Source organism: Quercus lobata, chromosome 4 (genome assembly GCF_001633185.2).
Source record: "Quercus lobata isolate SW786 chromosome 4, ValleyOak3.0 Primary Assembly, whole genome shotgun sequence".
Classification (NCBI taxonomy): domain Eukaryota; kingdom Viridiplantae; phylum Streptophyta; class Magnoliopsida; order Fagales; family Fagaceae; genus Quercus; species Quercus lobata.
In genome coordinates, this window is record NC_044907.1 from 53,756,157 (window position 1) to 53,828,245 (window position 72,089).

Genomic DNA, 72,089 nt, shown 5'->3' on the forward strand with positions numbered 1-72,089 from the left:
AGAAGGAAAGTCGAAGCACCTTCTACATCATTCCGGGAGTCATCAAGGCTAGACCCACCAGGAACCCCAAAGAGATACTGCCCTAAGGCCACCCGTGGGATGATCAATGTAATCCTAGCCACGGCAGGAAGAACAGGCATACGCCCTTCACGAGTGTTGTCCGTGACTCAACTACTTACTGAGGAGTCCCAACCAGGGCCGAAGAGGGCCAGAATGAATTTTCGCCCAATCTTGAGTTTTTCAGAAGAAGACAAGATCGGAACCACCTAACCCCATGACAATGCATTGTTGATCACTCTCAAAATCGGGGACTATGATATGAAAAGAGTGATGGCGGCAGTGCGGCTGAGGTTATGTACCTCGACCTCTACAAGGGGTTGAGGTTAAAACTGGAAGATTTGATACCCTATAGCTCTCCTTTGATGAGCTTCGACGGGAAACTTGTTATTCCAAAGAGCATGATTAGGCTACCCATCAGGACTGGCCTAGAGATAGTGGAGGTGAACTTTATAGTGGTGGACACTTACTCCCCCTATACAGCCATCGTCAGTAGACCTTGGCTCCATACCTTAGGGGTTGTCACTTCCTCGTTGCATCAGAAGGTGAAATTCCTGTCAGGGGACCAGGTTCTCGAAATCTGTGGTTGCCAATCCACTGCAAGGCAATGTGTGGTGGCTGCCATCTCACATCGGCTCGATGCGGAGCCCTCGGCCTCCGCTGAAAAGAATTTATAGGGAAACTAGCTACTTCAAGAAAAATCTAAGTACCAGACAAAACCAAGGTCTTGCATGGTTCTCGGACTCAAACCTATGAGGAAACTAGCTACTTCAAGAAAAATCTAAGTACTAGACAGAACTAAGGTCTTGCATGGTCCTTGAACGCAAATCTATGGGGAAACTAGCTACTTCGAGATTCATAAAAGTTGCGAATATGGCCTAAGTACACGCTCGGTACCTCGGATCATATACTCAGCCCCCGCCCCCTAAAAATATGGGCAGACGCAAACTAAGCATCCCCTTAATACCATTGAGTTAGAATTTATAACCAACTCATGAGACACGAGGTTCACAGTAATAACAATAATAACAATAAACACATAATGTAAAAAAAAAAAGGGGGGGGGGGAGAAGGAATTTCATACATTTAATCTAAAAGTTTAATGTCAATAATTCCAAAAAAAAAAAAAAAAAAAAAGGAGGCAAAACTAAAACAAAAGTTCACCGGGACGACCTATTTCTTCAACTTTATCTTAACCCCTTCCTTGGGGAGGTGAGTGGAAACGACCTCAGGACCCTTGGAGCCCTCACTCAGAGGAACGGTCTGAAGGGGTTGAACTGAGAGAGCTGGCTCCTCGACATGAGGGGCCTGAGCATCAGCTGTAGACTCTGAGGTCTTCTAGGGCGCTTCAGGGTTCAGGTTTCCATGTGTTTTTGTCACCCCAGGAAGCTCACCCTCCTCGACTGGCTCATTATGAGCGGCTATGGCCAGAGTAGCTTCAAGTCGAGCAACCTCAGCCTCCTCAGGAGCAACCTCAGCCTCAGAGTTGGTAGGGGGCAGTTTCACGGATGGCTGGAGGGTAGTATACATTCTCCACCTTCCACAGATCGGATGAAGCCACAACCACAACTTGTTTAAGGGCTTCATTCCAAACCTGGGAACAGTAGAGCCTGCATACTCCAGGTACTTGAGCCTTGAGAGTGGCCTGGGTCTCAGCCACTCCCAAGTCATAAGCCTCCCCCTCAGCTTTCTCCTTGGTGCTCTCAGCCTCCGTCCTGGCGAATTCTCCCTTTGCCTTAGCCCTCAAGGCCTTATCCTTAGCCCACTTAGCAACGTTCTTGGCCCCCTCTGCCTCAGCTAGTTTCTTCTTCAAATCAATGATTTGCTCCTTGGCAATCTTCAACTGATCCTCAGCATTGAGTAGGTGCCTCGTCTGGTCCTCGGCCTATTTTTGAGTACCCGCTAGGCCTGCTTCAGCACTATCTCGAGCCCTCGTCATCTCCTTCAGCTCTTCCCTCACTTTCAAGAGATCAGCCTCGGAGCTTTTAAGGGTCTATGTAGCATCCAAGCACTTGTCACACTCGAGCTCCAAGGACCTGTTCTGCTCCTTAGCATCCTCTTCTAGCCTATAAGTGGTCTGGACAGCCTGCTAATTGAAACGAGCACACGGTAAGTTGGAAACCAATGAACAAAAACCAATGGAGTCACAAGTGTTGGAAATCTTACCATGCCCAAGTATCTCTTAATGCTAAGAAATACCTCCTGCCTCCTCAAATTCACCAGCTCGGCCATATCGGCGAGTAGTAGCAGGGTCCTCTCCAGCGCATCTGCCACATAGGTGCCTTCGCCCCCTCGGAAGTCCCTAAGGGAGGCATTGTCCATCAATGGCTCCTCATGGAGCATTGGGACAGAAAGCCAGGCTTAGGGCTCGGACTGGGGGGGCGACCTCTTTCTCTTGGGCCTAGTGCTTGATTTTCAATTGTTTTGAAGCTCGTAAGGCTTCATCTTCCTCCCGAGAAGAGCGAGATTTCCCCCCATCCATGGGCTCTTTGCCTTTGGAAGCCCTCTTCCATTTCGAATCGGCATGCTTGAGCTGAGGAGGCAGAGTCGATTGAAAAGGAGGAGGAAGTCTGGACCATGGAGATGATGACTGTAATTAGGTGGAAGACGACCTGGTCTGGGCAGGCTGAGGCTGGGTTGGAGGAGGAGGAAGCTTGGATTATGACTTCCCTTGCGCATCCTTCCCCAGTTGTCCCTCAATTAGGTCGAACAGGCTGATTTGAGGTTTCTCTTAAAACCCATTTCAGCCTGAGAAGAGGTCCTTACTGATAGGAGATCCACTTCAGTCAAATCGGGGTCGCCCAAGTCACCAGAGGAATCCTCGGATTGATTAACTTGGTCAAATGCACCAAATTTGCCCTCGAACAGACCCAAATCGCCCTCAGCCTTCGCTGCTTGGTGGGATGAAGAAGGGCCTGTCAACGGGATGCCTTCTGGGACAGGAGATCCTTCGGGAAGCAAAAACCTGTGTTCTACTACGGTGATTTTGTGAAGCCGAGGATCGTTAGCTCTGATCACGTGCTTCGGAGCAAGGAATGATTTCTAGATGGGAACGTATCCTAGGATCTTGTGAGTGGCCCTAACTTGGTTGTAAGCTTTGTTTACAAAGACCTCTGCCTTGAGAATAGTTTCTAAATCTTCCCAGTTGATCAGGTGAAAGTGTTGTTCAAAGGCGTGTGGATTTGTAAAAAGAAAACATATTCATATTAGTAACTGAACAATGCAAATTATGATGGCACAAAAGATTAGCCCTCTCCTACTCTCGATACCCCACATGGTTCCCCTTCCTCTGTTGGGCAATGAAGGCCGTCGTGTTACTCCCCAGACACAATGAGAAAGTCCTTATTTAACCCTTTGCTAGTCTCGGGGAGGCACTAAAGCCGAACCTTATCGTCCCTCGTCTTCATATAGTAAGATTTACCCTTTAGGTGTTGGAGGTTGTAGCACCAGTTTACATCGTGATGGGTTAACCTCAACCCCATTTTCTCATTTAAAGCGTCCACACAACCCAGGATCCTAAATACGTTGGCAGCACATTGGGTGGGAGCTAATCGGAAATGCCTAAGGTAATCCCTCATAACTAGCCCCATAGGGATTCTCACGCCACCTTCTATCAAGGTGATTAGGGGAATCACTACTCACCCTCTTGCCTCCTAAAATGCCACTCCCCTTCCTCACAGTGCCTCAAATCTACGTTAGGGGGTATCCTATAATCGGCGATGAATTTTTCCATCGCCTCTTCGAACTCAACCAACTTTTTTAATTTACCCATCCCTAGAAACGGCTAAAAAGACTCAGGGAAGGACGAAAGAAGGAGAGGAGTAAGAGGAAAAGAAACTTAGAAGAGAGAAAACATGAGTTAGAGAAAGAAGAAAACTTACAGAAATGAGGAAAAGCTCCTCAGACAGGCTTTTTATGCTAAAAAGAGACGTGAGTTTAGCTGGAGATTTGATTGAACTTAGGATATGTGCGCAAGAACTCTTGAGTGCAAAAGTAAAGAGACAAATCATTTCAAATGAGTATTTATAACTCCAATTAAAAATAACCATGCGGGTTTTCCTGCCCATAAAGTTAAAAAAATCCCCACCGCTAGATTACCATCACACTGTTGAACGTTGGGAGCATAGAGCCGCCAGAACTTAATGAGGGCGCGTTCCGTATACCAAAGCACCAGGAACAAGCCTTGGACAAACGAAGAGGCTCTGGCATTGACGGAGGACAAGACTTGACAAGCCATGATAAAGGCCCGAGGACACCAAAATCCCCCTCTCCGTCCGAGGAGCCTGACAGCAGGATTTTGAGGGGCTATTATGGGGTCAAAGAATTTGACAACCCCGGCCCACCTCATACTAGGCCCAAAGTCCACGCCGAGGAGGAAGGAATGGCCGAGGACGAATAAAGAAAGCCCAAAGTGGCCTAGAAACATCACCGAGGACAATTCTATCCTCGACCAACCCAGATCCTAGAAGGGAAGAACGGCCCGCCATCAACGGCAGACTCCCAGAGCATCCCAAGAAAAAGGACAAGTACTGTAGGACAGCCACGGGAGCATGGTGTAGGAACAGTTCAAGGAGAAACTATCACCTCCGCATTAAATGCCCACAACTAACGTTCTAGCCGCATTAATGAGGAAATGACCCCTGAACGGTGCGGTCTTGGTTGCTGCAACTCACTAAAGTTTTGGGAAAGTGGCTGATGGGACAGGTACTTGAGTAGTGACCTGCATGATCAACAGATGGAGGACCAAAATTGACTGGAGGGGGATATATAATATGAGAAATCCTCCAAGAAAGGGGGTGGAGAAAAAAAGGGAATACGGTAGCAGTTTGCATAATCTTAAAAACCTTTGTAACCTAGCACTGAAGAAAGAATAAGAACACTAAGTTCCTCAGACGAAATGCCCAAGGACAGAATTTCATACTTTAGTCCATATCCTTGTTATTCAATCCATTCATAACTATGTCTAGTTGTTGTAATCCTCACTAAGACCTAGTTCTTAAACCTACTCTCTATAAACTTATTGTATTGGGCTAGTTGAGTTTAAGTCCCCTCATCTAGTAGCAGAAGTGCTTAATCCCAGTCCTTACATAAACAATGAAATATTTATGATTTTTAATTAAATTGACACCTTTTCTAAACTTATATGAATTTTTAAAATAATTTATAACCTTTCAAAAAAAATTATTTTATACAATTAGTTATTTTCATATCAGAAAATAACTTCCATAATCTTATTAAACTAAAAGGTAACCACCATATATTTGATCATTTTTTAATTTTTTTTTGGGATACATCATGAGTTGAGAGTGTGAGAATTTAGACTCTTCATGACTTTGTTAGAAATATTAAAAAGTATGAATTGAGCTATATGGCTTTTGGCACTACTATTATCGTACCACACTGCAAAACACGTGGGTCTTAGGCCGCGTTTTTTTAAGCCGTGTTTGCAAAAACATGGCCTAAGACGAGCTAAAGCCGCATTTTTTAAAAACACGGCTTAAAGAAACATGTTAAGCCACATTTTAAACATGCGGCCATAGAACGCGTCTAAAGCCGCGTTTTATTAAGTTATAGCTGCATTTTATAGGGGTGGAGCTATGGCCGCGTTTAAAACATGATGCTATAGGACCTGCGTATTTCAAAGCTGTCAACAAGTGACCTATAGCCACATTTTTAAACGTGGCTATAGATGGCCCCTGTAGCCACATTTAGAAAATGTGGCTAGAGCATGTCCTATAACCACATTTATAAAAATGCAGCCATTGGTCCAATCCTATAGCCACATTTTAAACGCGGCTATAGCTTTCACCTATAGCCACGTTTTAAACGTGGCCATTGGTCCTGGCATATAGCTGCGTTTGAAAAAGTGCGGCCATAGACCCCTCAGGCCTATAGTCACAGGGTTTAGGCCACGTTTGAAAATGCAGCCTAAAAAACGTGGCTATAGGCCAAATTGTCTTATAGCCACGTTTTTCTGACCTATAGCCATGTTTTAAAAACGTGGCTATATAACCTTTTTTTTTTTTTTTGTAGTGCCACACATAGAAGTACTAAGTGAGTCACAATGTGCACGTTTGTATTTGAGTTACGTGCCCATAGATATCTCAATATATAATTTAATTATTTTTTTAGTATTTGTGTTACTTTATAAACACTCAAAAGTTTTGGGAAACTTTCAACATGAGACAAAAACACAAATCTAATAACTTCTTTCTACACCATAATCTATAATATAATTCTGTAAAGTGTCATCGTGGCCCATACATTGTTGTGATTGTAGAAGCTTTCATGGTTTTAAAGAAAAATATAGATGTCATACAACGTAGAGTGACATAAATGCAAAATTTTAGTCAACCAAACAAAAAAAAAAAAATCATCCGCATCAATTTGTCTAAAATTATGCATATTTTGTCTGCAAATACAATGCCCTTGTTAATTTACACAGCTACTTTCATGTGTACAAACATATTTTATTCATTTCTCAATTCACCTTTTCAATTGGTGTGTGTGTGAGTGATGTAGATGTTTTTAAAAAGTGGTATATAAACTAAAAAATATAAGGATATTATACTAAAATAAATAGAAATTTTTGTAATGAATTGACCATGCCAATGTTCTTCGTCAAATCTATAAAAGGCATTTTCTTATTGTTTGTGACCTGTAACCAGCATTGCCCACCTATATATAGGAGCATGCACATTCAATACTAAAAATAAAACCTAAATGAATAGTATAAATAAATAATAATTGCTAGATGTATTTCTAACTATGCATTTCATATCAAGCAACATAGACCTGAATGTTTAATAGAGAGGGGCTTTAAAAACTCAATCCTGGTAAAAAAACGCTTGTCACCAATCTTCAATTTTCAGAATCCGAACAATGGCAAACCAAGCTTCTCTAATGTTTAATTACATTTTCACCATATTCATAATCCCCATGAGCGTGCTGTGCGGGGCCAGCACTGAAGAAAAAAAGGTGACTGATCATTCACATATCTGGAAATTCAGTCTTCTCTTTTATTTGAGATGTGTAGTTAGTTGCTCCTTTTGATGATAATGCAGGCTCACATTGTGTACATGGGTTCACTTCCAAAGGGGCAATACTCACCATTGTCTCACCACCGTAGTATGCTACGGCAAACCGTTCAACTGGACAGGTAATATTTCTTATTTTTCAAGCTTACCTAAATCATCGATAAGCAATTCTATTCATCATTTCTCTCTGTGTGTCTATGTGTAGTTCTGTAGAAACATCATACATCAGAAGTTATACTAGGAGCTTCAATGGATTTGTCGCAAAGCTCACGGATATCGAAAAGCAAAGGCTTTCTAGTGAGTGCTGCAAGATTTACACTTCATCATTGTCAAAATTGTTACACACACATTATAACATTATTGTCAAGATAATAGGATAAACTATGATATGCAGATATGGAAGGTGTCATCTCCGTTTTTCCAAGCAAAACTCTTCAACTTCACACAACAAGATCATGGGACTTCATAGAATTCAAAATAACTCCCGGGCGGAATGACCAATTTGAGAGTGATATCATAATCGGAGTTCTAGATACTGGAATTTGGCCTGAATCAGAAAGCTTTAATGATAAAGGTTTTGGTCCTCCTCCCAGCAAGTGGAAGGGTTCTTGTGAAGGCGGCCAAAATTTCACATGCAACAAGTAATGTTTTTTGCTTTGACTATTGTTTTGCTAACACATTTTGCCACCAAACTCTCATGAAAAAATTAACACAGCTACATGTCCTGAAAATTTAATCATTAGACTATATGTTTTTTTCTTTTAAAATGTTTTTAACATACATTACAAATTTTGTACAAATCAAAAGTTATTTAATATTCAACCCATAAACTTGTTTTTTATACATAATTTAAGACTACGAAAATTTGAAATTTAAATATTTAATTGATAACATAATATTCTTGAAATTTTGTAAGTATGAAGAATATAATAATACATATAATCTAATAGTAGATATATGAAAATTTACATCCAATAAAAAGATATAAAAGAAGTTTAAAGTCATTGCCTACAAACTAGTTTTTAGGCAAATTTTTTTCTTGTTCTACTAGATGCATTCTAAAAAACCTAATTGCCTATATAAAGCTTTTCACTGCATCAATTTTATCCTATATATGTTAAAGGGGTGTAGCAAATTAATTCCAATCTTAAAAAAACAATAAAAAATAAAAAAACAAAACAAACAAACAAATTAATCCCTCTAACTCATACGGAACCTAAACATAATAAATTCCACCAAAATAGTCAAACATTATAGTTTAACATATTACTTTTATACTCGTCAAAAAAAAATATTACTTTTATAATTATAAGGTTAGTTCCTTCTCAAAAAAATAATTATAAAGTCAGTTACACACTTTAATTATAGGGTTTAAAATGTAATTTCGTTAGAAAATTAATGTTAGATCTATGAATACTTTTTATGAACAGGTGAAAATCATCATTAATAATATAATTGTCATGTTACAGCAAGATAATTGGAGCTCGATATTACGGTGCCTCACGGCCGAATTCGTCTCCGTCTGCAAGGGACAATCATGGTCATGGATCTCACACTGCCTCTACAGCAGCAGGGAACATAGTAAACGATGTTAGCTTTTTTGGACTGGCACAAGGTAACGCAAAAGGAGGGGTTCCCAGTGCGAGGATTGCAGCATATAAAATCTGCCAACCGGACGGGTGTTCTGATGAAGATATCTTGGCCGGTTTTGATGATGCAATTGCTGATGGAGTTGACATCATTTCAGTTTCACTAGGAGCAGGAGGACAAGCTGAAGCTTCTGATTTCTTTAATAATTCCATTGCAATTGGTTCTTTTCATGCAATGCAGAAGGGGATATTAACTTCTCAGGCTGCAGGCAATAGTGGTCCTTCATATGGATCAACCACAAGTGTAGCACCGTGGTTGATTTCTGTAGCTGCAAGTACCACAGACCGTCTGTTCATAGACAAGGTTGTCCTTGGTGATGGAAGAACACTAGTTGTATGTATAAACACTCCTAAATCTTCTTGAATTAAGCAATAATTTTATTGCTATGTATCCTAATGGCCTTTCCATAATCAGGGAAAATCAATCAATTCCTTCGCATCACCCACAACCACGTTTCCTCTACTACATGGAACACAAGTTTCAATTCGGTGCTCTGTAAATGATGCAATGTAGATTTTGATGCCCAAAGTCTTTCCAATTTCAAAATTTTCTTAACAAATATATAAAGGAAAATTATAAAGTCCCTTTGCATTTCAGGAACTGCAAACCAGGGTGTCTAGACAAGACAATGGTGAAGGGATCGTATGTGCTTTGTAATTCGTATGGTGGATATTCTGAGGCTTACAATGCTGGTGCACTAGGGGTGGTTATGAGAAATGAACCATATCTAGATGTTGCTGATATTGTTACATTCCCTGCATTGCTATTAAACGCTACAGAGCATGATTTAGTCTTGTCCTACGTGAATTCCACAAAGTACTATTTCTTGTAATTACCCATTTTTGTTATACGTTTGTTGGAGTTGCTTCCTCTTTCTGACTAGTCCATATGTTTTATTTTATAGATTCCCTAAAGCAAGGATTTTGAAAAGTGAAACTATGAATGATGCGGAAGCTCCTACCATTGCTTCGTTCTCTTCACGAGGACCAAATTCTATTACACCAGATATTATAAAGGTATATGATTGTAACCTACATCTCTTAGTCTTTCCTACAAGTCTATTTCTGACATTTTGCTCATTTGGTTGAGTGTATTGCAGCCAGATTTAAGTGCCCCAGGGGTGGATATCTTAGCTGCATTCTCCCCACTCGCTACACCCTCGTTTAGTAGTAGTGATCCAAGGCATGTTCCCTACACTATTATGTCTGGAACCTCTATGGCTTGCCCCCATGTTTCTGGTGCAGCTGCCTATGTCAAGGCATTTCACTCTGAGTGGTCTCCTTCAGCCATCAAATCTGCCCTTATGACTACTGGTAATCTTTCAATCCTAACAAAACTCTCCATAATAGCTCTTACAACTTTTAAGTCAATATTTATGAAATGTTAAATTTTATCTGCAGCTTACCCCATAAGTGATGCCAAAAGTCTGGGTGGTGAATTTGCCTACGGATCTGGGCTTGTATTTCCAGTGGAAGCTGCTCGTCCAGGACTTGTTTATGAAGCACTAGAAGAAGACTACATAATAATGCTTTGTAGCATTGGCTATGATGCAAAGAAACTTCAAATCTTATTAGGAGATACTAACACTGCTTGTCCTACAGTCACTGCATCACCAAAGGATTTGAATTACCCTTCAATGGGAGCTGAGGTCGTTCCAGAAAGGCCTGTAAATATTATGTTCAACAGAACAGTTACAAATGTTGGCATCGAGAATTCCATTTACAAGGCAAAAATAGTCACAAATTCAAAACTTAATATAGAAGTGGAGCCCGAAGTACTCACATTCAAGGCCGTACTTGAGAAGAAATCTTTTGTTGTATCTGTCAGTGGTAGTGTGCCAGTTAACTCAAGGCTATCCGCATCACTGGTGTGGTCTGATGGCAGTTTCAGTGTGAGAAGTCCAATTGTTTTGCACGCCCAAAGCATTAGAGCTTAATTGGAATAGAATCATTATAAGCTTGCCATAACAAACTCCGACTTCTACAAATAGGTCATTCTTCCTTCCAATAAAATTTTAATGTAAAACTCAAGCTATTAGTGTCACACCCCAAACTCAAAAGGGTCCAAAGCATGAGAAAAACATCCCAATGGTACCTGTAGATTTTTTCCTTCTTGGCAAATCAAACTATAGGAGATCTTTATTTTCCTTTCTTTTCCAAAGGATATGAATATACAACCATACTAAAATTGCCACATTACAAGTCAGAGCTCTATAACACATATACGAACAATAACTAAAAATCATGTGCCTCCACATAATACATGAATATATTACAAAAATTTGATTAAATTACACAAAGTCACAATCTTATTGAGAATAAAGACCTTAACATTGAGCCTAGGCCTACCATGCCAAGGGCTAACAAACCTCAAGCGATCCATTTCCAATAGGATTAATTAAGGTCTCGTTGAACATAGCAAGATCAAGTCACCAACCATTTATAGCAAAAATCTCCAAATTTAACATAGCACTCTAATTCTCACCAAAGAAGTAAGCTCCATACCCAAGGTATAGCTAATAAATTTGAAAAATTGTTAGAGGGTGGGATGAGCTAACGCCCAGTAAGTAGCATAAATGCAAGTTTCATGATAATGTTTACAAAATATGTTTTAGTTTGGGAAATTGCTAACTGAATACTGCAAGATCATTTTCAATAATAATATAACAAGAATGATTAAATGATGAAACACAAAGTTTCTCAAAATAATACCATGAAACTATATATTATAATCAATGAGCACTAATAATATAATTCCAAAGCCATAAAATCCAACATACAGTAATTTATCACAAATATACCACACTACCACATAGACTGGTCAAGGGATCCACCCATTCACAACTGGCATGATATTATCCTCTCTGGTATGCAGACTCTTGGCCCTATAGACAACGGCCCCACCCATACCCACAAGGTTTTTCTCTCCCCCCATGGGCTGCCGAGAGAGTGCATCAAATAGGACCTCTCTTGCATGTGGTCTCTTGGCCCCTTGGGTAACAACCTCACCCACACACAATCAAGGAACCTCTTCCCCATATAGGCAATAGGGAAGAACGCGTCATCCAAAGTGAAAAAACACTGATCTGGATTTGATTCCATTGTCACAAAGACTACAAAAATCAAATCGAGAAATCACACATGGCATGGTGTTAAAACCACATAAGCTCACAAGTTACATTACTTTGAAACACATAGTTCATATCTAGGTAGTTTCAAAAAAACCTTAAATAATCTAACTTCTACAAAGTTTGTAAGGTTTTCAACTTCATTCTAGTCAAAAAGATTTTCTATCAATTTCCCTCATAACAAGACAAGATAAGCATCTTTAAATTTTCTAATATACCATAAAATCCATAATTTCTCTATCAAAGATTAAATAAAAGATGCTCATTTTTCTATATTAACAATTCATGCATTTCTCCATGTGCAATATTAAATATGATGCATTTTCATATATATATATATATATATATATTTATATATATTAAGATTATGACACAGTAGTTTTTAGGAAAATATAGTTTTCATTAGTAGTTTCCAAAAGTGAGTCTAACCCAAAAACAACATTTATAAACATGGTTATTTTTCAAATTCCCATTAAAAAGCTACTTACCTTGCAACCCACAAAAAGCCTAATTCTCCAAGCTCCAAAGGAGATTAGCTAGAATCTCAACAATATCAAGCAAACCTAACACAATAAGCATAAAGAGAGTGTGTTGTGTGTAGTATAACTTGCCCCACCCTCCCTTAAAAGTTACCATGGCTTTTGAGTAGAGTTGTGGTATGTCTTTGTGTTAGAACCTCTTTCCCTCTCCCTGTGTGTGTGTGTGTGTTTGTTTCTAAAAAAAAAAAAAAGAATAAGTAATTGTCTCACATTGCTTAAGAGAGTGTGTTGTGTGTAGTATAACTTGCCCCACCCTCCCTTAAAAGTTACCATAACTTTTGAATGGAATTGTGATATGCCTTTGTTTTAGAACTCCTTCCCCTCTCTCTTGTGTGTGTGTGTGTGTGTGTTTGTTTCTCAAAAAAAAAAAAAAAAAATCAGTAATTGTCCTACATTGCTTAAGAAAGTGTGTTGTGTATAGTATAATTTACCCCACCCTCCCTTAAAAGTTACCATGGCTTTTGAGTGGAGTTGTGGTATGCCTTTATATTAGAACCCTTTTCCCTCTCCCTTTTGTGTGTGTATGTGTTTGTTTCTGGAAAAAAAAAATAAAAAAAATAAAAAAATAAAAAATAAAAATAAAAAAACACAATAAGCATAAAGTTTAAAATTGTATCTAGTTACAATTTAGGAATTGTCAAATAGGCACTTAATCAAGAAGCCTAGTATTTAACCTCATCAATAATAATATATTCTACTTCCAAAGTTTCTCAACAAATTGATTCATAAGGCATAAACTCCAATTTATAAAGTTAACTCATTTAATATCATCTCCAACATTATGACTAGCTTCCATAAAAATTACACTACATCAATAAGAGACCCATGAAAGCAAAATCAAAATATCCTTTAAGACAAGAAATTTAGAACTTTAGCTAACTCCAAATAAACCCAATAGTAATGGAAAAATTGGATTTACCAACCATCACATGTTATAACTTAAAACCCCCAAATTTTCCACCATACATAAACCTTAGGTAGTCGTCATTAGCATAAACCATAGACCCACTCATCAAATAATTCCACCAATACAAAATCCATACATATAAAAATGTAGATATTACTTTCAATGCTCATAAATCACATGGGTATCATTATTAAACCTTAGATAAAAATAACCTCAAGCAAAAGTATATAAACCCACCAAAAAGATTAGAAACTTTTACCTCAAATAAAATATGAAGATGCTTAGAGGTTCTTAAGGATTTTCTAGTGACATTGCTGGAAAAATGATGGTGAAGATGGTGGTATGGAGGTATCGGTGGGAGAGGATGAGCAAGTGATAGAGAGGAGTGTATGAGAGAAAAGAAAAGAAAGAAAAGAAAAGAGAGGGATGGCCGGCCAAGAGGATAAGAGCCAATGAGTGAGATGTGTGGTAGGGGTTAGTGTGTTAGGTGGGACATGTGTGGTCCCAAAAAATCTGACCATTACTTTTTTTTTCTATTTTTTTTTTTTTTTGACTTGCTGGGACATTACAATTAGTGCAATAAAGATTCTATTCATTTTTTGCAAATGGATATTCATTCATCAGTTGATTCCTTTTTGTAAATAACAGAAATATTCATATGGTTTGGTCAAAACTAGAAAAGATAAAGAACTAGGAAACATAGGTGTGGATTTGAGTTCGGGTGCGGGTGCAGAGTGGCGGCTTGGTAATTTTTGAAAAAGTAGAGTGCAAGGGATAAGTTTATTAATAAATATTAAATATTTTTTTATTTATATTTTTTATATATTGCTAAGCATATTTTTTCATATAATGATAAACATGTCCCAATTTAAGAGTAATAGTAGATAATGAATCTTTGGGATCAGTTTAATATTTATAGCCGATATTTAGGGGGGTAAATTTTGCAAAATAATATTATTTTTTAATGATAAGTAATTATTTAAATTGATACGATTACCAAATTATTTGGGAAATTTTAAAAAAAATAAACAAATAAGACGTGGAAAGGGAACAAAAAGGGAAAGAAAACACTACCGAGTCCAACAATGCGATTTGTCATATTTTTTTACTTTATTTTTATTTTTTAACTCTTATTTCGGCTCGAGTCGGACCGATTGGAGGCTATTTCAGCCCGTTTCGAATTGAATCGGTCCGTATCAAGCTAAATCAGAAATTGAAAAAAATAAAAATAAAAATAAAGTCACAGAAGAGTCGGACGTAAGACATTATTGTATTGATTGAATCATTAGCGTAGTCTAGGATTCAATTGTGCATCATTGTAGTCCATCCTACCCCGGATTTAACAAAATGGTGGACCATTGAGCACAAGAAAGATGGACCTTACATAGAAATGTAACAAAATTTACCATAATGGATACTGCAGAATTGGCCTCTTTGTGTCAGAGCGTTTTACCCCAATTTGCTTATATTACTTGTGCTTATAGGTTTGTGATTGTATGTTAGAGTGAAAAGTGTTGCACTGATCATTAGGATTTCTTAAGGTGTGATTGGTCACCTAAATTTAACTTGAGTTTTCCTTAGAATATCTATCCTAGACTAGGTTAAATTATGTCTCATTACAAGAACATTAGTTCAAGAGTTTTTCAAGGGTTTTGTTATGTGTGGCGAAGGTGTTAGGCACCCCATGATACCCAATCGAAATCAATACCTTACTTTGATTATTTTTTCCTAGTTTTGTGTAATGTAATATAAACACAATACTTGACTATTGTTGGGGTTGTACATTCTATGATATTATGCAAGCATCATATTTGGTACATGAGGAATGATATCAGTAGTCTTGGTATAGAGGAAAAACAAAAATAATTTTTGAAACCCAAAATAATAAACTATTCGAGGTGAAAATGAGAGATATTTTGTTCCACCAGAGATTTTTATTTTTTATTTTTTTTATTTCAAAGAAATTGCATGATACACTGAGAAATCATTTTGAGGATTTAATGATTCATAATAGTCGATTCGTCCCTTCTTTTCATTTTGAAAATGTTTGAGCTAGAAAATAGTTATATTCAAGAATGGGCTTAAAAGTTCACTTACGTAAACTTTGAGAAGACCCGTTTAGACCCAAAATAAATTATACAGTGAATTTATCACTATATTTCAATTAAACTAATCAAGTGATCAAAAGTTTAGCAATTTATATCACAATCATGGAAAGCACTAAATCTGAAAGTGAAACAATAAAAACAGTAACTGCATGCAGATTTGGTGACGAAGTGAAAAAAAGATGGTGAACATCTCCAAAGGAAAAATCACCATGAGGGTAACACACTCTAAACAAGGCAATTCACAATATGAATATGTGTTAAAATTTGTTGTTACAACTAGTAGATGAACTCATTATTGCAACCCCCACAACAGTTTCGGATTGACCAAAAATTTTGGTAACCATGATTTACAAATGATGCACCTTGGAGAGATTTGACACCACGTTGACGCAATGGGATGAAAGACTGTAGATTCATGATTTAGTCATACCGACTAACAAGAATATGGCTCTCTATACTCAAAGAGATAGATTTCACTATGCTTCGAGAGATATCATGATTTAGAAATGTTGCAGTGTTGTAATTATTACAATGGCATTGTGAGTCTTGTGATTGAAATTTTGTGGAATAAGAAATTGTTATAAATTTTAAAAGTAATTTGTTAGATGAGGTGTGATAGTGTCTGTCAAATTCAATCCATTACAATATACTTGGAAATTTTGAATTGAAAGAAAAAAAAAATTTCTAGTTTTATCCTTATGACAAATTAATTAAACCATATTTTTTTCAATTGTTCCACTTCAAATCCCATATTTTCGTTATTGTGTCGAACACTTAGAACTTATATCACTTAAAACCATAGATTGCATTTTGTTTCAAACAATAATAAAAGCAAGGGCAGCTCCACTTGATTCCCAGTGGTTCAAATGAACTCCTAAAGTGGCAAAACATTAATAAATTATATATAATATATATATTTTTTTACCTCCTAAAATAAAATTTTGAATACCTTGACTCTAATTTTTTTTTTAAACCCAAATGAAATAGACTTGAATATAATTTTCTAACGATATCTTGGCCTTTTTAAATATATTAAAAAGAAAAAAGAAAAAAGAGAACACAAAAGTAGAAATTTGTTAAGATTAAACTTTAGAAAAAAACTATTTAGATCTTAACAAAATTGAAATAAATCAACCAATGGAAGATCAGTGGGTGAATGGTTGTTTGACCATATATATTGAAAGAGATGTAACTCGTAGAATTGATAATGAAGATATCATGCAACGATTTCAAAATAACAATCCTCATAGAAAACAATTGTAAAATTTCATGTGTTTGGGTTTTTGCTTTTTCTTTTGTTTTGTTTTGTGTTTAATGTCGATAGATTCAAGTTTTCTTTTGTTTTAGAATTGGTATAATTTATGTTTCTGGTTGATATTCAAGAACCGCCACTGAATAGAAGTAGGGTAAAATATGACAGCTTTAGAAGTGTGTGATTTAATTTGTCATGAGGATAAAACCATAGGATGGCAGACGAAACTAAAGTTAATACTCTACGTCTCTACCTACCTCAGTGAACCTATCTCTGAGACAAGTGGTTGATAATGATCTATGAAAACTGTGTGGCAAAGCAGCTAAGACAAACATTCATGCACAGAAAAATGTGATTTGGGATGATGATTTCAAAGCGATTTGAGACCTGTAGGCGCTAGCCTATAATGTCGAACAAAAAACTGACCATGAACGTTTTAGAACTTTTCCTAGAGTGGCATGGAAGGTGCGAGGAACACTTAAATCTTAGGTCAAGCACAGTGAAACAGTCAGACATTAAGCACAGTGAAACAGTCAGACATTAATGGACACTACCAATGTTGCACGGACACCGACACGGTATGGATACGATACGGGTACGGATAGGGTACAACAATTCTTGAAATACAAGGTACGACATGCTAGGGCATGGAAATTAATTAATATATTTAGATATATGTTTAGAAAATATATGTTTATTTTAGAATCTAAATTAAGTAATACCAACAAATAAGTACAATAACACCAGAAAGATGTTGTCTAAAATACAATTTTTGTTCAATTACTAAACCTATAAGATAGATAAAACCCACAAAAAAAAAAAAAAAAAAAAAAAAAAAAAAATAAATTAAGTAAAAAAAACATGTGTAAATAAGTAAACCCAAAATATAACACACGTATAAATAAAGTTAAACTATTTATAAAAAATAAAAAAAAATAAAAAAAAAAATCAAAAGGCCAAAAGATAGAGAACCCAAAAACATGCAAAAAGAGAAACGACGGAGGGAAAGAGAAGGAGGTCTAGGGTTGCCAGAGGCTGGAGGGGGTTCAGTTGTCGTCGATCTACTCCAAGAAGGCACACCGCACAGATCAGATTAGAGATCAAATCAAAGAGAGAAATGGTAGAGAGAAAGAGAAAGAGATAGCAGAGGGAGAGAGAAGGAGCTTTGGGGTCACCAGAGGTCGAAGGGGGTTTGGTTGTTGCCAAGAAGGCACACTATACAGATTATAACAGAGAACTAAGGGAAAGAGAGAGGTGTTGGTCTAGATCCTGTTCTCTCTCTCTCTCTCTCTCTAGGTTTTGCCATGTCCAGGACGTTCCAGCATGTCGCAACCATGTCAACAACGTAACAATATGCCTCAGGTATGAATTTTAGGCGTGTCTTACTGTGGGTGCAACACGTTGGAAAGGAGTACGCCTTGACTAAGTGGACCGGGGTAAAGAAAAAGATGTTGGAGTTGCCATCTAGTTTAGGTATAGGAACCATATATATAGCGCCCTTACATGGAAGGACTGATCTTACATGGCATCAATCATCCCAAACCCTAACATACATATATCATGGCAACTCATATCAAGCCTAGTATACATCTATCATGCATATCTCATCCAAGATAGCAAACAAACAAGATATCCAAGGGCAGAAATATAGACATGGTAGCAAGGTATTAACATTAAATATGATCCAAACATTTAAGCATAGTATCAAAGCACCAAACAAACATATTCACTATATTCATCATCCAAAATGCATGTCCATGTGAATGCATGACTTACCTCACTGCATCACAGCACCTATGCATTAATGCATGATCATGTGAATGCTTGTTTATGTTATATTAAAGAAAACATTAAAGGGAAATCTTAATCTAACATATGAAGAACAAACAAACAAAAAACAAAGTAAAAAAATATATACATGTGAAAACAAGCTAGAACAGAGGAGTATTAGACAAAAGAATTAGAAAAACAAAAGCAGAAAATGTAGAATTAGGGTTTTGGGGCTATGTGTACACATATATAAAGCCTACGTATGTAGCCCATTTGTATGCATACACATACACGCCTCAAAACCCTAACCTGGAAACACAGAAATGCAGAAAATTGAGCAAAACTTAAAACGATAAATCTAACAACCGAACATGCTTTAAAACAAAAAGCTAGAAAACCTAAACTTAAACAAGCATGTTATATCACAAATAAACCTAGAAAACAAAGAAACAATCAGAATTAAAATAAGAAAAGATAGGAAAAAAAGACTAAGAACATATACCTCAAATACAAAGCTCATTGGCTTAATTTTGATCACTCTATCAAATCTATTCGCAATCAAACAAAATTGATTAGTAAACTTCAAAACTCAAAGTTCAACACCAGAAAAGGTCTCAACCAAAAGAAAATTGATTTGAGGATGTTTTGTGAAAAACTACCTCTTTGATTCATTATTTCTAGTGAATCTTAGGTTTTCCCTTAGGATTTTATGTGTGTTTTGAAAACATACCATGTATGGCTTTTTATATTGAGAAAATACGGGTTTGGAACAGCTCCCAGACAATGTGGGATTCATTCCAAACCTTAGTTCTAATGCAGAAAACTTGCCTTTCATAGTTTCAAGAGCCCTGCATATGCATGCATTTATGCATATGCTTGTCTGTTTATGCGTATGCATGCATGAAGCTTGCGTACGCAGATCTAGAGCATGCATATGCATACGTGTGTCCATGTATGCATGCCCTAGGGTTTTCGTGGCCTTTATTTTTCAAAAATAGTTTTATTCAACTCATAAAAGAGTTATATTTTCCATAAAAACCTTCCTCAAGTAAATTTTAATCTGATCAAGCCCTAAACCAACCTTAGACTTTAAAATTTTACCATCATTGGGGAACGAGGGTTCGAGTCATAAAGGGTACAAAATATGATGTCTACACTTACTATTACCCGTGTCCGACACGTGTCTGGGGTACCTGGCCAAAATCGCCGTGTTCATGCAACATAGCTACCACTGCCAGAAATGAAAGTTCAAAATCGACATGGATGGACCAAGATGGTACAAGTATTCTGAGACAACTAGATGGTGCATGAGTTTGAAAAGATTAGGGTAGTTGGTTGCAATTGTTAGAGCTCTAAAGTTTGCAAATGAGGTAGGTGTAAATGAGATTATGATAAATACTAGCACAAACAAACTTTTTTTTTTTTTTTTTTTGAGAAAGCACAAACACACACTTTTAGTGCAATAGCAATGTAAAATAAACATCACCCATGAGATTATATTATAGTTACACAGGTTATATATTCAAGCTTAGCGCAATAGTAAATATGAAACCAATTTTTATCACACAAATCATTTTAGATAATAATTAGGTCTGTAAGGTTGAATTTAATCAACCATCTTGTTGGTTTTATTCTGTGCCAAATTTACTTGTATTTCAGCAATTAGTAACCCTATATTTAGGTGGGTTTATTGTAAGGGTAGTGAGTGAGATAGAGTGATTGAATACTCAAGAGTGTGCAAGAAAACAAAGTCTTGCGGCTTGATCTCACGGGTGACTCGCGACTGCAAGCCGCCAGAAGCAGCACACATGCCAAGCATGCCAGAAGTTGAAGCATCATGCTAGCTGGAGCACTATATGACAAAATAGGACAACTAGTCGTTCTGTTATCACGCGGCTAGAACTTGTGACTCGATCAAGCTGCGAGCCACCCCTGTTTTGAAAAACCTGACGTTTCACATTCTTTTCTCACCCTAGTATAAATACGCCTTATACCCACAAATGAAAGAGAGCTTCCAAAGAGAATTTTGAGAGAGAAACCCTAGAGTAAAACAAGATTGATTCATCTACAATCTTTACATAAGAGTCTCTTCAAATTCCTTAACTCTCTTCCACTCCATTGTCAAATCCTTGAGATGCATTTTACCAAAACCTTTTTCTCACCATATCCATTACTGTGAGAGGGTTGTTTGGTGTTCTGGGAAGCAATTAGGAAAAAACCAATCTACATTGGTTGATGCTATGGTCAAGTAGCGGAATCCGGGAAGCTAGAAAAGAAATAGGTTCGGCACAACTTCGTTGGAGCAAGAAGCTTGGAGGGCTTAGGTGCACTGGGTAGATTAGGCTTGGAGGGTCTATTACTGCCCATGTATCCCAACTACATTTTCTAGTAGATTGTTTACCACTTGGAGGGCAGCAGAGAAGTTTTACACCGAGGGCTTCAGTTTCCTCTTCGATAATACATTGTGTGTTGTCCTTGTGTTTGCATCTTCCTTCCCTTTTATCTTTGCCTTTTATTATTTGCTGTGGGTTGTGATTTTAATTTAGCTTAGATTGTTTTCCAATTCTGTTTTATAGCTTTTGTTCATTTTCCACACACTAGTTGTTTGACATAAAGCTAGAATTGGTTAATTTGCAAATTGGGGGTCTAAACGTTCAAGGGTGTTTTTACACTATTTGAACTTTCAAGGTCGAATGTCTCTTTTCTATTGTATAAACTGTCATTGACTTTTTTCACTACATATTGTTGAGGCCCATTTTTAACAAAGAGCCTAATGGTAGATAAGCTCAACGATAGGGAAAGATGGAAGGGAAAGGAAATGAAAATAGGTAATAAGCCTGATAAGCCAACGTGATGGGAATAATAGCCAACAGGCCCATAGGCGTAACAAGAGGTAAAAGCAAAGTAAATGGGCCAAGGAAGCCCAAGGAAAGAGGTAATAAGCTTAATGGACCAACATGGTAGGAATGACAACCAATAGGCCCATAGGCACAACAATAGATAAAGCAAAGTAAATGGGCTAAAGAAGCCCAAGGAAAGAGATAATAAGCCTAATGGGCCAACATGGTAGGGATGACAGCCAATAGGCCCATAGGCACAACAAGAGGTAAAAGTAAAGTAAATGGGCTGATGAAACCCAAGGAAAGAGATAATTAGCCCAATGGGTCAACATGGCAAGAATGGCAATTGGCAAGCCTATGGGCACAGCAAGAAAGGAAGTAATAAGAGCAATGTCCATGCCGATGAAGAAATAAGAGAAGGTTGTACAAGCCTGAGAGCCCACACATTTCATGCCACGAAGGGTAAGCACAGACACAAGAGACATATAGCAGAATAAGACATGGCAAGAACGGAAGAAATGGCATGGGATTGAAAGAAGATCGATGTAATGGGTAATGGAGCTCGTATACAAGGGCTAGAGCACCACCTACCTATAGCCAGCCAATACAAGAAAGGTGGGCCAGCAATTAAAGGTCTTAGAAGGTGTGGTTTGGTGGTGGGGGAGAAAGGGTCTATTTTGGGGTTCTTGTCGAGGCCCTTTTATGAAAATGCCTTGCAGGGATGGCACTTCTCCCAAAAGAGGGAAGCAAAGGGGTTGGACCACCTGATGCATGCCATAGAGGTAGGTAGAGAGAGAGAGAAAGCCTCCAATCCTTATCCATTGGGGCGAGGTAGGAAAGGTGAGAGGGAAAAACAAAAACAAGTAAGTTTTGTCCTGGAATGAGGAGTGGTGCATCAAGCACACTCTGGGCAGTGGTAGTGGTCAGGTGCTGATGCCCACTTTGGCAAGAAGGCATAATAACAAGAAGAAGCCCAACAATATAAAAGAGGTGAAGGAAGAAGAATTAGCAAAGTAAGAAAGAACCATTAAGCCCGAGTGGTAGAAATAATGGTCCACAGGCCTATGAAATAGAAAAAAGTGCCCTAAAAAAAGAAAATAGGTCCAAGGGAGCCCAAAGAAGGAAGCAACAAGCCCACAAGAATCATAAGAAGTAGGAAGCAAGCAAAGATGGGTCGGAGGAGCCCAAAGAGAGAAATTAGTAAATGGGATTGGTGCAAAGGCCAACAAAACTCAAAAGTAAAGGATATCTTAATTGAGTCGTGGAAGACCAAAAGATTTAGCAAAAGCCCATGGCAATGTATGAATGAGATAGGCTAAGGATGCCCAAAGGAATGAAGCGGGCCGGGGATGTCAAAAGGAGTAAAATGGGCTCAAGAAGCCCAAGATGATGCAGAAATTGACCCTATAGAAATACTACGCGGCGTGAACTAAGAGAAGGAATAATACATGGCAAGCCCAAAGGAGGTCTAGCAAGCACAAGTTAAGCGATACCACGATAGAAGTTGCATGGCAGGAACACCAGTTGACCTAAAAACCAAAAGTAAAAGGAGACGGGGGATGAATTAAAGAAGAAAGAGCCCATGCCTAAGCAATACCCAGCCTAAAGAAGAAACAAGATGCAAGAATGAATAGCTAATGACCTATCCATGCCACAAAGAGTTAAAAATAAGCAACAGAATGCACAGCAAGACCAAACAAACTCGCAGGAAATGGAAAATGCATGAACAGCAGACAAACCATTGACTCATATTAGAGTGGAGCACGGACAAGGCCCTAGCACCACCCACTTGTACCCAGCCAAAATAGGGGCAGTGGGCCATGGGTTAGACGTAAAAGAAGGTATGGTCTAGCAGTACGGAGAAAGGGGAAATCTATTTTTGGATTCTCGCTCAAACTCTTTTGGAGGAGATGTCCTGCTAGGATGACATTGCACCCAAAAGAGAGAAAGATAAGCTAGAATCATTAGGTGCATGCCATAGGAGTTAGTAAGGGAGAATACCCAACCCTTATCTGGATGGGAATGCTATGAAAAGCAAGAAAATAAAACAAAACTCCCTTTTTCTGGGAGTGGAACGTGGCGTAGCCAGCACAAGGTAGTGGTGGTGGCTGGGTAGCTAGCAGGCTAGTGGGTGGCCCAAGTAAAATGGTAAATCTTATCATAGTAGGTAGTATAAAAAGGCCTTAGTTGTGCATAGTAAGCAACAACAAGAGAACAAGGAAGAATAGTAGGAAACATTGAAAGAAGAGAGAAATAGAAAGTAGAGAAAAACAGAGAGGATAAATAAAAAGAAAGAAAATAAGAAAGTAGGAAGCGAAATGAGAAAAAAAAAACTGTAATAGGGCATGCACTAATAGGCTACTACCTTTTCTCCCTCTCAATAGCCTAATCTCAAGCAAGTTAAAGGATTTGAGATTAAGCCACTTAGGTCCATTCTTTCAAAGTAGGCAATTTTTATGGTAGGATTTCCCTATGAGATTGCCCACATTGGAGATTGGTTCCCTTCTTAGACTTAAATCTACTAAGGAGCCAAGTTTAGTAGACTAATGCCCTTCCCCTCTGTTATTATGATTGTTTAAGCATTAACATTATTTTTTTCAATATTGCTAACTTATTTCTGCCATACTCATTTTATTGCTTTTTTCTTGTTGCAAAGTTGTTTAGATATTATCTTTGGTTGGTAGCAAGCATTTTAGTTAGAATACCTCCTTTTATTACCATGTTATATTATGCCTCTCCTACCATAACGTTTTTATGACAACATCCCCTACCGTGGACACGTGATCAAGATCTATGTAAAGGGGACCTGGCTTGTGCACAAGCAGGCTTAAGGTGGGTTTCAGCTAAGCCAATCCTGACTCTCGTACCCCAAAACTATTGTTTAGTTTCCTTCCTCTCATTTAGTTTCCTCCATGTGATTGGCCTTGCAAGGGATTATGTCACAAGAAAGTATTGTAGTGCATTTCTATTTATTAAAAAGAAAAAAAAAGTAATGAAAACTATGTAATATTAGCAAAAACATACTGTATCGTAATCATAGTAATAACCATAGTAGACGTACCATAATAGATTACAAACCCAAAATATATCAGTCAAGTAAGACATATCAAATAAGTGCTAGAGAAAACAAGGAAGTGTACTGGGTAGGATGAAAAGGGAAGAAGATGAGCATAGGGGAAGGAAATAAATAGGGAACTACACAATGTAATAAGTCTCATCAAGGGCCCAAAATGAGGGTCTGGTCTCCAAAGTGACTAGGGCCAGCAACACCAAAAAGAAGGCACTTGCGACATGCCTCCAAGTCTGCCACCTCCTTCTTCGAAATCTCAATAAGGGCATCTATGGCGTCCACCGCTGGTTGAACCTTCTTCATAAAGAAGGCTCAAGCAATCTCTCGCAGGTGATCTAGCAAGAACTCCAGAGCAAAGCCAACTCTACAGCAAAGCCAACTCTAATCAACTCTTGAACTGCAGCCCTTCACTATAGAATCCTTTCAGCAGACACAATGTCGATGAAGTTATGCTCGATATCGTTCATCACACTCCCCAATATTTAAGGAAGTGCTCCCTCATGGATTGGCCAAAAAGAAACCGTTGCATAAAATCCCCAAGGCTATTGTATACTGCCTCCAAATGAGAGATGCACTCCCTAAGGACATGGAAGCCATGTAAATCAACATAAGGGGACCTAACACCCTAGAAGTCTGTAGGATTAAGGTCGTTGGTCTCGGGTTGGTCAAACTGAATGAAAAAGGCAGCAGCCTCACTTCCTAGATCAGGAACTGTGGTAGAACTACTGCCAACCTCAAATTGAGAGGATGGAGCCACCTCAACAAGAGTCGCACCTAGGAAGAAATGTGAAATATAGCATGAGGGATGGACAAAGCAAAGGAATGGATTCGGCAAAGGAATGGATTCGCAATGAAGATTAAAGAAGATATGCAAGAAAGGAAAAAAAATACCTAGACCTGTAGGAGTGGGAGCTACAGGTGTGGCAAAAAGGGGGGTTGTACGCATCATAGTGTCTGTCGCAGTCTTAGGCTCTTCAGGAATAAATATGGCTAAGGAAAATCAATATGCAAAACAATCAGAGAATTATACCAAGAAGTTACCCAAAAAAAAAAAAAGAAGAAAGAAGAGTGAAGATCTGATAAGGGCAAGGGACATACCCGTGGCCTTAGTCTCACACTCACCACCATCATGCTCGTCAGAAGTAGAGACCCTCTTCTTCGCGACAAGCTCATACTTAAAATCCTTAAGAACCTCCTCAGATCCCTTATTAGAAGACAAATCTACATAAAGCCCAAGAGTGGCAGAACTAGGAATAGATGAAGGAGTGACCACCATGGAGAAGCCATCCTTTACGGCTTGAGAGAGGACAGCGAAGGGATTACTAGTAGAGATGACAAGAGGAGTAGCAGGAGAAGCACTCCCAGTCTAAGGTGCACCAGCAGGAGTGAATCCTTTCTAAGGAGTGGGAGTTTTGGCTGGAATAGGAGCTAACTCACCAACCCTCTCGGTTTAGGCACTTTGCTCAACAGGACTAGGTTTGGGATAAGGAATAGAGGCATCGACAAGAGCTCCCTGTGCAGCAGCAGAAGCAGAGGACATGGCCTCAACCATAATTTCCGCCCCATCAAAGAAACCCTCTATAGGTGTGCCCATGGGAACAAAAACCTCCTCACTCGTGGGGTGAAAATCAAAAAGGGTCTCGGGGTCAGCCTAAATGAAAAAAAAAAAAGGCGGATGTTAAGAGTAGAAAAATAAGCATGCAAAAAAAAAATGACGAACGATGATGAAAAGGGAGGGGGAACACATGGCAATAAAAATGCATAAAAGGGAGGAATGTACCTCTAACTTGATCTCGTCAAGTAAGATGGGGTGGGTGGCAAAGTGTCCTCCTTATGCTTAGACTGCCAAAAAGTGATAAAGAAAAAATATATAAGAAAAGGGAGATAAATAAGTATGCATGTGAAGTTGGCCGTGGGAAGGCCCCATGAATGAGAAAAAAATAAAGAAGAAGCAAGGTTAGAGATAATATACTCTCCTCTCAGTAATGGTGGATGAAGGTGGTGGAGATGTCTTTCTCTTGTTGTCATGGGTCATGCTAGAAGGAGGAGCATCTATGGATGGCCGTGGAGCGGAAGGCTTGGGCTTACCTGTAATAGGCTGCCTGCTGGAACGAGTGCGAGTAGAAGGAGGAGGAAAAGCCTTAAGAACTATATTACCAATAGAAGGAAGGCCACCTTCATAAGGAAAAATATCAGAACAAGTCTTAGAAGAATCATCACCTCTCTTGGTAGACTTGGGTATGGCAGACCGAGACATCGAGCCCTTCTTCATAGGCAGAGGAAGGCTCACCCCCTTCACCTTCTTTTCCCAACACATGGGGTACTCACCAGCATACATGTACCATTCCTTTTCCTTTACCTACCACTCAAATATAGCAAACCGACTCTGCTTCCTAGCATACGCCACCATATACTTGGTGGGAAGTGGTAACTGAGTGTTGGTAAAAATGATAGCATGAAGACCATCAGGAGGAATGAGAGAAATCCAATAGTTGCCCAACAATTCCTTCTCAAATGAAGTCATTATAGCCTGCCAATACACATGTATTGCAGCTGTGCAAAGACCCTCTCTCTGTGAACTTGGAATAGTGACTGTTGTGAAACGTCTGCTCTAAAACTTAAAAGCACTAGGCCGCATGAATGGTTGGATAGAAGTAGCGAACTCTACGATGGCGGAGAAATCATCAAGATTGTCCTGGTCCAACACAAATTGCCTCCTTACTCTATTGGCAAAATAGTGCACAAATCGGATGCCCTCATCGACAAGGTAAGGCAGCCACCCAATATTAGTGGCTACCAAGTATGTAACCCCCCTCCCATCAAAGGCAATTAATGGGGTGGTGTTCCCAGTAACATCAGCAAAAGGGCCCTTAATCGAATCAACACATGTATAACCAGTGCCTAGATTCATGTATGCTCTTCAACAAAAACTAACTCCTTTATCAAAGAACTCTATGGTAGGATGCCCAAATGGCTTCAACCAAACAAAGCGGTAAGCCGACAAAAAGTTAGATACAAAACGACAACAAAAATCAATAATAACCTTTGGACACGAATGGTACTTCTCTTTGGCGAAACGGATGGACTTGCACTTAGCCAAGTGCTTAACACAACGTTCCCATAGCAAATGCTGCAAAATGGTACTATGGGCAAAAGTAGAAATTATGTGGTAGGAACCTGCCTACTTGTCATCACTCTGCAAAATATCTAACTGCACATACAGATGATCCAAAAACATAGGGGCCAATGGCAGACTCACCCCGGCAGAAATCTTTATGGCTAATTAGAAATAAAGAGGTTTTATAGCATAATAAGGGTAAGAACCAAAGATGAACTTACAGAGCTACAATGAAACGAAGGCCGCACTGTAAACTACGTTATAAGCCTTAGAGAAAGCCCCAACCCAATGTGACAATTTTGCGTTCCCACTCATCCCTTTTCTTTAACTCGGCCTCTATAGCCTCCTCCTTGGGAGAGAGTTCCATATCACATGGGTCCACATCGCTGAGAATGGGCAACAATAGTTGATTTGCCATATCCTCCAAGGTTACAGTGATCTCGCCGCAAGAAAGAAAGAAGGTATGGGTAGCAGTGACCATCGGCAGACCAAATGACAAAGATTGAATAAGTCCTTATAGTTGGACAAGTAACGCGACGAGATAATTGCCTTCAACACACCAGCTTGCTGCAATGTTGCCATGAAACCTATATCAGACAACTCTTTATCTACCCACTCCTTCCAACCCAAAAAGGTATCCGACCTAAATTCAAAGAGAATGGGCACAGGGAGTGAGGTGCCTTGGTGTATATCAAGATCGGGGATCAAGGAAGCTAAAAGGGCCCAAGATACCTCCATGTCATGTTGGCAAATGGAGAGCCACATGCAACTTGGCGGCAGAGGCAAGTAGTCACCAGGTACTATTGGAAAATGAGTGTGGGTGTTATACCACGGATCGATGAGGGGAGTGCACTTGCTATTTGTGTCATGACTCCCTTCTTCCTCCTCAAAGCTTTTTGATTATGAGAGATGAGCATTTTCACCTACGGTTTTGGTGGCAAGATCATTGGTGGCAATTTCCTCCCCTTACGGTAGGAAGAACCCTTGTCTTTCACCAATATCAAGATGGGATATTTGGTCGGAATAGATTGGTGAGGATGTTTAAGGAAGAAGACATGGTGAAGAAAAAAAGGGAATGAAAAGACGTTCTATGCGAATGATGGGAAGGGATTAAGTTTAAGTACTAATGACAATAAAGATGATGTGAAAGGATACAATGGGTTAGCCATCAAAAGAAGCATCGTATTAATGAAGCAAAAGTTGTGTTTCAGAATAAATGCTAAATTGGGAAATTTGAAAAGACAACAAACACAATTCACAGCAAGAAAGAAAATAAGGCAGGGCCTACTGTCCAAAAAAACCAAAAAAAAAAAAAAAAAAAAAAAAAAAAAAAAAAAAAAAAAAGACTTTTTATTCGCATGTGAACCGTAGGAGCAATTCATATGCTTAAGGGGCTGAATGTTGATGCACACTTTGGCAAAAAGGCCCAATAACAAGAAGAAGCCCAACAATATAAAAGGGGTGAAGGAAGAAGAATTAGCAAAGTAGGAAAGAACCATTAAGCCCAAATGGCAAGCAAAGTAGTAAAGTAGTAAGCCCATGGGAATCATAATAAGTAGAAAGCAAGCAAATATGGGTTGGAGGAGCCCAAAGAGAGAAATTAGTAAATGGGATTGGTGCAAAGGCCAACAAACCCCAAAAGTAAAGGAAATGGTAATTAGGATGTGGAAGCCCGAAAGATTTAGCAAAATCCCATGGGAATGTAAGAATGAGATGGACTGATGATGCCCCAAGGAATGAAGCGGGCCGGGGATGTCGAAAGGAATAAAATGGGCTGAGAAAGCATAAGATGATATCAAAATTGACCCAGCAGAAATACTAGGTGACATGAATTAAGAAATGGAATAATACATGGCAGGCACAAAGGAGGTCCAACAAGCATAAGTTAAGCGATACCACAACAGAAGCAGTGCAATGGCATGGCAAGAATACCAATTGACCCACAAACCAGAAGTAAAAGGAGATAGGGCCTATGCCCAAGCAATACCCAGCCCAAAGAAGAAACGAGATGTAAAAAATGAACACCCACTGACTCATTCACCCTACAAAAAGTTAAAAACAAGAAGCAGAATGTGCAGTAAGACCAGACAAACCCGCAGGCAATGGCAAACGCATGAACAGTAGACAAGCCATGGACTCATATGGGAGTGGAGAATGCACAAGGCCCAAGCACCACCCACTTGTACCTAGTTAATATAGAGGCGGTAGGCCATGGCCTAGCAGTGGGGAGAATGGGAAAGTCTATTATGGGATTCTCGCTCAAGCTCTTTTGGGGTAGATGTCATGTTGGAATGACATACCACCTAAAAGAAGGAAAGATGAGCTAGAATCACTAGGTGCATGTCATAGGAGTTAGAGAGAATAACCAACCCTTATCTAGATGGGAATGATATGGAAAGTAAGAAAATAAAACAAAACTCCCTTTGTCTGGGAGTGGAACGTGGCGTAGCCAACACAAGGTAGTGGTGGTGGCTAGGCTGCCAACAGACCAGTGGGTGGCTCGAGAAGGACACCCATAATAGGCCAAAAGCAGTTAAGGGGTAATGTGGTAAATTTTATCATGGCAGACAGTATAAAAAGGCCTTAGCTATGCATAGTAAGTAAAAATGGGAGAACAAGGAAAAACAACAAGAAACATAGAAAGAAGAGAGAAATAGAAAGAAGAGAAAAACAGAGAGGATAAACAAAAAGAAAGAAAATAAAAGAGTAGGAAGTGAAGTGAGAAAAACAAAAGTGTTATAGGGCATGCACCAATAGGCTACTCCCTGCTCTCCCTCTCAATAGCCTACTCTCTAGCAAGTTAAATGATTAGATATTAAACCACTTAGGTCCATTCTTTCAAAGTAAGCAGTTTCTATGGCAGGATTTCCCTATGAGATTGCCCACGTTAGAGACTGGTTTCCTTCTTGGACTTAAATATGCTAAGGAGCCAAGTTTAGTAGACTAATCCCCTTCCTTTCTTTTATTATGATTGTTTAAGCATTAATGTTACTCTTTTCATTATTGCTAACTTATTTCTACCATACTCATATTATTGTCTTTTCTTGGAAAGTTGTTTAGATATTATCTTTGGTTGTCAAGAAGCACTTTAGTTAGAATACCTTTTTTTATTACCATGTTACATTATGTCTCTCCTGCCATAACGTTTTTATGACGACTTCCCCTGCCATGGACACGTGATCAAGATATCTGTAAAAGGGTCTTGGCTTGTGCACAAATTGGCTAAGGGTGGGTTTCAATTGAGCCAGTTCTAACTCTCTTGCCCTAGAACTATTGGGCTATAGTATGGTAGGAACAGTCCAGCCCAAAATACAAAAAGGCCCCACCACACTAGGCAACCAACATATTAGTGGGCAATCCTGAAAGGATACCCATAAGAAGCCATAAACAGTTGGTGAAGCCTTAGGGACAAAAGGGAGAAATCCCATTGAATCAATCCATTATAAAAGGGAGCGGTAGCCATAGAAATTAGGAGGAGGAAAAACGTAAGAGAACAGCAAGAAATAGAGGGTAAAAAGAATCAAAAGAAAGAAAGAAAGAGGTAGAAAGAAGAATAGAGAAAACAAAACAGATATAGGAGCATGCATCAATCGACCATCTTTTCCCTCCTCTTAATGAACCCCCTCACTGTGACTTTATAAGTCGTTACTTATAACCACTTAGGCCCTTTCTCCAGCACGAGTAATTTCAATGGTAGGAATCCACAATGAGGTTATCTGTGTTAGGGTTTGGTTCCCTTTTTGAATCTGTTCTTGCTGAAAGACTCTACTTAGGACTGGGAGAGTGAATTGACATTATTATGCTTCCCTAAAATTGTTACCATTGTTCTACCATGGCTTCTTTTAATTTGTTTGAAATTTACATTACTATGTGTTTTACTGCAGTGATTCATCCTACTAGTTGTTCTACTGTAAAACATTTTCTTTTATTTTTATTTTTATTTGCTGTAGTACATTTTTAAGTTTTTATATTTGCTGTATCAACTGTTCTACTATAGTATATCTTTTTTATTTGCTATATCAATTGTTTTGTTGTTGAATTTTTTTTTTTTAATTTTTATATTTGTTGTATTAGTTGTTTTGCTATAGCACATTTTTTTTTCTATATTTGCTGTATCAGCTGTTCTGCTGTAGTATCTCTTTTTTTTTTTTTTTTTTTTAATTAGTTGTTTTGCTATAGGATTGATTATTATTTTGCTGAATCAGCTGCCTCATGGTAACATCATCTGATATACCTGTTGTATGGTTTGTTCAACCGTTATTTTTTTATTATGTCTGGTGTACTAGATACTCTGCTGTGACACCATCTTTTGCATTGGCAAGGACGCCTAGCTTGCTGCAGCGCTTTCTACTCTGTCTAAGCATTGGACATGTCTAATTTGCGCACAAGCTGGCCTATAGTATAATCCTACTAGGCTAGTCCCAACTCCCTTACCTATTAGTTCACAGACCTAGGTGTAGCAGAATGGGTTTTGGCCCATTGACACAAAAGCCCCCCCCCCCCCCCACATTTAATAGATTATTTCTATTTTTGGATTTCTTGTAATGACCTACAAGGATTCCATGTTTGGGTTTTATCATTTTATTTACCAAAATAGCCTTAAATTTAGATACTTATCCATATCCCTTAAAATTAGGCACTGTCATCTCTCTTTATTCCTTTTGACCAACGAGCCAGTTACTAAAATCAAACATAAATAAATACCTCTCAAGAGTAGTCCTTTCCTACAAGTTAGTTCTATTAGTGCTTTTTTTTTTTAATCGTTTTATTGTTCATATGATTTTGATTGTTCTATATGATTTTTAGTTCATTCTTTCTCTTTTATTTTTTTGGAAAATTTTGACACTAAAAAAAAAAAAAAGAAAAAGAAAAAGCTTCCTCACACGTGCGAAGTGCGTGTGGTGAGGCTAGTAATAAAATGATTATATGAAGTATTTAAATTGTAATCTAATTAAGATTTTTATTTACTTAAAAATTATTGGAGAAGAAGATAAGGACAAAAAAATAATATCTATTTTTAATTTTTTTTTTTTTTAAAATCTGCTTTGTACGTTGATATCAATTTTTTTTTTTTTAATTTATAAAATTCTATCTTATCTAATTTGCACTCTTAAAAAGTTATTTTCATATCAGAAAATAACTTCCATAATCTTATAAAACTAAAAGGTAACCACTATTGGATCAAAAAAAAAAAAAAAAAAAAATTTGGGATGCATCCAGAGTTGAGAGTGTGAGAATTTAGACTCTTCATGACTTTGTTAGAAATATTAAAAAGTACCAATTGAGCTATATGACTTTTGGCACTACTATTATCCTACCACACATAGAAGTACTAAGTGAGTCACAATGTGCACGTTTGTGTTTTAGAGTTAGAGGTAATGTGCAAAACAGCAATGCAAAAGAATTGTATATAGTTAGTTAGGCAATGTTTGAAACAATAAAGGAAAGTAGCATCTCGAGTTTTAGAAACTCGAGATCTATTTTAGAAAAACCCCACATAGATCTCGAGTCTTTAAGACTCGAGTTTTATGCGAAAAAATTTTCACTTATAGTGGCGTTTTGAAGCCTTTCAGTGACGTTTTAAAGCCCTATAGCGGCGTTTTCCTGGGAAATTTTTTTTTCTTAAGTACAGATTTATGGAATCCTATAGTGGCATTTTTAAGCCCTATAGTGACGTTTTATAGACCTATAGCGGCGTTTTTATTCAATTTATGGAAATCGAGTCTTTAAAACTCGATTTTCAGCTTAATTTTTTTCCAATTTAAACTAATCCGCTTACAAATCGAGACTTAAAAACTTGATTTTTATCTTGGAACTCGAGTTTTAGACACTCAAGATGCTAGTTTTCAACATTGTTTTGAAACGTGACAATTAACTAAATTTTTTAATATTTATTGTTATTTAGAAAAAAAATTCTTTAGAGTTACATGCCCATAGATATTCTCAATATATAATTTAATTATTTTTAGTATTTGTGTTATTTTATAAACCCTCAAAATTTTTGGGAAACTTTCAACATGAGACAAAAACAAAATTCTAATAACTTCTTTCTACACCATAATCTATAATATAATTTTGTAAAGTGTCATCGTGGCCCATACATTGTTATGATTGTAGAAGCTTTCGTGGTTTTAAAGAAAAATATAGATATCTTAGATAACTTGGTCATACAACGTAGAATGACATAAATGCAAAATTTTAGTCAACCAAACAAAAAAATCATCCACGTCAATCTGTCTAAAATTATGCATATTTGGTCTGTAAATACATTGCCCATGTTAATTTACACAACTGCTTTCATGTGTACATACGTATTTTATTCATTTCTCATTTCACCTTTTTAATTGGCATAGATGTTTTAAAAAGTGGTTGTATAATCTAAATAATATAAGGATATCTAATCTAATCTAATCTACTCTAATAGTATCTATATCTATATATATATATATAATAGCAGAAGCTGAGAGAAAATGAGTTCCTAAAATTAAGGAGATAATGACAAATAGGAAAAGTCCCTACTTAAAATTCAGACATGTATAACTTTAAAAAGCGATACATTATATTGTTTTGACAACGCTATAACACCGTTTAAAAGCAACAAATTATAATTTTTCGCTACGTTAAAACACTGTTTGGAACCCCTGTTGGTATAAAAGGAAATTAACTGCTTAAGACAGAAAAAAAAGGAAGATAGCTACACGGAGAAAAAAAGGAGAAAGAGAGACCGAGAGATAGAGAAATAGAGAGGCAGAGAAAGCAGAAGGAGAGAGAGATTGAGAGATCAAAAACTGCACGCTCTAAAAACTGAAACCCAAAACACACAATCATCCATTCTTTCCATTTGTTAACACAAACGGCCAAAAGAAAAGATTTTCCCTGCCGATGAAAAAGAAAAAACAGAAGCCAATTGACATATTTCCATGGTTTGCAATCAAGAATGAAAAGAAGTCTCTCACTTTTCTGTCAGATTTCTTCATCTAACTGTCCGTTAATTTCTTTCATCGTTGAGTTTTTATCTTCGATTTAAGTTTGTTTATTAATTATGATTAGGTTTTGATATATAGTTTTTGATTTTGGTATTTTAATTAAGTTTTTCTCTTCGCTTTTCAGTTTAACATTTTCATATGCACGCCCTCAAGTTCAACTAGGTACCAATTTCGAATCGATCAGATTCCAGATCGCTTAGATCTACTTTGATTTTTTTTTTTTTTTTCGTTTTTGTCGAATCTAGGGTTCATAATTTTCTCTTTGGATGAATATTTGAGACCTGCTCTTTCGCCCTATTCCGTTTCTTCTCTACAACTCCATACACACAAGGTCAGAATAGCGTGGTTAATTTCCCTCTTTCGGATACTCTCTCTGATGATTTGGCTCAATTTTTAACTGTTTACATGTTCCATTCCAAACCAACAGACAGAGGAAAAAAGAAAATCTAAAATGTTTGGCTACCTTTTTCCCTAATTTCCCATATAGTTGCTTTGTAGACAAAATAGAAAAAATTATTATTGAAATCCATGACAGTTTGGCCGTGTAATCCATAGAAATTTTGGTAAATCCCTATTTCTATCTCCTCATAATCATTTTTTCTCTTCTTGGAAGAATATGAAACTTAATCTTAAAATGAACTTTTAGACTCTAATTCTTATAGGGCTCCCAAGTTGGAACCCTTCTATATTTTTCTCTATAAAATTGAATGACAATTGCCTTTAAGATTATGTATTTGAAAGTTAGGGGAATTATTATGTACTCTATAATGAATAGGAACTATTTGTGGTGCTTTCTGATAGATTAAGCTTCTAGAGATAGTTGTGTAAAGCTTATTTAATTGCTAAAAAGAGTTTCTTAAATTGCCAAAATGTGTTTTGAATTTGCTTCTCAATATTGCTTCCTTAACATATAAAGGGCTTGATGATTAGTGAATAAAATTGAAATGCATCTTACATGATATTATTATGAATATAGATATTTCAAGTCATTTTGCAACAACGTATGTGAAATCTAACAGCATCTGATGTCCATAACTAGATTCTGTAAGCAGCAAACCATACATTTGATTGGATTTGTGAATGCTAAATATGTGCTCTTTAATGAACAGGAACTAGATTCTCTTGACATTATTAGACTTTTCACTTTTGTGAGGTGCAAACTGGAATTTTGTGTATGGACATGATGCTATAGATTTCTGTTGGGTATCAGTATAGCCAATTCATATTTCATGGGGCTGGTATCTCACCCTTTCAATTGCCAGGTGCTCTATACAAAGGTCTGTTGCTAAAAGCAAAACATGAGGGTTCCAAGTAAAATAATAGTTTTCCTTTAAATTGGTTTGAAGAAATCTCCTCCAACCAATTACATGGCATTTAGATGATGAACCACATGTACTTTAATCACATGACATGTTAAGCCATATTTAATCAAGTAACTTGACTATTAAATTGATCACGTGTGGATGATCAATTGAATGCCATATGGTGAGTTGGAGGGAAAACTATGTTCCAAGAAAAGTCCCTCTTTTGATGGAATCATTGTGTTTTCCTCACAATCACTATGCCTTTCTCATATGTCACAAATATAATGCTGAACATCTTCATCTAGGCATCAATTGTCCAAAAATGGCTTTATAGCGGTTGTGACAAGTGTTTTAGGACTTAATATGCATGAAGAGTACAAGATGAAGTTATCATCATGCAAGATGAAATTATCAACATGACAAACTCGCTATTCTCACATGAAAATTAGTCTATAGGAAACCATTGGATCAATTTCCTGTAGAAATTTCTTTTTCCTGATTTTTGGCGGCATGAGCTCTTAGTTACCAAGTAGCTAGGAATGCTGAGAATGAATTTTTACAAATTTTTTAATTTGTCACTGAGAATGAATTGTTAGCTCAGTGAATTTGGGTTTGATTTAGAGGTGGCTCAGTGTTTTTGAAAGTATATTCATAAAAAAATTGTGGGTCTGTGAATGTGATCTTACATTGGAGATTTTTACTGATTTGGTGGTGGCAGTGGTATTGAACTTGGAATTTTTTGTTTTTGCATACAGGTTTGCATTAGTGAATTAAACTTATCTTCTAATGAGATTAGATTTTATACTCCAATATTTGTTTCTATGATTGATTACAGACCACAGTTTGATATTTTGGTTTTCTGATTATAGAATATATTCCTTCTTTCATTTATTTATATGCCCTATATAGGGGCTGTCTTATTGTTTGATTTATTTTTTCACTTGATGAATCAAAATTTTGTAGATGCAACAACCTTTTTTTTGGTTACTAATATTCCAATCTGACTAGATTGTAATAAAGCTTTAGCATTTTTTTAAAAGCATGTTGAGTATGTTACTTTTGAGAAAACTGGTAGTAATAATGCATTTATTTGTTTAATGACAGGCATATATTAATTTTGAAATATCAAAGGGTGTGGTTGAATGGATCAGAGAGCTTGATGAGAGACTTATAGACATATTAAAGCATTTGAAGGTCTGGATAAGCCATAAAAAGTTGGAGGTTACTTTTAACTTTGTGCCTAGATAGAATAAACCACTCAAATTTCTTATATTGGTGTACTGTTTTAAGAGATTTGAGCTTTTATAGGACTTTGAACTTCTGTTAGTATTCATGTATTACTTAAGGTTTTTTTTTGTATGGACACTTCCATATGGATCTAACATTTCTTTATTGTTATATTCTTTTTTTAATTATGTTTTAATTACTTGAATTTTTTCCTTGAATTAGAAGCATATAAGTTTGTGAATGTATAAGAAAACTTACTTTGTTCTGTATAACCAAATTTGTAGTCCAACTTGCAATACATTTTGATTGCAAGGAGATATGGGTACACTTTTTGCAATTTCATATTCTGCCCTGCTATTACAACTCCCCATACACTTTCAATAACGCAATGAATCTATGTATTACACAAAATAAATAAATAAATAAAACAATTGGTGTATTGTTTACCGTAGATTATGATCAAACTTTGTGGTTTATATGCATTTATGATTTTTTATTTATTTAAATTTTATAGTTTCTTATCAAGCTTCTAAGATACATTTACTTTGTGCAGTATATAAGTGTTGGGGTTGAACGGAATCTACAAATGTCTGTATTTATTCCTCACAAAAGGGACATGATAGACGGAAAATAAGAAGGGAAAACAATATTTGGTCGATTGGAAAGGAGCAAGAACAAAAAGAACAACTGAGATATAAAATGAGCATTGAGCACATAACCACACAAAAAGCAATGTAAAGGCACATTGGAATTCAAAACGAAAAAAAGTTAGCTGATGTTGAATTAGCATCCTCAAATGCACTTGGTTGGATTGTTTTAGATTTAGATATTTGAGTTAGATTTGGTTAAATTAGTTTTTGGTATCTGTCTATGGTGTTTGTAATTAGATTTGTAAATGGAGATATGTGTTGGGTGTTTAGTATGTGGTAAAAGTGTATTTAAATATTATTTTTTTAAAAAAAAATTCTTTCTAATAAATATAAATAAAAAGTTTCCCGCACATAGTATATATATAATAGTAGAAGCCTTTAAGGAGGTGTTGCCATGTTAGGAAAAATGGCCCCTTCAAATTCTGACACGTATAAGTTAGAAAGCAATAAATTACACCGTTTGGGTCACACTAAAACAATGTTTAATACCGCTCAATATAAAAGGAAATCTAACCGGCCAAAATACAATGAAAACAAAGGCTTGTTGTATAAAGAAAGAGAGAACAGAGTTTGTAATCGTAAGACAGAGAGCTTACTGCCTTTGCCGTTCCCTCGCCATACTCCGACCACCAGAACTGCAAACACACAGTCTCTTCCGTTCCGATTCTCCTTCTCTTTCAACAAATTCAGCTGTTCTCTCTGTCTTTCTTAAAAGCAAAAACCCTAGCCATTGAGTTCTCTTTCCATCAGCCCAGCCTCCACCCATATACCGCCGGGAAAAACCCAAACAACCCGATAACGAACTTAATTTTGGCCTCAATCCCAATCAACCCGATTAAAAGGGAAAAAAAAAATCAAAAACTTCCATTGCCCATGTATCCATAGTTTGCAATCAGAGAACGTCTTTCAATTTCTCTACTGGTTAGTTTTCTCTTTGCTTTTCAGTTTGTGCATCAATTATGATCAGGTTCTTATAATTTGGCTGGATTCTTTTTAAAAAAAAAATTTCTGGGTTATATTTCTGGTTAAGGTATTTGAGATAGATTGGTTTTGTTTTGGGTATTTGGATAAATTGATGTGTGGGTATCTATTTATGGTGTCCGGTTAAAAATAGAGCAATGGATTATTCTAGAAAAATATATATATAAGCCACACGAACAGGGCAATTGGGCTTCTTCCTTATCTAGGTATTTTAGAAGCAGTAACGTGGATCTCTTTGAGGGATGTTGTTATGATCTAGGTTTTTCGATTAGGAGTAGTTTCGTTTAATTAGTTTAAACAGATGGGTTAGATTTGGGTTTGAGGGATTTTAGTTAGAAGTTGTTTTGTTTAGGGTATCTGAACGCAGAGTGTTTGTTAAAATGCCTAGGTGTTTTGCTCTTCTTTTTCTTCTTTTTTTAGAATTTGTTTTTTGATAACATACCTCCTATTTCTTTTTTCCAGCCCCTAATAGAAATGAATAATAGGATGAAATTACCCTTTAACTTTTGTGATTTTACTTTACTGTTATATAAATCTCCACGTGGAACAAAGTGGAAGAAGCTAAGTTGGTTCTAAGTAGTAATGGAAGTAGTAAAAGTAGAATGCATGGATCTTTTTAACGCTCTCTGATTTATTATTATTTTGTTGCTTATTGTGTTGATGTTAAGGACTTAATGTCAAATTTATTTTATATAGGTACTATCATTTTAGTCGTGGGCACAATTTGATGTGTTTGGATATCTGAGTTTGCAGTTCACAAGTAGAGGGATATCACTCCACTGAATGTGAATGGCGATGTTGGGGTCTCAGACAAGATGGTGAGGTACATGTCTTTGATATCAAGGTTTCTGATTTCTTTTTATATCAAGTAGTGATAGTTAGTTTCTTTGAAAGCACTCGAACTTAGTGTTTTTTGTAGAAAAAACTAAGCAAAAAAGGACTGCTAATTTATTGGTTTCAATTTTGTTCAATATTTTTTTTTTGTTACTTTAAAAAAAAAATTTCTTTTCAATTATTGTGCAAATTTTTAGTCCTTTTTTCCATAAAGATTATGTTAGTGATATGCCTTTTTTTTTTTTTTTCTTTTTTCTTTTTTCATACAGATAAATCACCTATGGTGGAGTTTTATGCTTTAAAACATTGAAACAGTGAAACCTACTCGCAAGCAATATATGCAATTAGTGCTTTCCTAAGTCCAACAATTTCTTCTTTTCTATTTTGTTTAGTTACATTTAATGCTGCCACTATTTAACTAAAAGTGAGTTGGTACTTCTTTTTTTTTTTTTTTTTTTTTGAAATTATTTGCAATTTGTGGAGTCGAAGATAAATGTTACGTTAAAGGAAAATTGTTTTGATGTATCATATAATTTCAATTTGTTTCGCTCAAGGACAATTAGTGGTGCCCCTATTTAACTTCAACTAAGTTTTGTTTTATTGAAGTCAGCTATAATTTGTGGAGTTGAGGATAAATGTTATGTTAATTGAAAATTTTAATTGATGTAGCATGCAACTAATTAGCAAATGCCATTAGTATTTTAAGCAATCCTAATTGAAAATTTAAATGCAATTCTTTTTAGTAGATAAAAAGATGTTACTTCATGTTATTACTTTGACATATGTTTCACATTCATGTTCATCGTGGTTAACATGTTTATATACACTGTAGCATTTACCCGTGTATGTATAAATTAATGAATTTTATGGGGGATGGATGAGCAATTATGATTTACGCACCTCTGCTTTGGCTACAAAATCATTAATTCCTATTGCATTCTATGAGACTAGTAAAATAAATTATTTTATAGAGAATCCCTATAGGCTTTAAACGCTTATATTTTGGTTGAGTTATATAATATCTTATATGGATGCAAATAGAGCCTTAATTTGATCATATTGTACATCATTCTTCAATATTAAAGAGAGAAAAAAAGAAGCAGCTCTTTATAGTTTCTTTTAAGTGGTTTCTATCCAGTATTGTATAAATTTGTTTTGGAAGTTGATGGATACAATCTTGATTTTTGTCGAGTTTCTTAGAAGTGCATCACGCTTTTTAGATGAATTTTTCCCACTTGGAATTTGTTGAATATAATATGGGAAACATATCATTTGGGTTCTACAACTATTTTGCTCCTGAGGAAATTTTCTTGAGGTTAGGCTGTAATGGTTATAATTGTAATTGTCTTATCAAAGTTGGTGCTAAATTTGATGTCTAAACTTCTTGAATATTTGCAGTTTTAATTTAGGCTCATTTTATTTATCTCTTTTTGGATAAATTAGCTTCATTTGATCTAAACAATAGTTTCGTTTGATCTATTTTTTCTCAGATGAAGAAGTTTTAAGACAAAGAACATGAAGCTGACAACAACCAAGTTGCCTTCTCCACCAAATTTCTTCCAAGGATATTCTCATCATTCTCTTTTTAACTTTCTTTTTTTGGCTAATATTTTGTATCCATCACAGGGGATGTTACCAACCACTTTAGTTGCTTATAATACACTTTAAAGAAATATATTTGTAAGAAGCATATTGTTTTGGAAATTATAGTTGTAATTATGCTTTCTAAACCTATTTATTTTTATCTGTTTCTAATTAATTATTGTTTTTAAAATTCTATCAAATATCTCCTCATTATCAATAATTTAAGTTGCTTCCTTCATTGAACCAGTTTTTTTTTTTTTTTTTTTTTTTTTCCAAAAATTCAGCTTATTAGTTATTGATGCAGTTCATAAATATACTATAATTCAATCATTTATAAATTTGATTGTGATAGTTATCTATGTATTTAGTTTGAAATTCATACTATGTATTATTTATCACATGTTGCTCCTCTTTATAATTTGGTTCCCTATGTTCTTTTTATTTCGTTGTTTACAAGTTCTTTGAGGGCTTCTTTTTTTAATTATTTTTCCTGGGGTTGTGATGTAAAGGTCAAAGTGTTCACAAATCACAATGATTGAGGCATGTAATTGCGTTTCAATGAATATCATAATTTAATAGTAAGTTTGATTTTTTAATATATATATATTTGAACATGTAAAAAATATATATTCGAATATGTAATAGAATGCAAACTTGGCAAAGAAATAGGAAATTAGGAACAATGGGCATTTTGTTCTTTGAAACTTATTTCTCTGCATCTTGCCATCCTATATCTATCGTAAGCTCTTTTGTAGCAGGCATTATTCTTTTGATTGACAATTTCTACTTGAGCATAATTTGGTTTTAATGCTCATTTGAGAAATTTGTAATTTGAAAATTCTATTAAACAGCTTACTTGCTGCAAGTATTTTGATCACTTTTAATTTCTATGTTTTGTGTCATACTATTTTCAATCTAAATGCAATTTTCAATCTTAGGTTGTTTAAGTTAGACTAATAGAACCATAAAAATGCAAGAGTTAGGGAGAGAAAAAAGAAGTACCTGCTTTGCTTTTGGAAGGGATTGTGTTATCTTTTAGTCTGTTTTGGGTTAGATTTTTGGGCTTTTAGGTATGAGAGCTACTTATGGGACAATTGATAATGGTATTGGTGTGGTGTTGATGGGTATGATGAGGCCTGAAATGAAGATGAAGTGCATTGTCCCAGTTGTTATGGCTAGAATGCTTGGTTATGCACATTTTGATTGGTATGCCAATTGATATTATTGGTGATGCTAGTGTTAGGTAAGTTTATAAATTTTTATTTTTGTATTTTTAGTTTTACACAAGTATACTGAATTGTGCATTTAGTTTTTGGGTGGGCTTGCTATTTGGGGTTGGTTTTTAAAGTTAATTGTTGCTCATGCTTCAGTAGTTTACATTTGTTTTAGAGTTCACTTTTGGTATCGACTCCACTAATTCTAAGTTCTAACTTTGGCCATTGTGTTTGGATCTAGCATGCAGTTAACAAATTAAAGTTGTTTTACTTAGATGAGCTTGGCTCATTGGTGTGGTAAGCTTGACATATATTAACATGGAAATTGGAAATTGAAGAGTGAAAAAACAGAATGTTTTCAGCGTATGTGCAGTGAGTTAAGGCTATGTTTTATCTCTATAAACCCAAAACTTATTAAAAAAAAAAAAAAAAATCACCTCAACATAAAAGGGCTTTAATTTTTGGTTAATTTGCTCTGGGTTGGTGCCTTTGTGTTTTCAATGACATATGATGCACACTATGTGCTTGATATTTTATTTCTAGATGGACACCATTGTAACATATGATATATATTTTTTAAATTCTATAAAAGATAATTGGAGTTGATTTTAATTGGAGTGATATTGTATTTTATAGATAGTATTCTAGCAAGTAGGACAAATGAGGGGCTGTACAACATGCCCTTGACCAATTTTGAATTTTAATGTATTGTTATATTAAGTTGATTGTTTTCTAATTTATAAAATGATCCCGCGTATTGAGCGGATTAAATGCTAGTTATACTAAAATAAATAAAAAATTTTGTAATGATTTGACCATCCCAGTGTTTTTGGTCAAATCTATAAAAAGCATTTTCTTATTGTTTGTGACCTGCGGCTAGCATTGCCCACCTATATATAGGAGCATGCACATTGAATACTAAAAATAAAACCTAAATGAATAATATAAATAAATAATAATTGCTTGATGTATTTCTAACTATGCATTTCATATCAAGCAACATAGACCTGAAGGTTTAATAGAGAGGGACTTTAAAAACTCAATCCTGGTAAAAAAACGCTAGTCACCAATCTTCAATTTTCAGAATCGGAACAATGGCAAACCAAGCTTCTCTAATGTTTTATTACGTTTCCACCATATTCATAATCACCATGAGCGTGCTGTGCGGGGCCAGCACTGTAGAGAAAAAGGTGACTGATCATTCACATTTCTGGAAATTCAGTCTTCTCTTTTATTTTAGATGTCTAGTTAGTTACTCCTTTTGATGATAATGCAGGCTCACATTGTGTACATGGGTTCACTTCCAAAGGGGCAATACTCACCATTGTCTCACCACCGTAATATGCTACGGCAAACCGTTCAGCTGGACAGGTAATATTTCTTATTTTTCAAGCTTACCTAAATCATCGATAAGCAATTCTATTCATCATTTCTCTGTGTGTGTCTGTGTAGTTCTGTAGAAACATCATACATCAGAAGTTACACTAGGAGTTTCAATGGATTTGTCGCAAAGCTCACGGATATCGAAAAGCAAAGGCTTTCTAGTGAGTGCTGCGAGATTTAGACTTCATCATTGTCAAAATAGTTACACACACATTATATTACATTATTGTCAAGATAATAGGATAAACTATGATATGCAGATATGGAAGGTGTCATCTCCGTTTTTCCAAGCAAAACTCTTCAACTTCACACAACAAGATCATGGGACTTCATAGGTTTACAAGAAAATGCCACGCGGAATGCCCAAGCTGAGAGTGATATCATAATCGGACTTCTAGATACTGGAATTTGGCCTGAATTAGAAAGCTTTAATGATAAAGGTTTTGGTCCTCCTCCCAGCAAGTGGAAGGGTTTTTGTGAAGGCGGCGAAAATTTCACATGCAACAAGTAACGTTTTTTACTTTGACTATGGTTTTGTTAACACATTTTGCCTACAAACTCTCATCAAAAAATTAACACAACTACATATCTTGAAAATTTAATCATTAGACTATAAGTTTTTTTTTATTTTATTTCATTTTATGTTTTTAACAACCATATCAAATTTTGTACAAATCAGAAGTTATTTGTTATTCAACCCGTAAACTTGTTTTTTGTATATAATTTAAGACTACGAAAACTTGAAATTTAAATATTTAATTGATAACATAATATTCTTAAAATTTTTAAGCATGAAAGATATAATAATACATATAATCTAATAGTAAATATATAAAAATTCATGTCCAATAAAAAGATATAGAAGGGGTTTAAAGTCATTGCTTACAAACTAGTTTGTAAGAAAACTTTGTTCTTGTTCTACTAGATGCATTCTAAAAAACCTAATTGCCTACATAAAGCTTTTCACTGCGTCTATTGTATCTTTTATATGTTAAAGGGATGTAGCAAATTAATTCCAATCTTAAAATAAATAAATAAATAAATCCCTCTAACTCATACGGAACCTAAACATAATAAATTCCACCAAAATAGTTTGAGATTTAATATGTTACCTTTACAAACATTATAGTTTAACATATTACTTTTATACTTGTCAAAAAAAAAAAAAAAAAAACATATTACTTTTATAATTATAAGGTTAGCTCCTTCTCAAAAAAATTATTATAAAGTCAGTTACACGCTTAAATTATAGGGTTTAAAATGTAATTTCCTTAGAAAATTAATGTTAGATCTATGAATACTTTTATGAATGGCAGCAGTATCATACTTGACATGGATATGCAGACGACTAGAACAAGTGAAAATCATCATTGACAATATAAACTAGAACAAGTGAAAATCATCATTGACAATATAACTGTCATGTTACAGCAAGATAATTGGAGCTCGATATTACGGTGCCGCACGGCCGCAATCATTTCGGTCTGCAAGGGACTCTGATGGTCATGGATCTCACACTGCCTCTACAGCAGCAGGGAACATAGTAAACAATGTTAGCTTTTTTGAACTGGCACAAGGTACCGCAAAAGGAGGGGTTCCCAGTGCGAGGATTGCAGCATATAGAATCTGCCAACCGGACGGGTGTAATGATGAAGATATCTTGGCCGGTTTTGATGATGCAATTGCTGATGGAGTTGACATCATTTCAGTTTCAGTAGGAGGACGACGAGCTTCTGATTTCTTTAACGATTCCATTGCAATTGGTGCTTTTCATGCAATGCAGAAGGGGATATTAACTTCTCAATCTACAGGCAATAGTGGTCCTTCCTATGGATCAACCACAAGTGTAGCACCGTGGTTGATTTCTGTAGCAGCAAGTACCACAGACCGTCTTTTCGTAGACAAGGTTGTCCTTGGTGATGGAAAAACACTTGTTGTATGTATCAACACTCCTAAATCTTCTTGAATTAAGCAATAATTTTATTGCTATGTATCCTAATGGCCTTTCCACAATCAGGGAAAATCAATCAATTCTTTCGCATCACCCACAACCACGTTTCCTCTACTACATGGAGCACAAGTTTCAATTCGGTGCTCTTTAAATGATTCAATGTAGATTTTGATGCCCAAAGTCTTTCCAATTTCAAAATTTTCTTAACAAATATATAAAGGAAAATTATAAAGTCTCTTTGCATTTCAGGTACTGCAAACCAGGGTGTCTAGACAAGACAATGGTGAACGGATCGTATGTGCTTTGTAATTCGAATTCTGGAGATTATGAGGCTTACAATGCTGGTGCACTAGGGGCAGTCGTGAGAAATGAACCATATGTAGATTCTGCTGATATTGTTGCATTACCTGCATTGCTATTAAACGCTAAAGAGCATGATGTAGCCCTGTCCTACGTGAAATCCGAATCGTACTATTTCTTATAATTACCCATTTTTGTTATACGTTCGTTGGAGTTGCTCCTTTTTCTGACTAGTCCTCATGTTTTATTTTATAGATTCCCTAAAGCAAGCATTTTGAAAAGTGAAACTATAAAAGATGCGGAAGCTCCTACCATTGCTTCATTCTCTTCACGAGGACCAAATTTTATTACACCAGATATTATAAAGGTATATGATTGTAACCTACATCTCTTAGTCTTTCCTAGAAGTCTATTCATGACATTTTGCTCATATTTGGCTAAGTGTATTGCAGCCTGATTTAAGTGCCCCAGGGGTGGATATCTTAGCTGGATATTCCCCACTCGCTACACCCTCGTTTAGCAATAGTGATCCAAGGCGTGTTCACTACGCTATTATATCTGGAACCTCTATGGCTTGCCCCCATGTTTCTGGTGCAGCAGCCTATGTCAAGACATTTCACCCTGATTGGTCTCCTTCAGCCATCAAATCTGCTCTTATGACTACTGGTAATCTTTTAATCCTAACAAAACTCTCCATAATAGCTCTTACATCTTTTAAGTTAATATTTCTGAAATGTTAAATTTTATCTGCAGCTTACCCCATGAGTGATGCCAAAAGTCTGGATGGTGAATTTGCCTACGGATCTGGGCTTGTAAATCCAGCAGAAGCTGTTCGTCCAGGACTTGTTTATGAAGCTCTAGAAGAAGACTATATAATAATGCTTTGTAGCATTGGCTATGATGCAAAGAAACTTCAAGTCTTATCAGGAGATACTACTTGTCCTAATTTACCAGTCACAGCATCACCAAAGGATTTGAATTACCCTTCAATGGCAGCTGAGGTAGTTCCAGCAAAGCCTTCCAATGTTACGTTTCACAGAACAGTTACAAATGTTGGCTCGGCAACTTCTAGTTACAAGGCAAAAATAGTCACAAATTCAAAAGTTAATATAAAAGTGGAGCCCGAAGTACTCACTTTCAAGTCCCTAAATGAGAAGAAATCTTTTGTTGTATCTGTCAGTGGTAGTGTGCCAGTTAACTCAAGGCTATCCGCATCACTGGTGTGGTCTGATGGTACTTACAGTGTGAGAAGTCCAATTGTTTTGCACGCCTGAAGCGTTTGAGCCTAATTGGAATAGAATCATTATAAGCTTGCCATAACAAACTCCGACTTCTACAAATAGGTCATTCTTCCTTCCAATAAATTTTTAAGGTAAAACTCAAGCTATTAGTTTAATAATGATTCTATTCATTTTTTGCAAATGGTTTGGTCAAAACTTGAAAAGATAAAGAAATAGTAAACATAAGTGTGGATTCGGGTTTGGGTGCGGGTGCAAAGCAGTGGCTCTGCTAATTTTTGAAAAAGTAGAGTGCGGGGATAAGTTTATTAATAAATATTAAATATATTTTTATTTATATTTTCTATATATTACTAAGCATATTTTTTCATATAATGATAAACATATCCCAATTTAAGAGCAATAGTAGATAAGGAATCTTTGGAATTAGTTTAATATTTATAGCCGATATTTAGGGGGGTAAATTTTGCAAAATAATATTATTTTTTAATGATAAATAATTATTTAAATTGATATAATTACCAAATTATTTGGGAAATTTTTTTAAAAATAAACAAATAAGATGTGGAAAGGGAATAAAAAGGGAAAGAAAACACTAGAGTCCAATGATGCAATTTATCATATTTTTTTACTTTTTTTTTTTTAACACTTATTTCGGCCCGAGTCGAACCGATTCAGGACTATTTCAGCCTATTTCAAACTGAATTGGTCTGTATCGAGCCAAATCGGAAATCGGAAGAAAAAAAAAAAGAGTCACGGACGAGTCAGACATAAGACATTATTGTATTGATTGAATCATTAGCATAGTCTAGGATTCAGTTGTGCAACATTGTAGTCCATTCGGCCCCGGATTTAACAAAATGGTGGACCATTGAGCACAAGAAAGATAGACCTTACATAGAAATGTAACAAAATTTACCACAATGGATACTACAGAATTGGCCTCTGTGTCAGAGCGTTTTACCCTGATTTGCTTATATTACTTGTGCTTATAGGTTTGTGATTGTATGTTAGAGTGAAAAGGGTTGCACTGATCATTGGGATTTAAGGTGTGATTGGTCACCAAAATTTAACTTGAGTTTTCCTTGGAATATCTATCCTAGACTAGGTTAAATTATGTCTCATTACAAGAACATTAGTTCAAGAGTTTTTCGAGAGTTTTGTTATGTGTGGCGAAGGTGTTAGGCACCCCATGATACCCAATCGAAATCAATACCTTTTTTTAATTATTTATTCCTAGTTTTGTGTAATGTAATATAAACACAATACTTGACTATTGTTGGGGTTATACATTCTATGATATTATGCAAGCATCATATTTGGTACATGAGGAATGATATCAGTAATTTTGGTATAGAGGAAAAACAAAAATAATTTTTGAAATCCAAAATAATAAACTATTCGAGGTAAAAATGAGAGATATTTTGTTCCACCAGAGAATTTTTTAATTTTTTTTTTCAAAGAAATTGCATGATACATCGAGAAATCATTTTGAGGATTTAATGATTCATAATAGTGGATTCGTCCCTTCTTTTCATTTTGAAAATGTTTGAGCTATAAAAGAGTTATATTCAAGAATGGGCTTAAAAATTCACTTACGTAAACTTTGAGAAGACCGGTTTAGACCCAAAAATAAATTATGCAATGAATTTATCACTATATTTCAATTAAACTAATCAAGTGATCAAAAGTTTAGAAATTTATATCACAATCATGGAAAGCACTAAATCTGAAAGTGAAACAATAAAAACAATAACTGCATGCAGATTTGGTGACGAAGTGAAAAAAAGATGGTTGACATCTCCAAAGGAAAAATCACCACGAGGGTAACACACTCTAAACAAGGCAATTCACAATATGAATATGTGTTAAAATTTGAAACAATACACTAAGAGACGTTACAACTAGTAGATGAACTCATTATTGCAACCCCCACAACAGTTTCGGAATGACCAAAAATTTTGGTAACCATGATTTACAAATGTTGCCCTTGGAGAGATTTGACACCATGGTGACGCAATGGGATGAAAGACTGTGGATTCATGATTTAGTCATACCGACTAACAAAAATATGGCTCTCTATACTCAAAGAGATAGATTTCACTATGCTTCGAGAGACATCATGATTTAGAAATGCTGCAGTGTTGTAATTATTACAATGACATTGTGAGTCTTGTGATTGAAATTTTGTGGAATAAGAAATTGTTATAAATTTTAAAAGTAACTAGTCACTTACCCGGGCGATACACGGAAATAGCTATAAGATGATTTAAAAATAAATAAATAAAATAAACCCATTATTTTTGAGTTGTAGTATGCAAAAATGCATGAATTTATTTATTTATTTTTTTTAATGATATTGAAACAAATAGCACAAAGGTTTATTAGTTGTACATAAGAAAACAATGTTGTTTTATTTTTTTTATTTTTTGAGAGAAGAAATAAGAGACAGAATGTTAAGTCTCTAGCTTAGTTTGTGTCGTACATATAGGTATATATAGGATATGTTGTAATGTATACACCAAAAGGTAATTATTGACTAGTCATAACCCTTCAAATTGGATATACCAAAAAAGATCAATAACTAAAATATAAATTGACCTTCTTATATTAGAAGGAAACTCCCACTCTTTTACTGTGATAACATACAAAGCCTAAAAGTATTGTTTATGCATAAAAGCTTTCTAATTTTACATGAACTATCATAATTTTAATAATAATTGTAAAAAAAAAAAAAAAAAAAAAAAAAAAAAAAGGGTGAATACTCTACATTGTATGAATACTATATTCAAAAAGTTATATAACATATTATAATTCCAAAGGTTGAAAAAGAGCGCTTGAGTTAATTATTTCAATGATTGTTTTGGCTTTTTCCATCACACAATAGATAATAATGTGTCACCAAGGACAATAAAAGAGATGAAAAATAAGATTCATGCCTTCACAAAATCATTGCTAATTGATTTAGCAACAAACACAACAATTTTAAAGAACTCTTCCAAATTATTGCTTTCAAGTCAATAGCAATTTGCCAAGGACAATAAAAGAGATGAAAAATAAGATTCATGTCTTTACAAAATCATTGCTAAATGATTTAGCAACAAACATAACAGTTTTAAAGAAGAAACTCTTCCAAATTATTGCATTTAAGTCAAGAACAATTTGTTTGTGAAAGCCAAAAAACATGTACATAACAAATAAAATATTAAATACTTTGCTGCATATGCACATTACACAATAATCAACCACGAATGACTAACCTATGCACTTTTACTTGCTATCTTTCCTTTTGCATATCCATTGTCCAGTTGATATTTGGCCCCAAAAGAAAACGCCACCACCAACAAAAAGATAAATCAGCTGCAACTACCCCACACGGTTACAGATTTTTGGCTTCAATCTTCTTGGAACCAAATCCCTCAGGCATAACCACCATGAACCAAAGGCTTATTTAACATCACGTTACTACAGCAGGCCACAACCTAGTTCCAGAGAAAAAAAATAGCAATCATAAGTACTAAGGACTAATGTTTGGTCTATCTTTTACTAAATGCTAACATAGTGATATTTAAGGAAACATTTAAACTTACTGAAATATGTAATAACAACTAACTAAAACTAAACCAAAAGAACCAAAGAAAATTGACGGTATAAAGAGTTCTATAGCCTAAAAATTATGGCAGAAAAAAATTATAGTAAACACTATACTCTAATGAAAGTAAGATAGAAATATTAAAGATGAAACAAATTAGCCTCTAATGATGAAGAAAATAATAACATAGGGACACATCAAGTAAAATTGTATCTAGACACAGCTATTCGATGTATCTTACAGCATTAGACTCACGTCCATCTGTCAGTTTGATCCAGTAACTCTTCTTGCAAAACACCAAAGTGTCGTATCTGGTAAAGAATGTTAGAAATCTGTGTTTAAACAAAAGGACAGATCACAAAGCATAGCGAAAGAAGAATGCACTATATGAAAGAGAGACTACAAAAAGAAGCTAAAGCAATCGTTGTAAGTAATTCGATCACAAAGCATAGGAAAAAAAAATCATAACAATTTTACAGTTCAGTTGAATACAAAATAAGAATTCATTGAATTTAAAAATAAAAAAAAAATAAAAAAATAAAAAAAAGAAGAAAAAAGCAGATTAAAATATACAATTTAGAGGCAAATCAAAACCAAACAGATCAATGGACAAAATTTAATTCAAATTATGAGATAAATAGAGGGAAAATCAGGCTATCCTAACCTTTTAGTTTGATGCAGCAACTCTTCTTGCAAAATACCCATGTTGTACCTGGCAAAGAACTTAGTATTCAACAAAATGACAGGGTAAGAAGTTTTCTAAAATCACAGCAAAGAAAGATGAAAGAGAGACTACAACGAAGTGGAAGCAAACATTGTAATATGGTTTGAGTTGCAAAGATATGAAAGATTTTTCCCATAACAAAGTTAATTTATCAGTCCCAAAAAATATTTAAGCATTAATGTGTAAACATGCAAACATATTTAGTGAATTGTCCGCACAATGTTTAATATTTTTTTGGTTAGTTTTTAACAATTTGTTGGCTGTTTCCAATATGATGATGGCTAAGGATTTGGCTTCCATTAGCCAAGGATATATAAAATAAATACTTAAAGCAAGATTAACATCAAACAGTAACACTTTTTGGCACAAACTTGAACTGGACAGTTTGTTTTCGTCTTATACATAAAGATTTTAAACAATCCAAGGTAAAATTTTACTTTTAACTACAATAAATCAAAGGATAAGTCCCAAATGTTACCAAAAGAAAAAACCAAACCAAAGCATCCGAAGAAAGAGAAACAACCAATCTATTTTTTAAAAAGGGTAAAAGAAGAACCCTAGACAATTAAGCAGGGGGAAAAATTAATATAGATATATTGAAGAACACAAATTGTAATTCAAATAGTATAAGCATCAGATTTTAAATTAAAATATACATATATTGAAGATTGAAGATGCTAATTCAAATAGGAGAAGAAACAGTGAGATGAAGCAAACATCAAACACACATTAATTTCAATGCTCCCAAAAGAGAAAAATCAAATCTGACTAAAATATGCAAAACAGTGACATAGTCTAGTGGTATTTCTCTCTGCGTCTTACTGAATATGGAACCTTTGTTCCTTCTTAGTGTATTTTTCTTGTTCATATTGTTTTGTTTGTGTTTTATTTATATTGAAAAGGTTTAAAACCAAGCAATTCATTTTCTTCAAACGGTATTTTAACTTTATCAATTTTTTTTTTTTTTTTTTTTAAAAAAAAGCACCACCACACTGCCACAATTCTACTCCCACATTTAGATTAAAAAGAAAAACTCCCACCCAAAAGACACACTCCAATTCCCAAGTTTAGACTTAAGAAAAGAAAAAGAGAAAAAGTAAAATAAAAACCCAATCCCTAATTTAACTTGAATAACCCCAAACTAAAGCATTCTTACCCAGATTCCTTAATCAAAATCAAATTTAATCCAAACACCTATATCAATATCAATCCGACCAAAATAACCAAATCTAAATAAAAATTAATCCATAAATTTTAACAATGAAAAAAAAAAAAGAAAAAAAACTTTACTGAGTTTGATGGTGGTGTGAGATCGGACTTTGGCAGGCATACGGCCTAGTGAACTCCCTCTCTCTATCCTGGTCTTCTTTTCTTTTGGTTTGTACCGAAACGATTATCCCTCCTACAAAACCTAAATTATATTCAATTCCCAGATTTGAAAACGAAAAGGAAAAAAAACAAAAACAATAACTTTACTGGTTATGGGTACACGGCCTGTCTCTCTGATGGTGGCAGATTTTTCAAGTTCTGCGGTCTAAGTCTAGCGAGCGACCCAGATTGCAGTAAACAAAAACCATAGTTATCGCAAGATTTAGGTTTTTACTTATAAAAATTTATTTTAAAAAAAAAAAAAAAAAAAAAAGGAAAAACTCACTCTATAACAGTTCATCGTCGGTTGGGGGAAGCAAGAATTTTGGTGGCCAAAGTCTGACGGTGGTACTGGCTTGAGATGTCTCTGACTCTGCCTCTGCCTCTTTCTCTATTTCTTCTCTAGGTCTTATTGCCTCTCTATTTCTATCTCCGTGTAGCAATTTTTTTTGCTTTTTCTTTTTTCTTAAGTGGTTAGTTTCCTTTTATACCAATAGGGCTCTCAAACAGTGTTTTAACGTAATGAAAACAATGTTCTCTAATTTATAGGCAAATTGAACACAAACATGAGTAAAAAATTCACTGAAACGGTTTGTTTAATCAGTCAATCCAATAGATACAATTTTTGGTGTTTTTAAATGTAATCGTGTCATTAAATTATCAAGCCACGTAGCGCAACGAGAAGTGGTCAACAAAAAGTCAAACATTTCGGTTATTAGTTATTTCAGTTAATAGTTATTATATAGATTTATTAGATGAAGTGCGATAGTGTCTGTCAAATTCAATCCATTACAATATACTTGGAAAATTTGAATTCAAAGAAAAAGAAAATTCTAGTTTTATCCTTGTGTCAAATTAATTAAACCATATTTTTTTCAATTGTACCACTTCAAATCCCATATTTTTGTTATTGTGTCGAACACTTAGAATTTATACAACACTTAAAACCATAGATTGGGTTTTGTTTCACACAATAATAAAAGCAAGGGCAGCTCCACTTGATTCTTAGAGGTTCAAATGAACTCCTAAACTGGCAAAACATTAATAAATTATATATAATATTTTTTTTTACCTCCTAAAATAAAATTTTGAATACCTTGACTCTAAAAAAATTTTTTAAACCCAAATGAAATAGGCTTGAATATGATTTTTTTAACGATATCTTAGCCTTTTTAAATATATTAAAAAAAATAGTAGAAATTTGTTAAGATTAAACTTTAGAAAAAAACTATTTAGATCTTAACAAATTTGAAATAAATCAACCAATGGAAGATCAATGGATGAATGGTTGTTTGACTATATACATTGAAAGAGATGTAACTTGTAGGATTGATAATGAAGATATCATGCAACGATTTCAAAATATCAATCCTCATAGAAAACAATTGTAAAATTTCATGTGTTTGGGGTTTTTGCTTTTTCTTTTGTTTTGTTTGTTTGTTTTTTTTTTTTTTTTTTATATTATTTTTTTTGTGTGTGTTTAATGTCAATATATTCAAGTTTTCTTTTCTTTAAGATTTTTTATAATTTATGTTTCTTGTTGACATTCAAGAACCGCCACTGAATAGAAGTAGGGTATAATATGATAGCTTTTGAAGTATGTGTTAATTTGTCATGAGGATAAAACCATAGGATGGCAGACGAAACTAAAGTTACTACTCTACGTCTCTACCTACCTCAGTGAACCTATCTCTGACACGAGTGGTTGATAATGATCTATGAAAATTGTGTGGCAAAGCAGCTAAGACAAACATTCATGCACTGACAAATGTGATTTGGGATGATGATTTCAAAGAGTTTTAAGACCTGTAGGCGCCAGCCTATAATATCAAACAAAAAACTGACCATGAACGTTTTAGAACTTTTCCTAGAGTAGCATGGAAGGTGCAAGGAACACTTAAATCTTCCAGGGATGTCAGATAAACAAGCGCAGGAATATGTGGAAGAGTACAAAGAAGCAAAGATGCAGAGACCAAGCACAGTGAAACAGTCAAACATTAACGGACACTACTGATGTTGCACGGACACCGACATGGTACGGATACGATACGAGCACGGGTACAAGGGTACGACAATTCTTGAAATACCAGATACGACATGTCAGGGGCATGGAAATTAATTAATTAATTAATATATTTAGATATATTTGTAGACAATATATGTTTATTTTAGAATTTAAGTTAAGTAATAACAATTGTGGGGTCACAATTTGCTTCCCAAGCCCAAAATGTATGGAGTCTTGGTCCAACGAGTCCAATACAATGAATTTGTAGAGAATGGGTCAAAGAACTAGGTCCTAATGAGTTGGACAACAGCCAGTATTGAATTGCATGATGATCAAACACAAATAAAGGATGCTGATATCAATAGACTTTCAATCTGAGAAAGTTAAACCTATATATAATGATCACTCTTGGATATCAGAATGATTTTAATTGCTATAATATTTTTTTCTCTCTATTTTCCGATCCCCTTCTCGTGGAAGGTCTCTCACATTATATAGTTCCTTTTGGGTCATCTTGATCCTACACTTGTTGATCATCTGAGTCCCTATTTGAATGTCCGTCCCATCAGACACCCCTTTCGGCCTTCTGTTAGTTGTGGTAGTTAAGGCAGCACTGTTAGTCTTCTCCACATAAATGTGGCTAGAAAGGTAGCTGCAACGCATTTAATGTGGTGGCAGCAATTTTTCCTTAAATATTTTGAGTTTCCTTCTTTCTCGTATTTTCATGAGGCACATTCCTATCGCTAGAGCCTTTTATAGGGTCACTTTAGTTGCTAGAGTACACACTTGAGCTACATTCATTGTATCCGAGAAGGTATTCCTCCTCGGATCATCTTCCATTTGTTCCTTACTTATGAGACTTTTACTGGGAATCCCTTAACAATTATTTGCCCCTCCTCAGACTTGCCAATATCCCAAATGAAGCCCAAAACCCAATATATGATCTTGGGCCCTTACTCCTACAATAGCCCTTCAAAATTTCGTTTTTCCCTCTTATCCGAGGAGGAAAAGCAGGGTTTTGATTTTTAAAGGATAAGACCCACTAATTCTTTGATTCACACACGTGGGAGTGTGGTTTTACGTGCCTTATAATTGTCACTAATGCTTCATAGCCCACAAGGTGTCATTAATTACTCTAGGCAGCCTTATGTCCCCCGCATCTAACGATGAGGCGCTAATCCAACGGCTGACAATTTTCCTAGAATTTTGAGCGGGAGTATTCCCACTTACTTTCTCCCTCTATATAAAGCCATGAGGGGAATCATTTTCCTCTTTTCTTTAAAAACCTTCAAGTGCTCTAAAGAACTCCAGTGCCTCGTCTCATAAAACACTCTAAATTCCTGAGTCTCCATAGCTATTTCTTGTAAGAAGTCTTCGCAAAAGTTTCAAAGTTTTAGCATACGTGTTCCTATAAGTCTTTCATTTCTTTATATTCTTCTTTTTTCTTCTCAACCTTCTTCCTCAGCCTTTTTCTTTTTAGAAACCTTTCTCTGCATCATTTCTAGTCACTTAGATGGGTAGGTTCAAGCACCTAGTAGATTCTCCGGCCGGTATGGAAGGTTTTAGGGCCAGATACCATATCCCACAAGGAGTTGGTTTAGAATATTGTCCTTCAGACCGAATACTCACTGACAAAGAGACGGGCCAAGTCGTCATTCCCATGATTGCTTTCATAGAAGGAGAAATGACGCTTCCCATAGGTAGGATAACCAGGGATTATTTGCATAACCACAAATTGACCCCTCACTAATGCGTCGCCAATATGTTCTGAGTTTTAGGGTGCGTAGATGCTCTAAATGACCAAATGAACCTCGGCCTCACATGGCACGACGTTGCTTATTTGTACTAGTGCCACTCCCTTTCCGAGGGATATTACCTCAAATCTCGATCCGATGGGGTGAGGTTGATATCTTGCCTTCCTAAGTCCAACAAAGGCTCGAAGGACAATTATCTGGTCATTTTCGGGGAATGGCATGACGGTCTTCACTGCCCAGTTAGGGCAGGAACACCAGGTGGGGTACTCTAGGATTAGGTCCCTCGACCGAGATCTTAGTCTTTCGAGCTTTCCCTTTACTTGCTTTTAGTTATTTGTTTTCTCGGATTAACCACAATTTCCCTTTCGGAAGTTTTGCAAATAAAGATCATGTCGCCCCGAAGATCAATTTGGTCAACGTTCAAGCTCTCAATTACCTCCTAAGGTCGAAGATTTTTGTGAGTGAAGATGGACAGTTGTGGGCCACTCATCTAATTTTGGGCTACAAGACGCTGTCTCGCATCTTCTATAACGTAGGCCAGGCTATAAGGGCCGTGACTCCCAAATTAGCTCGAATTGATGTCTCCGACCCAAGATTTTTAGCTCGGAGAGACCTTCCACCCGTTTAGCCACCCGTTCAACGTGTTCTTCAAGGGGTAGCCGCTCCAAGAAAGGAGGTAGATTCTACTCACTCATCCCTCGAAGCTGAGATTGATCAATTTTGCTTTAACAAGGAAGGTGAAGTGCCAACAAGGCCAATAGAGCTCTCAGACTCTGACGCTGATCTTGACCAATTCTTTGCGGCACATTCTCCGAGGTTGATAGTTGCCCAAATCAATACTAACCAAGAAATCGAAGAAAAAGACATGGATTTAAAGCAAAGGTCCGGTTTAAAGGGCCTGGTGACCAATAGGAACAAAGGACAAACCTCTAGAGATATCCCCGAGGTACAAGTTCCTCCTAACCTCCTTCCTCCTCCCCCACCTCCCACTGACCTATGGTTGTAGGCTAATCCAAATCTAAGGAGGAAAAGGATAGTTGATGATTTGGAGAAGGGCGAGGTCGGTCCTCAAAAGGGGATCAAACAGCAGAAGAAGGCCAAAGAGCCTAAGGATAAGAGGGCTACGTCCGTGGATAACTGGAATGAGGATGTAGTGCGACTGAAGCAACGTACTTGGTCCCCTCAGCTCGAGATAAATGGTGCTCTCATTTCTTAGGACGCCACAATTTGGGAGTCTCAAAGGGGACAGGCTACATACCTCGCCAAGGCCTTACAGCAACCCTTTCTCCTCCCTCGAGACATGGATGGGCTCAGGAATACTAGGCAGTTGGACCTCTTCATGTTGTTGAAGAAGGACCTTGCGATGGTAAGCCAAACAACATCTTTCTTCATATAAATTTTAGACTCTATGTTCATTCACGTGTTGCATATGTTTTAATAACCCTTCCACTACCTTTATGCAGGTTACCCAGCAAATTTACATAGTCGAGGAATGGGTTAGGAACGCTCGCGATGAGGTGAGCGTTGAGGTCCAGTCTCGCCTTAATGCAGGTTACCCAGCAAATTTACATAGTTGAGGAATGGGTTAGGAACGCTCGCGATGAGGTGAGCGTTGAGGTCCAGTCTCGCCTTAACGCTGAGAAAGCTGTTGAAGTCCTTAGGCAAGAAAAGGAGAGCTTGTTCGAGAAGGTTAAAGAGGCTATCCAGGCTCGTGACAATGCCGAGGTGGGCCTGAAGACCACGAAAAGGCAGGCCGAGGATATGTGTCAGAAGCTGCATGTAATGGAGATAAATCAGGCCACCGAGAAGCAATCAGTCTTAGATCTCAAGGCATAGCTGCAGCAAGCCAATGAGGCAACTCGGGTGGCCAGGGAAGCAACTAAGGCCGCGGTGAAGGCATCCTATGAGCGTGGGGTGCTGGACACGGAGAACAGGCTGACGGAGGAGGTGGCTATAGTTTGGAGGGATTACTGTACCGACTCCTGGGGAGTGGCGATGGACCGGGCGGGAGTCCCTGCAAACTCGGAGCTAAGGAAGGTCGAGAACATCTTCTTCCTAGAGGATATTCGAGAGATTCCTAAGTCGGACCCTCCTTTTGAGAAGCTCCTTTATGCCTAGGCCCCCCTTCCTGACACCGACGTTCCTGAGGGAGTAGGAGTTGGTAAGAAAGCTTGGCCAACAATGAAGGATAAGCCCTCCGAGGACTCCCTCACAATCAAGGATGTAGTATCGCGGGCCAAGGATGCGAAATCTAAGTCCAAAGCCGATGGTGCTCAATCCAAGGTTGCTAATCCCAAGAAAGATCCCCTCAAAGACAAGGCCTAGAATTCTAGATGTAGGATTTTCTTTTGTAGCTCTCCTTTTGCTTTCCATTTCTGTGGCTTCTGCCACTGCTTGTAATATAATTTATTTTAAATTAATGAATGAACTTTTTCTTCTATTCCTTGGGTCTTTACTTTCATTGCTTCCATTTTTATTGTTGTTGCAAACGAGCTTGAACTGTTGTTGCTCCATTTCCAATCAGTAATTCATTATTGGCAATTCTAGAAATTTAACTTGTAACTTAATTTCTATTTAACATTTATAATGGTTTCTTGAGTGTCAAAGGTAGTTAATTTTCCCTAAGTCTGTTGTCCGAAGAGCCATGCAGGGCTTAGGTTCTGTTTAACACTTGAGTGGATGTCAAAAGTTATTAATCTCCCCTAAGCTTGTGGTTCGAGTAGCCATGCAGGGTTTAGATTCTGTTTAACACTTGAGTGTATGTCAAAAGTTATTAATCTCCCCTAAGCCTATGGTCCGAGGAGCCATGCAAGGCTTAGGTTCTGTTTAACACTTGAGTGGATGTCAAAAGTAGTTAATTTACCCTAAGCCTGTGGTCCGAGGAGCCATGTAGGGCTTAGGTTCTATTTAACACTTGAGTGGATGTCAAAAGTTATTAATCTCCCCTAAGTCTGTGGTCTAAGGAGCCATGCAGGGTTTAGGTTCTGTTTAACGCTTGAGTGGATGTCAAAAGTTATTAATTTCCACTAAGCATGTGGTCCGAGGAGCCATGCTGGGCTTAGGTTCTATTTAACACTTGAGTAGATTAAGAGACAAGAAGCACGATGCCTTTATGCAACAAAAGAACTTATTGAGAAAGAAAATTTTCATTAATAATAGTACATTTTCAGGTTGTTTACATTCCAAGGGCGTGGTATTACATGCTTATCTAAATCTTCTAGAAAATATGCCCCTATACCAGCCACTGAGGTGATGTGATATGGTCCTTCCCAATTTGATCCTAACTTTCCTCATGCTAGGTTTTTTGTAGTGCCCAGAACTTTCCTCAACATTAAGTCACCTGGCACTAGTGGCCGTAGCTTTACTTTGGCATTCTTGAGTTCGTGTTGGTAGTATGCCAATTGGACCATTTCCCTTTCCCTTCTTTCTTTAATAAGATCTAAGCTTTTCTCTAGCAGCTCATTGTTGCTGCTCGAACAGAATGAGCTGGTTTTTAGCGTTGGAAAGCCTGTTTCTAAAAGAATAACAACCTCGGCCCCATAAGTCATCAAAAAGGGGGTCTCTCCTGTTGATCTGCGGGGTGTGGTTCGATACATCCATAGGACATGTGGCAATTCTTCCACCCATCTTCCCTTCACGTTATAATCTAACCTCTTCTTAAGTCCGTTCACTATGATCTTGTTAACAACCTCGGCTTGCCCATTCCCCTAGGGGTAGGCTGGGGTAGAATATCTATTCTTAATTCCCAATTCGCAACAGTACCTCCTGAAGGTCTTACTATCAAACTGAAGACCATTGTTTGAGACAAGGGAGTGAAGGACCTCAAACTAGGTAACAATGTTTTTCCAAACGAACTTTTTGGCGTCCACATCTCTGATGTTCACTAAAGGTTCAGTTTCAACCCATTCAGTAAAGTAGTCAATGTCGACGAGCAAATACCTTTTGTTCCCTACTGCCTTGGGAAAGGGCCCGACGATATCCAAGCCCCACTGAGCAAATGGCCAAGGGCTGGACAGTGGATTAAGGATCCCTCTTTGTTGATGTATGTTTGGCGCAAATTTTTGACACTGGTTACACTTCTTTACATATTCATGTGCTTCTTTCTACATGTTTAGCCACCAGTAGCCTTGGGTGATGACCCTATAAGATAAGGACTTACCTCTTGTGTGGCTTCCACAAATCCCTTCATGTAATTCCTCCAAGATTAGTTCTGAGGCCTCAAGGTGTATGCAAAGCAAGTATGGTCCAAAAAAGGAACGTTTATACAGCTTCTGGTCCTCAGATAGTCATAACCAAGAAGCTTTTCTCCGTATCTTATCAGCCTCGATCTTCTCTTCGGGCAAGATGTCTTCCTTCAGTAGTAGAGGGTCCATCCAACTAGGTCCCACTCTAACCTGGTGGATATGGATCACTTCTCTCTTCATCACTGAGGGTTTGTATAAATCTTCCACAAGGATGACCTAAGGTAAACTTTGAGCCGAGGAGGTGGCAAGTGTGGCTAAGGAGTCGGCATGTGTGTTTCCACTTTTAGGGATATGCAGTAAGCTAAAAGAATCGAAACGTGCCTATAGGCGTTTAACTTGGCCTAAGTTCCCTGCATTCTTTCGTCTCTTGCTTCTAATTCCCCATTCACTTAGCCAATGACCAATCTTGAATCCAAGAACATGTTAATTACTTTTTCGCCCAGTTTCTGAACCATGGACATTCCCTCCAGTAGGGCCTCATATTCAGCCTCATTATTCATGGCTGAGAAACCCAGTATTAGCGATTTTTCGATGGTAATCCTTTCAGGGGAAATTAGAACTAGCCCCACTCCGGAGCCCCTTTGGTTTGCTGTGCCATCAACATATACTTTCTAGCATGTGGGCCCTTGTAAAGAGATTGCACCAACTGATTTTTCATTCATGTCTTGCATCTCTACTTCTTCTTCTAACGAGGGTTCAGCAAATTCAGCCACCAAATCTACAAAGACTTGGCCCTTGACGGAGGTACGAGGCATGTACTTTATATCAAAAGCCCCTAAAATCGTGCCCCACTTAGCAACTCTCCTTGTATAATCAGCACTCCGAAGTATGGACCTGAGTGGAAGCTGGGTTAGAACGATAACTGTGTGTGCCTGGAAGTAATGGGGAAGCTTTTATGTAGCTTGAACCACCACTAGGATGGCCTTTTCTCCTCGGTTGGTTGTTGTTATTAAATTGGTCCGTCCTGAAGTCCCTCTTCTCCGGATGGATAATCTTTGCTTTACCTTTGCCCAATTACTGATCTTCTTCAACCCTTTTATACATGTCAATCTGATCCATGAGCCGGCGCAAGCTGGTGACAGGCTTTCCTGTTAGGGACTTTTTTAAACCATGCTCGGCTGAGAGACCGCTTTTGAAGGTGCTAATGGTGACGTCATCAAAGTTACCCTATATCTCGTTGTACATCTCCCAGTATCTATCGAAGTAGGCTTTCAGGGTCTCCCCTTCTCGCATGGACAAAGACAGTAGAGAATACAAAGGCCGAGGAACCCTGCTACACGTGATGAAGCGAGAGCGAAGGCCTAGGTGAGTTGCTTAAAGGAAACTATGGAGTTTGGCTTGAGGCCATCAAATCATCTCATCGCCACTGGTCCCAAGCTGGACGGAAATAATTTGCACATCAAAGCCTCGTCTTTGGAATGGACGGCCATCCTCTGGTTAAAATGGCTTACATGCTCTACGGGATCCGTTCGACCATTGTACATGGTGAAAGTAGGTTGATGGAATCGCCGAGGGAGCTTAGCCCCTTCTATCTTGTGTGTGAAAGGTGACTTAGAGATTCAATCCAATGCCTTGCTCATAGCATCATTTACTAGGCCTTTAAGAGACGGACTTTTGTATTTGCGTTTATAGTGGTGCTCTTCCTCATAGGAAAAGGTCTCACTCAGTGGGGTTCTTGACCTTTGCCTATAATTGTCGTCCCCTTCATCATTAGAGGACATATCTGAATTGGAAGGGGACCGCTTCCATTGCGCACTATATGGTTTCTTTTATAAGTCATCAATCTCTTACTGCTGGGCTTTATTTTTGTCTTGCCTTTGGAAGATGTGACTTCCCACCATAGAATGGCTTCTGCTTGTATGGGTAGTACGCACGCTACCCTCTTGATATCTCTCTCGATCCCTTTCCCATTCAAGGTTAAGAAAATTGTCTTGTCGTTGAGAGCCTACAGGCTCCGTTTGGTATGTACCTGCTCGGTGCAGACCTGATCCCACCATGTTTAATCGTTGTACTCACTGATGCACAAGTTCTTCCTATAGATGACACCAATTGTAGGGTCACAATTTGTAGGCCAGCCCAAGCCTAAAATGTGTGGAGTCTTGCTCCAATGAGCCTAATACAATGAAATTGTAGAGAATGGATCAAAGAATTAGGTCATAATGAGTTGGACAATGGCTAGTATTGAATTGCATGACGATCAAACACAAATAAAGGATGCTGATATCAATAGACTTTCAGTCTAAGGAGGTTAAACCCGTATATAATGATCACTCTTGGATATCAGAATGATTTAGATTGCTATAATATTTTTTCTTTCTATTTTCCGATCCCCTTCTTATGGAGGGTCTCTCACATTATATAGCTCCTTCTGGGTCATCTTGATCCTACACTTCTTGATTATCTAAGTCCCTACTTGAGTGTCCGTCCCATCAAGCACCCCTTTCAGCCTTCTGTGAGTTGTGGTAGCCAAGGCAGCACTGTTCAGAAGTCTTCTCCACATAAATACGGCCAGAAAAGTAGCTGCAACACATTTAATGCAGTGGAAGCAGCTTTTCCTTAGATATTTTGAGTTTTCTTCTTTCTCGTATGTTCATGAGGCACATTCCTATCGCTAGAGCCTTTTGGAGGTTCACTCTAGTTGCTAGAGTACACACTTGAGCTACATTCGTCGTATCCGAGGAGGTATTCCTCCTCGGATCATCTTCCATTCGTTCCCTGCTTATAAGACTTTAACTGGAAATCCCTTAACAACTATTTACCCCTCCTCGGACTTGCCAATGTCTCAGATGAAGCCCAAAGCCCAATATATGATCTTGGGCCCTTACCCCTACAACAACAAATAAGTACAATAACACTAGAAAGATGTTGTCTAAAATACAATTTTTGTTCCATTACTAAACCTACAAGATAGATAAAATAAATAAAAATTAAAAAATCTAGACTAAACTCAATTCTGAGTGCACGCATAAGGAAATAAACATAAAACCCAAAAAAAAAAAAAAAAAAAAAAAAAAACATGTAAATAAGTAAACCCAAAATATAACACGCGTATAAGTAGAGTTAAACTATTAAAAAAAAAGAAAAAAGAAAGAGAATCAAAAGGCCAAAAGATAGAGAACCTAAAAACATGCAAAAAGAGAAACGGCGGAGGGAGAGAGAAGGAGGTTTAGGGTTGCCAGAGGCTGGAAGGGGTTCGATTGTCATCGATCTACTCCAAGAAGGCACACCACACAGATCAGAGAGAGAAATGGTAGAGAGAGAGAGAGAGAGAGAGAGAGAAATGGCAGAGGGAGAGAGAAGGAGCTTTGGGGTCACCAGAGGCCGAAGGGGGTTTGGTTGTCGCCAAGAAGGCACACTATACAGATTAGATCAGAGAACTAAGGGAAAAAGAGAGGTGTTGGTCTAGATCCTGTTCTTTCTCTCTCCCTTTTTTTTTTTTTTTTTTAAAGTTTTGTTTTAGGTTTTGCCATGTCTAGGACGTTCCTGCATGTCGTAACCATGTTAGCAGTGTACCAATATGCCTCAGGTATGAATTTTAGGTGTGTCATACTGTAAGTGCAACGCGTTGGATAGACGTGGCAAAACGAGTAGGTCAGGTTGAGTTCGGGTCGGGTCAATCGGGTTTGCGGGTCAAATGGGTCGCGGGTCAAAACAGGTCATTTTTAAACGGGTTAATTGGGTTGCAGATTGGGTCAAGTTTACCCGTATTTTTCAAACAGTTTTTTTTTTTTAATTAAAAAAACAATTCAATGACAACCTGTTTAGAGAGAACGAATAAAATCAATTAAGCAAATGAATTGCACTTAATGCACTTGTTAATATCCTTCCAATTCTGATAGCTTTGAATATGATAAAAATTATTTATAGTCATAAATTCATGATGGAAAAAGTCTTCAATGTTAATAATTCACTGTCAAAATGCAAATAATTACAAGTTTACATCTTCAAAAAGAGATATATATTAAATCAAACAAAACAAGTAAGCCAGTAAAGTAGCAAGTTATCGGCTTTCTTAAGTGCATATGTTCTTGTTGCATTTAAAATAATAGTAAAGTTAGATTACTTGGAAAGATAAACTAAACAAAAAAAAAAATTTAAAATAAACATAACATATTAAGTAAAGAAGAATAAGCTAATATTTTATAAGAATTACACCTCAATCGCAATCTACTCAACGTTAGTAGTAGATTCAGCACTGCTGAATTGGGAAAGGAAGCTTTGTGGCTCACTGGTTTGGTTTGACTCAACTTTTTCAGGTTTGCCATTTGTGGCTTTGCGCATTATAACATTGTTCAGCTGAATGAGTTTTTTTATTTTTTTATTTATTTATTTTTTAATGGTTGTCTACTTGTCTTGACTCTTGAGTCACTTGACAGCCTTGCCTTTGTGTTGACTGTTGTGTAATGTGTGGAGGACATTTTGTCTTGTTTGATGGCAATTGATTTGGCAAGCACTGAAGCTAGGCTAGTAGCTAGCTTCTCAAAAAAAAAAAAAAAAAAAAAAAAAAAGCTAGCTTTTATTGATTTTGACTAATAAAATAGTCATTTTCTATTATTAGTTTTGGTACTTTATGCTTTATGCACTTAGTAGGACGTAATTTAAATATTTTTTTTAACAGGTCAGGTCGGGTCAAGTTGACCTGCAAAAAAATCAGGTCAGGTCACGAGTCAACCCGTTTTTACTTCGAGACAAAAAAATCGGGTTCGGGTTAGGTTTTTTTGGGTCGGGTCGAGTCGGGTCAGAAAATTCAAACCCGTATTGCCATGTCTAGCATTGGAGGGGAGTACGCCTTGACTGAGTGGACTGGGGCGGAGAAAAAGATGTTGGAGTCGCCATCTAGTTTAGGTATAGGAACCATATGTATAGCGCCCTTACATGGAAGTACTGGTCTTACTATCAGAGTATGAGTTTAGAGTTTGGGTATGGGGATAGGAAGGTGTTAGGCACCCAACCCCACCTGATCCGTGGGTCAGCTTCCATTAATTGTGTCTTACATCTTAATACCATTAAAGGCATGTTCAATAATGCATCCTAAACTCACACACACACTAATATTCATCTAACAATCAGCATGGCATCAATCATCCCAAACCCTAACATACATATATCATGGCAACTCATATCAAGCCTAGTATACATCTATCATGCATATCTCATCCAAGATAGCAAACAAACAGATATCCAAAGGTAGAAACATAGACATGGCAATAAGGTATTAACATTAAATATGATCCAAACATTTAAGCATAGTATCAAAGCACCAAACAAACATATTAACTATGTTCATCATCCAAAATGCATGTCCATGTGAATGCATGACTTACCTAACTACATCACAGCACCTATGCATTAATGCATGATCATGTGAATGCTTGTTTATGGTATATTAAAGAAAACATTAAAAGGAAACCCTAATCTAACATATGAAGAACAAACAAACAAAAAACGAAGTAAAAAAAATATACATGTGAAAACAAGCTAGAACAGAGCCGTATAAAACAAAAGAATTAAAGAAACAGAAGTAGAAAATGTAGAATTAGGGTTTTTGGGCTTGAGTATGTGTACGCATACATAGGGCCTACGTATGCAACCCATCTGTATGCATACGCATACACGCCTCAAAACCCTAACCCAAAAACACAAAAATGCAAAAAACAGAGCAAAACTTAAAACGATAAATCTAACAACCGAACATGCTTTAAAACAGAAAGCTAGAAAACCTAAACTTAAACAAACATGTTATATCACAAATAAACCTAGAGACAAAGAAACAACCAGAATTATAATAAGAAAAGAAAGGAAAAAAAATACTTAGAACATATACCTCAAATACAAAGCTCCTTGGCTTGATTTTGATCGATCCCCTCTGTCAAATCTATTCACAATCAAACAAAATTGATTAGTAAATTTCAAAACTTAAAGATCAAGACCAGAAAAACTCCCTCTTTGATTCATTATTTCTAGTGAATCTTAGGTTTTCCCTTAGGATTTTATTTTTGTTTTAAAAAGGTACCATGTATGGCTTTTTATATTGAGAAAATGGGGGTTTGGAATAGCTCCCAAACAATGTGAGATTCATTCCAAACTTCAACTTTAATGTAGAAAACTTGCCTTTCATAGTTTCAGGAACCCTAACATGCGTACGCATGCCTGTTTATGCGTACGCTTGCTCGTTTATGCGTATGCATGCATGAAGCTTGCACACGTAGATCTAGAGCATGCGTACACATACATGTGTCTACATACGCATGCCCTAGGGTTTTCATGGCCTTTATTTTCCAAAAATAGTTTTAGTTAGCTCATAAAAGAGTTATATTTTCCATAAAAACCTTCCTCAAGTTAATTTTAATCTGATCAAGCCCTAAACCAACCTTAGGCTTTAGAATTTTACCATCATTGGGAAACGGGGGTTCGAGTCGTAAAGGGTACAAAATGCGATGTCTACACGTACTAGTACTTGTGTCCAACAAGTGTCTGACATGGGTACCTAGCTAAAATCACCGTGTTCGTGCAATATAGTTGCTACCACTAGAAATGAAAGTTCAAGATCGACATGGATGGACCAAGATGGTACAAGTATTCTAGGACAACTAGATGGTGCATGAGTCTAAAAAGATTAAGGCAGTTGGTTGTAATTGTTAGAGCTCTAAAGTTTGCAAATGAGGTAGGTGTAAATGAGATTATGATAAATACTAGCACACACTATTTATTGCACACAAACACACTTCTTTTTTTTTTTTTTTTTTTTTTTTTTTTTTTGAGAAAGGACAAACACATACTTTCAGTACAATAGCAATGTAAAATAAACACCACCCATGAGATTATATTATAGTTACACGAGTTATATATTCGAGCATAGTGCAATAGTAAATATGAAACCAATTTTTATCACACAAATCATTTTAGATAATAATCAGGTTGAATGTCTCTTTTCTATTGTATAATTTGTGATTGAGTTTTTTCATCACATATTGTTAAGGCCTATTTTTAACAAAGAGCCTAACGGTAGAAGAAACCCAACAATAGGGAAAGATGGAAGGGAAAGGAAATGGAAAGAGGTAATAAGCCTAATGGGCCAACATGACAGGAATAATAGCCAACAGGCCCATAGGCACAACAAGAGGTAAAAGCAAAGTAAATGGGTCAGGGAAGCCCAAGGAAAGAGGTAATAAGCTCAATGGGTCAACATGGTAGGAATGATAGCCAACAGGCCCATAGGCACAACAAGAGGTAAAAGCAAAGTAAATGGGCTAGAAAAGCCCACGGAAAGAGGTAATAAGCCTAATGGGCCAACATGGTAGGGATGACAGCCAATAGGCCCATAGGCACAACAAGAGGTAAAAGTAAAGTAAATGGGCCAAAGAAACCCAAGGAAAGAGATAATTAGCCCAATGAGTCAACATGGCAGGAATGACAATAACAGGCCCATGGGCACAGCAAGAAAAGAAGTAATAGGAGCAATGTCCATGCTGGTGAAGAAATAAGAAATGGTAGTACAAGCCTAAGAGCCCACACCTTTCATGCCACGGAGGGTAAGCACTGACACAAGAGACACATAACAAAATGAGACACGGCAAGAATGGCAGAAATGGCTTGGGATTGAAAGAAGACAAATGTAATGGGTAGTGGAGCTCGCATACAAGGGCCAAAGCACCACCTACTTATAGCCAACCAATACAAAAGAGGTGAGCCCGCGATCAAAGGTATCAGAGGGTGCGGTTTGGTGGTGGGGGAAAAGGGGTCTATTTTGGGGTTCCTGCCGGGGCTTTTTTTGTGAAAAATGCCTTGCAGGGATGGCATTTCTCCCAAAAAAGGGAAGCAAAGGGGTTGGACCACCTGATGCATGCCACAATGGTAGGAAAAGAGAGAGAGAGAGAGAGAGAGAGAGAGAGAACCTCCAATCCTTATCCATTAGGGTAAGGCAGGAAAGGTGAGAGGGAAAAACAAAAACAAGTAAGTTTTGTCCTGGAATGAGGAGTGGTGTAGCAAGCACACTCTGGGCAGTGGTAGTGGCTAGGTGTTAATGCTCGCTTTGGCAAGAAGGCCTAATAACAAGAAGAAGCCCAACAATATAAAAGACGTGAAGGAAGAAGAATTAGCAAAGTAAGAAAGAACCATTAAACCCGAATGGTAGGAATAATGGTCCACAAACCTGTGAAATAGAAAAAAGGGTTCTAAAGAAAGCAAATGGGCCCAAGGGAGCCCTGAGAAGGAAGTAGCAAGCCCATGGAAATCATAAGAAGTAGAAAGCAAGCAAAGATGGGTCAGAGGAGCCCAAAGAGAGAAATTAGTAAATGGAATTGGTGCAAAGGCTAACAAACCCCAAAAGTAAAGGATATGGTAATTGGGCCGAGGAAGCCCGAAAGATTTAGCAAAAGCCCATGGGAATGTAAGAATGAGATAGGCTAAAGATGCCTAAAGGAATGAAGCGGTCCGGGGATGTCGAAAGGAACAAAATGGGCCGAGGAAGCCCAAGATGATATGAAAATTGACCTTGCAGAAATACTAGGCGACGTGAACTAAGAGAATGAATAATATATGGCAGGCCTAAAGAAGGTTCAATAAGCACAAGTTAAGCGATACCATGACAGAAGCAATGCAGCGGCATGGCAGGAATACCAATTGACCCAAAAACCAAAAGTAAAATGAGACAGGGGCTAATTAAAGAAGAAAGGGCCCATGCCCAAGCAATAACCCAACCCAAATAAGAAATAAGATGCAAAGAATGAAGACCCAATGACTTATTCACGCCATAAAGAGTTAAAACTAAGCAGCAAAACACGCAACAAGACCAAACAAACCTGCAGGAAATGGTAAATGCATGAACAACAGCCAATACAGGCGCGCTGGGCCATGGGTCAAAGGTAATAGAGGGTATGGTTTGGTGGTATGGAGAAGGGGGAAGTATATTCTGGGATTCTCGCTCAGACTCTTTTGGAGGAGATGTCCTGTTGGGATGACATTCCACCCAAAAGAGGGAAAGATGAGTTAGAATCACTAGGTGCATGCCATAGGAGTTAGTAAGGGAGAATACCCAACCCCTATCCGGATGGGAATGCTACAGAAAGCAAGAAAATAAAACAAAACTCCCTTTGTCTAGGAGTGGAACGTGGCACAACCAGCACAGGGTTATAGTGGTGGCTGGGTAGCTAATAGACCAGTGGGTGGCTTGAGAAGGACACTCACAATAGGCTAAAAGTAGTTGAGGGGTAAAATGGCAAATCTTATTATAGCAAGTAGTATAAAAAGGCCATAGCAGTGCAAAGTAAGCAACAACGGGAGAACAAGGAAGAATAGTAGGAAACATAGAAAGAAGAGAGAAATAGAAAGCAAAGAAAAACAGAAAGGATAAACAAAAAGAAAGAAAATAAGAAAGTAGGAAGTAAAGTGAGAAAAACAAAAGTGTAATAGGGCATGCACTAATAGGCTACTCCCTTCTCTCACTCTCAATAGCCTACTCTCTAGCAAGTTAAAGGATTCGAGATTAAGCCACTTAGGTCCATTCTTTCAAAATAGGCAATTTTTATGGTAGGATTTCCCTGTAAGATTATCCACGTTGGAGATTGGCTCCCTTCTTGGACTTAAATCTACTAAGGAGCCAAGTTTAGCAGAAAAATTCCCTTCCCATCTTTTATCATGATTTTTTAAGCGTTAACACTATTCTTTTCAATATTGCTAACTTATTTCTGCCATACTCATATTATCGCATATTTCCAATTGCAAAGTTGTTTAGATATTATCTTTGGTTGGCAACAAGCATTTTAGTTAGAATACCTCTTTTTATTACCATGCTATATTACGTCTCTCCTACCATAACATTTTTATGACAGCATCCCCTACCGTGGACACGTGATCAAGATCTCTTTAAAGGGGACCTGGCTTGTGCACAAGCGGGCTTAAGATGGGTTTTAGCTAAGCCAATCCTGACTCTCCTACCCCAGAACTATTGTTTAGTTTCCTCCAAGTGATTGCCCTTGCAAGGGATGATGTCATAATAAAGTATTGTAGTGCGCTTCTAATTGTAAAAAAATAAAAAGTAATGAACACCATGGAGTATTGGCAAAAAAATATTGTATCATAATCATAGTAATAACCATAGCAGATGTATCATAATAGGTTACAAACCCAAAATATATAAGTCATGTCAGACTTATCAAATAAGTGCTAGAGAAAACATGGAAGTGTATTAGGTAGGATGAAAAGGGGAAGAAGATGAGCATAAGGGAAGGAAATAAACAAGGAACGACATAATGTAATAAGTCTCATCAAAGGCCTGAAATGAGGGCCTGGTTTCCAAAACGGCAAGGACCAACAACACCAAAAAGAAGGCACTCGCGACGTGCGTTCAGGTTTGCTACCTCCTTCTTCAAAATCTCGATGCGAACATCTATGACGTCCACAGCAAGCTGAACCTTCTTCATAAAGAAGGCTTAAGCAATCGCTTACAGATGATCCAACAAGAACTCCCCAACGTAGCCAACTCTGATCAACTCTTGAACTGCAGCCCTCCACTACAGAATCCTCTCAATAGACACAATATCGATGAAGTTATGCTTGATATCGTTCATTGCGCCCCCCAATAGCTTAAGGAAGTGCTCCCTAATGGATTGGCCAAAAAGAAACCCTTGCATGAAGTCCCCACGGCTATTGTATACTGCCTCCAAATGAGAGATGCACTCCCTAGGGACCCGAAAGCTATGTAAATCAAAATAAGGGGACCTAGCACCCTAGAAATCTACAGGATCAAGGTCGTTGGTCTCGGGCTAGTTAAACTGAATGAAGAAGGTAGTGTTCGCATAAAATAATCTGCAAGCACACAAAATCGTAACAAGTAGTAAAGTGTTTTTAGAAAACGAATGTCAAACCCACAGGGATTAACTATGTTATTGAATACTGAAATTCACTAAATTAATTAATATTTGGAAAATCGAACATAAAAGGAGGTTTTACTATCTAAATTAAATTAAACTATTTAATAAAAATAAATCTACGAATAAAAAAAAATTAACAAAGCGTAAAAATCTAAAAGTATAAAAAAAAATATGATAAGAATGAATCTAGAGCATTAAATTCTAATTATCTCCCGTTGATGATTAAAAATTCCTTAAGTATTCAATATCTTCTCTTGAATAATATCAAAAATATCTTCAACTAACAATTCCATATCTCTATGCGAATTTAATTAATTGGAGACTCATTATGTACTTTGAATTTTCTGAAAAATCACACTAATTGCGGTAAAGCATCTCTACTTTCACTCAACTAATTGTGTTTA

The 72,089-nt window shown here is 36.8% G+C and overlaps 3 protein-coding genes and 2 long non-coding RNA genes across 5 annotated transcripts in view; 4 read left to right on the plus strand and 1 right to left on the minus strand.

Moving 5' to 3' along the window:
- The window catches only part of LOC115985451, a 591-nt gene extending 539 nt beyond the window's left edge, over positions 1-52 (plus strand). Inside the window, exon 1 of the mRNA XM_031108385.1 lies at positions 1-52. This exon is cut by the window's left edge and continues 539 nt beyond it. Within this exon, the coding sequence (XP_030964245.1) occupies positions 1-52 (52 nt within the window).
- Positions 53-8,549: 8,497 nt separating this feature from the next.
- Positions 8,550-11,951, plus strand: LOC115985452 (subtilisin-like protease SBT4.3; the record flags this gene model as incomplete). The annotated part of the gene is made up of 6 exons (XM_031108386.1): positions 8,550-9,077; positions 9,159-9,253; positions 9,342-9,560; positions 9,649-9,760; positions 9,844-10,057; positions 10,145-11,951. Coding segments are annotated over 6 exons (1,704 nt in total), but the record flags the coding sequence as incomplete, so codon positions are not given.
- An 817-nt stretch (positions 11,952-12,768) lies between these two features.
- Positions 12,769-13,755, minus strand: LOC115986417. Its single transcript, XR_004090739.1, has 2 exons — positions 13,577-13,755; positions 12,769-12,945 (listed from the first exon to the last, which is right to left on the minus strand). It is a non-coding gene; the product is annotated as an uncharacterized LOC115986417 (long non-coding RNA).
- Positions 13,756-38,157: 24,402 nt separating this feature from the next.
- On the plus strand, positions 38,158-41,189 carry LOC115987127. Its single transcript, XR_004090978.1, has 3 exons — positions 38,158-38,563; positions 39,320-39,446; positions 40,948-41,189. It is a non-coding gene; the product is annotated as an uncharacterized LOC115987127 (long non-coding RNA).
- Positions 41,190-41,696: 507 nt separating this feature from the next.
- LOC115983877 (subtilisin-like protease SBT4.3) lies at positions 41,697-47,404 on the plus strand. Its single transcript, XM_031106725.1, has 10 exons — positions 41,697-43,445; positions 43,532-43,626; positions 43,708-43,799; positions 43,899-44,145; positions 45,070-45,574; positions 45,656-45,750; positions 45,839-46,057; positions 46,145-46,256; positions 46,342-46,555; positions 46,643-47,404. The coding sequence occupies exons 1-10, from the start codon at positions 43,350-43,352 to the stop codon at positions 47,161-47,163; spliced, it is 2,196 nt and encodes a 731-aa protein (XP_030962585.1). The 5' UTR covers positions 41,697-43,349; the 3' UTR covers positions 47,164-47,404.
- The last annotated feature ends 24,685 nt before the right edge of the window (positions 47,405-72,089 follow it).

Excerpts from the sequence above, each read along its gene's own strand:
- LOC115983877 (XM_031106725.1), top strand. The coding sequence starts at position 43,350 with ATGGCAAACCAAGCTTCTCTAATGTTTTATTACGTTTCCACCATATTC. Across the intron at positions 45,575-45,655 it reads GTGATGGAAAAACACTTGTT|GGAAAATCAATCAATTCTTT; the intron begins GTATGTATCAAC and ends TTCCACAATCAG. Across the intron at positions 45,751-45,838 it reads TGCTCTTTAAATGATTCAAT|GTACTGCAAACCAGGGTGTC; the intron begins GTAGATTTTGAT and ends TTTGCATTTCAG.